At 34.0% G+C, this 72,089-nt stretch overlaps 6 protein-coding genes, 1 long non-coding RNA gene and 1 other non-coding gene across 8 annotated transcripts in view; 1 reads left to right on the top strand and 7 right to left on the bottom strand.

Moving 5' to 3' along the window:
- Positions 1 to 11,494: 11,494 nt before the first annotated feature.
- Positions 11,495 to 12,748, bottom strand: LOC132915809 (uncharacterized). The gene is made up of 2 exons (XR_009659972.1): positions 11,808 to 12,748; positions 11,495 to 11,732 (listed from the first exon to the last, which is right to left on the bottom strand). It is a non-coding gene; the product is annotated as an uncharacterized LOC132915809 (long non-coding RNA).
- A 3,145-nt stretch (positions 12,749 to 15,893) lies between these two features.
- LOC132915801 (sterol regulatory element-binding protein 1-like) lies at positions 15,894 to 18,933 on the bottom strand. Its single transcript, XM_060975590.1, has 4 exons — positions 18,746 to 18,933; positions 18,320 to 18,627; positions 16,495 to 16,650; positions 15,894 to 16,417 (listed from the first exon to the last, which is right to left on the bottom strand). The coding sequence occupies exons 1-4, from the start codon at positions 18,801 to 18,803 to the stop codon at positions 16,340 to 16,342; spliced, it is 600 nt and encodes a 199-aa protein (XP_060831573.1). The 5' UTR covers positions 18,804 to 18,933; the 3' UTR covers positions 15,894 to 16,339.
- A 711-nt stretch (positions 18,934 to 19,644) lies between these two features.
- Positions 19,645 to 20,447, bottom strand: LOC132915813 (uncharacterized). The gene is made up of 2 exons (XM_060975598.1): positions 20,260 to 20,447; positions 19,645 to 20,141 (listed from the first exon to the last, which is right to left on the bottom strand). Exons 1-2 carry the CDS (start codon positions 20,315 to 20,317, stop codon positions 19,798 to 19,800), a joined length of 402 nt encoding a protein of 133 aa, XP_060831581.1. The 5' UTR covers positions 20,318 to 20,447; the 3' UTR covers positions 19,645 to 19,797.
- Positions 20,448 to 21,311: 864 nt separating this feature from the next.
- On the bottom strand, positions 21,312 to 21,990 carry LOC132915826 (uncharacterized). Its single transcript, XM_060975608.1, has 2 exons — positions 21,774 to 21,990; positions 21,312 to 21,655 (listed from the first exon to the last, which is right to left on the bottom strand). Exons 1-2 carry the CDS (start codon positions 21,988 to 21,990, stop codon positions 21,312 to 21,314), a joined length of 561 nt encoding a protein of 186 aa, XP_060831591.1.
- Positions 21,991 to 22,823: 833 nt separating this feature from the next.
- Positions 22,824 to 23,475, bottom strand: LOC132915818 (uncharacterized). Its single transcript, XM_060975604.1, has 2 exons — positions 23,288 to 23,475; positions 22,824 to 23,169 (listed from the first exon to the last, which is right to left on the bottom strand). Exons 1-2 carry the CDS (start codon positions 23,343 to 23,345, stop codon positions 22,826 to 22,828), a joined length of 402 nt encoding a protein of 133 aa, XP_060831587.1. The 5' UTR covers positions 23,346 to 23,475; the 3' UTR covers positions 22,824 to 22,825.
- Positions 23,476 to 24,337: 862 nt separating this feature from the next.
- LOC132915812 (uncharacterized) lies at positions 24,338 to 24,989 on the bottom strand. The gene is made up of 2 exons (XM_060975597.1): positions 24,802 to 24,989; positions 24,338 to 24,683 (listed from the first exon to the last, which is right to left on the bottom strand). Exons 1-2 carry the CDS (start codon positions 24,857 to 24,859, stop codon positions 24,340 to 24,342), a joined length of 402 nt encoding a protein of 133 aa, XP_060831580.1. The 5' UTR covers positions 24,860 to 24,989; the 3' UTR covers positions 24,338 to 24,339.
- Positions 24,990 to 50,874: 25,885 nt separating this feature from the next.
- Trnaf-gaa (transfer RNA phenylalanine (anticodon GAA)) lies at positions 50,875 to 50,947 on the bottom strand. The gene has a single exon. It is a non-coding gene; the product is annotated as a tRNA-Phe (tRNA).
- Positions 50,948 to 53,818: 2,871 nt separating this feature from the next.
- The window catches only part of LOC132915810 (uncharacterized), a gene marked incomplete at its 5' end in the record, with an annotated part of 29,044 nt that continues 10,773 nt past the window's right edge, over positions 53,819 to 72,089 (top strand). Inside the window, 7 exon segments of the mRNA XM_060975595.1 lie at positions 53,819 to 53,970; positions 54,034 to 54,198; positions 54,200 to 54,478; positions 54,931 to 55,032; positions 55,300 to 55,668; positions 55,759 to 55,941; positions 58,065 to 58,177. Of these exon segments, the coding sequence (XP_060831578.1) occupies positions 53,819 to 53,970; positions 54,034 to 54,198; positions 54,200 to 54,478; positions 54,931 to 55,032; positions 55,300 to 55,668; positions 55,759 to 55,941; positions 58,065 to 58,177 (1,363 nt within the window).

Genomic DNA, 72,089 nt, shown 5'->3' on the forward strand with positions numbered 1-72,089 from the left:
ACCTCAATGCATGCGGTGCCAACAATATGGGCACACAAAAAATTACTGCAACAGAAACCCGGTGTGCGTCAAATACGCAGAAAAGCACCTGACAACTTACTGCCCATATACGGGAAAAATAAACGAGGTAAAGTGCTACAACTGCAACGGAAACCACCCAGCCAGCTACAAAGGCTGCCCAGCCAGAAAAATACTCCAACGTAAATTGTTTCCGCCGCTTAGAAGCAGGACATATAACTACCACCACACACAACAAGACAGGGCAGAAGCTGAGACACCAATAAAAGTGCAGTACGTAATGAACAACAACCACAACAATATCAACACCACTGGCAGTCGAAGCTACGCGCAAGCAACCAAGGAAGTAACACCCGTAGCCAACCAAAACCACAAAAATAACACCAACGACGCTACAGAAATAAAAGAACTATTAAAACAATCCATCAAAAGCACCGACATGTTAACAAGAACGATAAGCGAACTAAACGAAGCATTCAAACAGCAATCATTACAAATCACAGCTATGATACAACTGATAACAACCATGCTAAGCAAAAAGTAAAAACGGACATACTGAAAATAGCTGCCTGGAACTCTAACGGCCTACAACAAAGGTCCATTGAAACCAAAGCATTCCTATACCACAACAACATAGACATACTACTCGTATCAGAGACGCATTTCACAACAAAAAGCTACACAAAAATACCGCACTATACCATATACGATACCAAGCACCCCTCAGGAAAAGCACACGGAGGAACCGCAGTGATAATAAGAAACGACATTAAACACCACCTACACAGCCAAGTTAGTAAAGAACACATACAAGCAACTACCGTTACCGTACAAACTAGCAGCAACCGTCTACAGCTGTCAGCAGTATATGCACCACCGCGACACAAAATTACAGCACAAATGTGGGAAGAATACTTCCAACAACTAGGCGACAAGTTTATCGCAGCAGGAGACTACAACTCAAAGCACACAACATGGGGATCAAGAATCACTACACCTCGAGGCAGAACCCTGGAAAAACACATCAGGAAAAACAATCTCAATATATTATCCACAGGAAGACCGACATACTGGCCGACAGACCTGAGCAAAATCCCTGACCTACTCGACTTTGCAGTCACAAAGGGATTAAACGGAAATAAAATAAATATAGCATCCAGCCTCGAGCTTAGCTCCGACCATACACCCATAATAATAACATACAGAAACAAGCCAATACTCTACAACAACTCAGAGACGCTATGCAACAAATCCACTAATTGGCAAACCTTCAAAGAAATAATCGAGAGCAAAATCAACTGCAATATCCCACTGAAAACGCCCCAACACATCGAACAAGCTGTAACAACACTTACAGAAACTATACAAGAGGCAGCACGGGCAACCACAAAACCAGAAACTACCACTAGACAAACAAAACAAATCCCATCTGACATCCTCGAAAAAATTAGAGATAAAAGAAAAGCGAAAGCAAAATGGCAAAAACATAGAACAAAAGAAAACAAAAAACACCTAAACAAACTTGCAAAGGAAATAAAAAACAAAATAAAAGAGCACAACAACAACGAATTCACAAAGTTCATAGAGTCACTATCTGCACACGAGAACTACAACTACTCACTATGGAAAGCCACAAAAAAAATAAAGAAGGCGATAAAACCAGCCCCAGCAATCAGAAAAGCAGACAACACATGGGCAAGAAGCAACGAAGAGCAAGCCGAAGAATTTTCCATCCACCTATGCAACACATTTACACCACACAACATCAATAACAGCAACCACAATAGCCATACGGACGACGACGCGATAGCCACTAGCACTGCAATCGACAAGCAATACACCATACCCAAAACAACAACACAAGAAATAAGAAACATAATAGAAAAAACAAAAAACAACAAAGCACCAGGAATCGATCTAATCAATGGCAAAATATTGAAAAACCTCCCTCCAAAAGCGATACGGTTAATTACAATAATATTCAATGCAATACTAAGAATACAATATTATCCTGCATTATGGAAACAGGCACAAATCATAATGTTACCCAAACCAGGCAAAGACCCACATGAAGCAACATCCTACAGACCAATATCACTACTCCCCGTGCTCTCCAAAATACTAGAAAAAGTAATATACGCCCGACTAAAACCAATAATAGAGAAGGAAAAACTAATACCAGACCATCAATTTGGATTCAGAAATAAACACTCCACCATAGAACAAATGCACAGGCTTGTCAACGAAATAATACACACAATAGAAAACAAACAATATTGTACAGCCCTATTCATGGACATAGAGAAAGCTTTCGACAAAATAAACCACGAAAGCCTAATACAAACAATCAAGAAACAATTCCCGGAAAAAATATACCAAATAATAAAATCATACATAAGCAACAGAACCTTCACAGTAAAAATCAAGGACGCACACTCCGAAGCAAAAGACATCAAAGCAGGTGTTCCACAAGGAAGCGTCCTAGGACCCATACTATACACATTATACACGGCCAACATTCCAACAACTACCAATAGCAAAATACTGACATTCGCGGACGACACAGCCGTGCTAGTCAGGCACACTAACCCTGTAACAGCAGCCACAATACTACAAGAGCACATCACAAAAATAGAAAAGTGGCTACAGGACAAACAAATCAAAGCTAACCCTGATAAATGCAACCACATTACATTCACATTGAGAAAACAGATAACACCAAACATCTTCCTGAACGGCACGCAAATAACACAAACAAGGCAAGTCAAATACCTTGGATTTCACATAGATACACACTTCACATGGAAACAGCACATCAAATCAATAATAGACAAGATACAGATAGCAAGGATACAAATGTACTGGCTAACAAGCCGAAAATCCAAACTAAGCACAGAAAACAAACTGAAAATATACAAAATAATCATAAAGCCAATCTGGACATACGGAATTCCACTATGGGGAACAGCAGCAATGAGCCATATAAACAAAATAGAAACAATCCAAGCCAAAATCCTTAGAACAATGGTAAACGCCCCGTGGTACGTTAGAAACGAGGACATAAGGAAAGACCTCGGAATACCAACGGTCAAGGAGGAGATTACCAGATTCGCAACAAGATACAGAACAAGAATAGAAACACACCCGAACCATCTGGCAGCTGAAACGTGCAACACAACAAACATCGTAAGAAGACTAAAAAGGAAACACCCAATAGACCTCATAAAAGATATAACTTAGAAAAAAAAAAAAAAACGAAGCTGGCACCCCGCTGGGGGTAGCCGCCCACATGCTATATTATTTTTTATTTATATTTTTTTTCTTCACCAACAAGATATAACACTTTACCAAATGTCCGCAAGGACAAATTGTAAAATAACCAAAATAAAATAAAAAAAAAAAAAAAAAAAAAAAAACTCGGCAAGTGTGAGTTAGAGTATAAGCAGACGATAATACACACATCGCGGTGACGATTTAGTTTCATTTTATACAAATTATAAACGAAAAATGACGAGGTGGGTGGAGATGGAACTCATTTCAAGTATGAAAATGAAGCTAAGAGAGCAATGAAGTTGTTTATCAAAAGTTTACCAGAAGTATCCAGCAGAATTCTTTGCTGATGGAATAAAGAAACTTATCACGCGTTGCCAAATATAAATTGATGCAAATGGCAATTATGTCGAAAAATAATTAAGATATTTTATAAGTAATGAATTGAATTTTCATTTCTTTTCTGTTTCATTTCAGTTCACGTTAAAAACGAAACTGCGCCTTCGTATCTCGCAAAACAAAATGAAAATGAATAGTTCGTGTTGTTCGATGATTCCGTTAAACGAAATAATGTTAACATCCATATATCTTTCGTGCGTTCATGTCTACAAAAAGCTAACTACATACATTAAAGGAAGGGGATTACAACAGGCGGATTGTTTGGCTACATTCTTATACTATGATATAAATATACATAACAATAAGATAGTTAATAACTATATTAAAACAATATATATGAACAATATATACATACGTTCACCGCGGAAAGTATGCTGACATCCTACAATACGACCTGTTTAAATCGGTTCTTAGTTGTTATTATTATTCTTTTTTATCTACAAAATCTACCAATCGGTCAAAACTCGTGCTTTGTAAACAACAGTGGTGTAACCGATATCGTAACGTTTCATATCATATAAAAAAGTATTATCCTATTTATTATCTCTATTATCATATATAAAGTTCAATTTCTTCACCTTATTCGTGTAACGTTCGAACTGCAACGCGAGATCACCGGCGATCTATCGGTTTCGTGATTTATTGTGTCTCTCTTTTCTAAGTAATTAACTGCTGTACAACACTCTACTGTAATTCATTGCTGTGGTATGATTGACTCTTCGGATGACTTTTCTTTTAATTGGAAATTTTTGCAGTGTTTTCTTTCTGCTGGGCCGATTTCGCTGGTTTTGGGTTTGAACAGTATGCTTTCGCATTTGTTTGCGTTGATTCTTAGTTTCCATGTGTGGTAGTAATCGTTGATTTTGTCGAATAGTTCTTGGAGGTCTGTGTTTATTGTTTTAGTTTTGCGGCCTGTTACGTAGATGATTAGGTCGTCTGCGAAGGCTATGGAGCGTTTGTGGGTAGATTTGTTCATGTCGAACAGGTTTAATATGTCACTGTTGTATATGTTGAAGAGTAGCGGGGAGTTTACAGTTCCTTGTTGGAGTCCGTTTTTTATGGTGACTTCTTTGTTCGATGTATGGGAACCCTCGGTCATTAGGAATGTTCTGTTTGTAATCATGTCCCATATTATTTTGATTAAGTATCTCGGGAAGTTTTTTTTTATTAATTTATAAATGAGGCCTGTGATCCAGACTGTGTCGAAGGCTTTTTCGAGATCTATTAAGCAGGCGGCTACTCGTTGTTTTGCGTTTAGTGCCCAGCAGATGTCTGACGTGAGTTTGTTTGTCGCGTGTAGTGTGGAGTGTTTGTGTCGGAAGCCAAATTGGTTTTCTGGTATAATGTTTTTTTTTTTGCAGAATGTAGTTAGGGGGTTATTGATGACTACTTCAAATACTTTGCTTATGTTGGGGAGGAGACTTATTGGTCGTAGGTTTGTGAGTGATGAGCCGTCTTTATTTTTTTTTGTGATTGCTATTATTTTGGCTTTTTTCCACTTTTTCGGGAAGTATGCGTTGTTTAGCGCATTGTTGAATATTACTGTGTAGTACCATTTTATTTTGTTTGGTAGGTGCTTAAGTGAGATGTTCGGGATGCCGTCGAAGCCGGAGGATTTTTTATTATTTAGCTTGGCGAAGATTTTGTTTAGTTGGTTATAATTTGTAAAGTAATTTATTTCTGTTTCTGGTTGTTTGGGATTGTCTGAGGTGTTTTCGTTTGAGAACGTGCAGACTGTTTTGTTTAACGTTATGTCTTGTTCTATTTCGTTTTTGAGTTTGTTCGTTTCTGCGATGATGATTCTGTTTAATTCTTCTCGGCCCATGTGTTCGTTTTGGGTGTGTGTTTTGGAGAAGTGGGTGCCTATGATGTCTAGTTTTTCTGTTGTTTTAGTTATTATGAAGTTATTCTCGGTGTCTTTGCTGGTGTTGTGTATCTCTATACCTGCTTCTTGGATGAGGGGAGCTTTCTCTGGAGGCAATTTGAGCGGGGTGCTGGGGTTTTGTTCTTTCGGTCTGAAGATTTGATTTATTTGTGGGAACATGTTGGCTGAGTCGTTTTTGGAGATATTTTTTATTTTGTTTGTCCAGTAGAGGTTTATAGAGTTTGCGAATTCTTGTTTCTGTTGTAATTTTATTTTGTGTAGTAGGTATTTTAGGTATTCTAATTCCTCTCTTTTGTCGTAAGAGTAGTTGTGTTTTATATTGTTTATTTTGGAGAGTATGTAGCTTTTGTCTCGTTGTAGTTCTTTTATTTTGTTGTTGATATATGGTTCGCAAGAGTTTTTTTGTTTGAAGGTTGGGACGGATTTTTGGAGTGCGCTTTGTATGTGTTTTTCGATTTCGTCTATGTATGTGTCGATTTGTCTGTTTGTTAGGTTGACGTTGTTGTAGATATTTAGGTCGCATTTCTGTTCGAGTAGTTTTTGGAATTTTTTCCAGTTTGTCTTTTTGTAGTTGTACTTGGGGGTTTCGGTTTGTGTTTCAAGTGTTAGGTAGTCGGATGTGTTTTTGTTTATCTGTAAGAGTATGGCTTTATGGTCGCTGTCGTAGTTTAGGGTTTTGAGCGTGTTATTTGGTCGTAAGTTTTGGATTTTTAGTCGTGCATCTGTTAGGCATATGTCGAGGTATGAGCCTCCTTTTGGGTAGGAGGGTAGCTCGGAGCTGTAAAGGTTTGTTTTGTAGTGTATGCTTTTATTGTCTAGCCAGTTTCTGATGAAGTTTCCTCTCGTATTGTTTAGTAGGTTTTTCCAGCTTGTGTGTTTTGCGTTAAGGTCGCCGGCTATTATGTGGAAGTTTTCTTGTTTGTCGAGCTGTAAAAGTTCGAAGAGGTTATTGAATTCGTCGTTAAATTCTTTTTCGTTTCCGTAGGTTGCGTAGGCTGCGGTGATGAGTAAGTTTTCCTTTTTGTTTATTTTTATTTTTATGGTTGTCGTCTCCAGGGTTTTAAAACTTGTTATTTTGTCGTTTTGGATTTCTTTGAATTTCAGGGGGTTTTTTATGAGGATTGCCGTTCCTCCTCCTTAGATAGCGTTTGGTATATCGTGTCTTATTATGGAGTAGTTTTTGAAGGATACTTTGTGTCTTTTGTTCAGTTTTGTTTCTGAGATGAGTACGATGTCGGGGGTTTCTTTGTTTATTAGGGTTAGCATACTGTATCTTTTTTGGTTTGAGATTAGAGAGTTTGCATTTATTGCAATTATTTTCAGGTGTTTTAAATCTAATTTGGATGTTTTATGCTGTGTTTGTTGGTTTGGTGTGTTTTGGCTAATTGTCGACTGCGATATCTAAGGAGTTGAAGATGGTGTTGAACCTGTCTTCGTGCGATGATATTGCATTTTTTAATTCGTTAAGTTGTATTTGTTGTTGATTTAGTGCTTGGATGATACTTTTTTTAAAATCTTCGAAAGCGTTTAATATTATTTGTTGAGGGATGAACTCGGTTGTAATTGGGATTTGGTTTGCCCGCGAATCTAGTTTTGGGTTTATTGTGTGTGGGGGGTTTTCGATTTCCTGCTTTGGTCTTGCTTGTTGTTTCACTGCGTCCGAGAACTTTAGTTCTGGGGTGTATTTTCGGCTTATCTGGTCTAGTCGTTTGATTTTTGTTTCTTTGTCTTTTTTAATTTTTTCTGAAAGTTTTTGGCGCAGCTCTATGATTTTGGGGCACCCTTTGTATGACGCGGGGTGTCCGTAGCTTTTGCAGTTGACGCAGAATATTTTATCCTTTGTGATTGAATCGTCTTTTTTTATTTTGCACTCGCCTGGGCCATGGGGCTCGGTGCATTTTACACAGCGGTAGATTAGGTTGCAGTTTTGTGCTGTGTGGCCTAATCGTTGGCATTTGTGGCATTGGGTAATGTCATTTTTTCTTATTTTTTCCCACGTTATTTTGTACTAGCTTAGTCTATTTATTTTTTGTAATTTCACGACGTTGCTATTGGGGGATACCTGTACTATGTATATTGGGAGCAGTCTGTTACTTTCCCTTGACTTTCTTGTCGAGAAGCGCGATACTTTCGTAAACTGTATGTCGTCTATTTTTAATGCTTGTAAGTCTTCTAGTATTTCTGTCTCTGTGAGGTTAATGTCTAGTCCTTTTAATAGGTACGTGTGTTGTTTTTGTGCTTTTGGTGTGTATGTGTAGAATGTTGTGTTGGTTGTTATCAGTAATGCTTTTGCTTTAATGTAGTCGTTTAGATTATGTAGGTATAGAGCGTGTTTGCTCGCGTGTATTCTGTTGATGTGAAAGTTTCTGATTTTGAGAGCGTCTTGTAAGAGAGCAATGGTGTCTTTTGGATCTTGATGCGTTATGTTGATTGGCGGGGGCCTGTTACCTTTTGTGGGTGAGGGGGCGTCCTGTTGTTCCTCTGTAGGGTGGTTGGTGGGCTGTTCCTGTTGTGCTTGTTCCCTCGGTGCCTTTGTCGGTGGGGGTTGCTCTTTTGGTTTGATCAGATGAGTATGTTGATTTTGTGGTGTCGGCGGCCTCCTAGGTGGGGCGAGGGGGCTGTTTGTTCGTGTGTCGTTTGATTTTTCTTGGGTGTGTGGTGTTCCCACTGTGGACGTAGTCCTCCTGTTTGCTTTGATTCGCATTTCATTGTTCTTCCTTCTTATGGCTTCCACGATCGCATTTTGTATTGTTGATTCTTTTGTTGACGTTGCTTGAGTGTGATTCTGTTGTTGTGGTATGGTGGTTTCCTGTGTTTGTAACACTTCAAATCTGTTTTTTGTTGGTATCACTGGTGAGGGAGGGCTTCTTGTAGTTTTCATGTTTTTGCTTTCTTTGACGGTGGTATCTTGTGTATTGTTTTCTTCTTGGATTAGAACGAGATCTTCTTCTGTGTTTTCCGGGTTGTCTGGTAGTCTTTTGGACCTTCCCACTAGCTTTGGTTGTGGGTTGAGTTTCCGCGTTTTTTGCGCGGAAAGTCTTATGCTAATGTTGTTTTCTTTGTCCGTTTTTGGCGAGATTGCTTTTCTTTTACCGGTTTTTTTTGTTGGGCTTACGGAGGGTTCCGTTTTTTTGCTTTCTGCTTCATTATCGATGTCGTCTATTTTTTTATTTATTTTGTTTTAATTTTGTTGTTATTTTTTTTTCCTATTTATAGCGATGGTGTCACTAATCAATTTTCCACTTTCTGTCACTTTTTTCTTTTTTTTCACTTAGACTTTCTCTACGCGAAAGATTGTCTAGTTGGCGCGCGCACTGTTCGGGTCTGGGCCAGCTGTCCCTTTTTTTTTTTTTTTTTTAGGGCTGAGAGGTCCGTTTGGCTCGGAGGTTCGCAGTCGACTGAGAGTTTCTTATGTAAATCCAACCGAGTGACTATTCAAAGTGTTACAGAATGATTCAAAGTATTACAAGTAACTGAGTTAAAATATTTTAACATGCTGATCAGAGCGTTTATTTTGGAGGATTTTTGTACTGTGGTGTTAGTTCCTACGGAGAAATTATCGTCTGGTGTATCTCAGAGATGCCTATTCCGTTACTATTTGGTTATTGTTTCGATGGCTATAGTATGCAGGATATCTAGCCTATCCTATTACTGTTTCTGAAACGGATGATTTTCCTGAGCGTGTGATCGAAGCGAAACAGAAAAAGGTGTGAGAGTCGGCTTGATAAAGATACATATCGATCAGACAATGTTAACGCAACAACGAAACTTTCTCATTTTCGATTTTTTTGAATAAAATCTTTGTAAGCATAATTCGAAGCTTTTTCTGATTAAAACAAGACCAAACACGATATAATTTGGGGCGTGTTTTCTTATTGCGTGACATTAAACTTATTTTCTCCCGTCTATTATATATGTCGGAGATGAAAGGACACCGGGCCTTCCCTTTGGAATTCTTTGGAAAATCCCCGATACTTTAATCTTTATAAGTTAACCCGATTATAATTGTCCGAGATTTGCGATAATGAGCTTCGGTTCGAGGTGACAACTAGTCGCCGAACGTAGCCGTGGTCACGGGATGAACGTTTTACCTAAGAGAGGTCTAGAATCGCATAACTCTCCTTAAAAAGAAATAGTTGTACCGACATCTAACGGTAGACATTCCAACGGTCTCTACCCCGTGGCTCGCCACACACAAACCCTATTCTTCGGGCAAGATGATTGCCAGATGTCGATGTATCATTCACAGTATATGTTCAGCTAGCCTGAGGTCCCGCTATAAATCTTAGGATTTAGTTAACTAAGGTCCTTCAAATTGACGATCAGTCTTTATCCTAAAAGTCCGTAAATCTGTAACCTACTACGGAAAGATACGGGAAATCTGCTTTTCTCAAGAACGACGCTCCCCGCTAGCAACTTTCTCTCAAGGGTGGCTAGCATCTTTCTCTAATCACATAGAAACTAATAGAATCATAGAAACTAACCAATTAACAGCGACGTCCATTTCCCTCACTTTTCCGAAAGAGGGTTGTCCTCCACGAATCCGATGATCTCGTGCCCTGAGACACACCCCATCATAGTTTTCCTCTGCAGCATCGGCGTAACGGAGAGGAACATTCTCGTGCGATCTCATCAGCGAGTAAAACAACGTCTTTACGATCAGTGGGTACTTCACGTTTTTAACTACGAGTTCGACTTAGACTTTGGAAGAGAGTATATTTGTTATCCCGTTGACCGCGAATTCGTTATCGAATCTAAGACTATTGTCATTAGTGTCTAAACTCCGTGGTTACTTGTCGATTCTGCAATACTCACACTTGTGCTAATCAACATTACCTCGATTGCATAATAACGATAGCTAATTCCAGAGAATATTCATTACACTCCCCTAACTCTAATCATAATGTGAACCCGACATATATAAATTTTATTTAAATTATATTTAAATTATTTTATTAAAAATATTATATATATAATATTTTTTGTTTTCCTCGTTTTCCTGATGTGATGGTGTTAAAAATTTCGTCGATGTTAATATGAAACTCCGATATGGTAGATTCAGTCTGGATTAGTAAAGAGATTAATATTTCGTTTTTTTCGTTATGTTTTTCAATCTTGCGTATGACGTTGGTAAAGTTTTCGAGTTGATTCGTCTTAGTATCTTCTAATACATCTTTGATAAATGCTGTTTGGTTACTAAGGGTCGGTTTTATTTTATTGTTGGAGTCATATAATGTACCAATATTTTCATTCATGAGTTCTAGATCGTTTTCGAGGAGAGTTCCGAGTAGAGTTTTAGATACTGAGCCTATGACGTTGAGCAATCCGCGTTTGCTTCTACTATACTGTAATAAAAATTTGAGTTCATGCTAGGTTTTGGAGATTTCTATATTATAACAGTATTATACATTGCTATAATATAACAGTATTTGAATTTATATTTATTTTTTTAAACTCTTTTTAAACAGTTTCTAGGGGTTCAATTTCGAAAAACGCCCAAACACGTGTTCGTTTATTTCTAGTGGAAAGTTTGTACGTCGAATTTTAGGTTTCTAAACTTAGTGGACATAGAGATACGGCTACCCTGTAAAAAATTAGACCTCTTTTTGCCCCTTTGGGATCTGTAGTTTCCATAAATTATTCTTTATTTCATGTCTACATCATAAAAGAAGTATACTGTGCAAATTTTAGGCACACTGGTTTCTAGGCACACTGGTTTGGACTGTGCGATTGACGAGTAGGTCAATCATGTCTGTAGTATCGAAAAAGGCATAGAATTTATTATTCTTTATCTTTATATTAAAATAGAATTATACTATTAAGCTTTATGGAATCTATATTCGACACAATAGATCTTTATATTAAAATAGAATTATACTATTAAGCTTCATGGAATCTATATTCAACACATCAATAAATTAATACAGTAGAGTTGTCATATTTAATCACAAAATAAACCACCTTATAACCCTTATATACACAAGGCACTTATTGCAATTATTCATCACAAGAATCTCGTAGGCATTCAGACCGCAACCACGAATTATGCCTGGAGCATCTTCGACAATTGAAAGGGGAAGCGGAAAAGCGAGATGGGAGAGAATCCGACTTGCTTTATTTTGCTGACACAGAAACACCTGCACCTCGAGCTCGTGCATCTCTGAAATGTAGACACGGAGATCGCAGTTTCTCTCGACGCTTGCTGTCTGAACTTTCTAGCTCGCATGTCACTCACCTATTCCTAGGGGATCTACTGTTCGCCGGAGGTCGAGCCGTAAGTAGCCGAGAAGGGTCGTGGGAGAGGATTCGGCCTCACCTGCATAAGCGGCTGCACCAAGCAAGGCGGTTGAATACCCGGCATCTCGCTGTGTCGGGCGACTCATTGCTGGACCATGTCACACATCTCGATTTTATCGTTGTTTCCTACGTCGTCGATTGTGTCTATTTGGAAACAATTGTGCACCCTCGGATACAAAGTTGAATATAAGTGGCAGTTAAGCAGTACCAGGATGAAGTCTGCCAATACCTCACTGATGTTAAGGAGTAACACGATCCAGTTATAGCTTACAGAGTCTGTATTTTGTAAAAAGACAATAGTTCGTAGTCATTTATCAATTTGTCATTTATCAATTTTGATGTAGCTTGCTCTATCGGAGCCTCTTCCATTTCAATGTCTCCTTCTTCCTCCTCACCAGTCGTGATAACATGAATGGGGGCCTGGTGGTCCACCCCCATCCGGCCACGGTCACAAGCTAACGACACAGCGGGGCCCGCTTGTCCACCCACGTCTGCGCCGGTACTGGGGTATCCCGCCCCTGCACCGTAAACTTCATTATTTATATTTTCCGACATATCATCATTATCTTCATCATCATCTTCATCATCTATTTGTTTTATGGCGTATGGTTAACGAGCCATACTCTCGTCTTGGTGCCACTCACTCTTTCGCACCCTACCCCGGTCGGGACCGATGCAGGGTGACGGGGAGCCCCACGTGAAGGTGAGGTGAGTGGTCTTGACAGATATGGGCCCACCAACTTCTCCGAAGTTCTCCGCACCGGATCAGCGATCTGACGGGCGCCACAGCGCCGACCAGCCGCCACCCGACTATAGGTGAACATCAGATACATCGGGGTTTCTCAGGGCATGATGCTACGCACTGAGAACCCATACCCGCCTCGTGCTCCCCATGTGAAGTGTGTATCTATGTGAAGTCCAAGGTATTTGACTTGCCTTGTTTGTGTTATTTGCGTGCCGTTCAGGAAGATGTTTGGTGTTATCTGTTTTCTCAATGTGAATGTGATGTGGTTGCATTTGTTAGGGTTAGCTTTGGTTTGTTTGTCTTGTAGCCACTTTTCTATTTTTGTGATGTGCTCTTGTAGTATTGTGGCTGCTGTTACAGGGTTAGTGTGCCTGACTAGCACGGCTGTGTCGTCCGCGAATGTCAGTATTTTGCTATTGGTAGTTGTTGGAATGTTGGCCGTGTATAGTGTGTATAGTATGGGTCCTAGGACGCTTCCTTGTGGAACACCTGCTTTGATGTCTTTGGCTACGGAGTGTGCGTCCTTGATTTTTACTGTGAAGGTTCTGTTGCTTTAGAACCATGACGTATATTATACATATATAATATAGATAATATAAGGATAAAGGGAAAATCGAAAGAAAATCGACATACCGTAGGAGTTTCTTTTATTTTGCATAACTATACAGTAATTTACAGTAATAAACATCAAATCCTACGGTTACAACACTTACACGACATTTTATTATATTTTATTTTAACACGCAAAACATGTATGTATAACATCTACATCTAAAGCATTTAGTACTAATACGGCGAACTTCTTCACCTTCGTCATATGAGCCTTTCCGGTCCGTGGTATTACACACCTGTAATCAGAAAATCGTGTCCGTCCGGACACAGTATTTTATATTTGGCCTACCTATAAGTTGTTTGAAAATAAGATAAGAGAAAAATGTAAAGCCGAAGGACCTTACCCCTTCTGTTATGATTCCTAATTGTGACCGGAGCGGCCACTACTCTAGCGAAGTATGCCATTTGTTCGAAACCCAATAGAATCTCGCTTCCTTCGGGCAGCGGAGAATATAAGATTTTGAGGACCGGAGGTCGGTGGACCTCGTTGTTGTTCCGCCGCCGATATTTAGATCCGCTTACACGGATCATGCATTGATCGGGATAATGGTCCACGATCTGGAACGGAAAGAGAAAATTCATACGTTTAGTCTCGTATGATTGCATGCCATGTTATATTCTTGTGCGAAACGATGCCACGACAGTTGGATAAGGTAGTTAATACGAATATACGTTGTTACAGGCAGATATATCTTTTTCATTTTCAGCTATTTTACGGGGATGTTGAAGAAGTTACAGTAACGAGATATCTTAGTAGGACTATAGTAATTTAAACTTTGATATTGCTACGTCCTTCTATATGAAATAATTGATTTCAGAAATGTGTAATATTGTTCAAAATATAGTGAGAAAAAATTCTGTTAAATATTTATTAGATTTCGATTTAAAATTTGAAGTTAAGCGAACGCAACGTCCTTAACCTTAAACCTTATTATTGACCTTATATTATATTATAAAACCTTATTTGAAGATAGAGATATAAAGGTTTGAAGATATCACCAACTTTTCTCATTAAGAAAGAAAAACGCATAAATTAAATGAGAAAATCAATATTTCCAAATAGCATTGGAGGATTTCCCTTAATTTCCACGACACTTTTGAATTTGAAAAAGCATAAAACATTTGAAAATCTATGGAAACGAATGCACATACAGAGCTTAACGAAACGGCTCATACCTTCTATGTACACTCGACGGTAGAAAAAGATCGCAGAAAGAACGAATAAAAAGAACGCGATGAGTCGGCGGAACATGTCATTAATTACTATACACGGTTCGTACCTAACGAAGAAACGTGAATCCGTCGCGACGGCGGCATTGCCACTCGAAGTTCATTGGAAGTCGTCCCCTAGGTCTTACATTAATTAACAATGTCAAGGCTTGATATGACATCGACGAGTAAAAGAACGCTTCTAAAAAAGATAGAAAGAGAAAGAGGAGAGAGAAAATTCGAGTAAACATCAAAGAAAACCATATAGAAAAAAAACGGAAATGATCATGTACAGGCTGTTGATATTTATACAAATTCATATTATTATGAATATAATTAAGAAAACGAAACGTAGGCAGAGAACTGTTTCACGTATTAAATATCATAAGAAGTATTTTATTAGGCAGTTTTGAAAGTTTATAACGAAATTTAAGAAAATTTTAAAGGTATTGTGCTTTCATTATAGAATTAGCGTATCATTAAGCGGCACATTCGATAATATTTTGTTATTTTTCTGGGTAGCTTTACGATTTTTTTCTTCTTCTTTTTTTTTTTTTTTTTTTTTTTTTTTTGTGATGTAAAAACTATTTTAGAAATGTCAAATGTCATATGAATAAAATGGGGTAAATTCTCAATGAATACCTTCGTCTACTTTTCATGGAAATAATATCTTTTTTCCTTGCTGGAAATCACACTGTTTCTATTACCCAGAAATATTGCTACAGAAAGATATCTGTAATTGACACATTTTTGACGTCTAATTAAAAAAACTGTTTGTCAAACAGTATTTTGCAAAATTACGTAATTTTTTTATTAGATAATTTTCTTTAGATCTGATAAATATATGTAATATATAGAATATAATAAATATCAGGTGTGTAAGTATAAAACCGGAATTGCGACTGGCGATGAAAAGTGGATATATTTTGAGAATTCTGAGCGTAAAAGATCATGGGTAGCTCCAGGCGAACCACCGACATCGGCTACAAGAACAAATCGCTATGGACGGAAAACGATGCTCTGTGTTTGGTGGGATCAGAAGGATGTGATCTATTATGAGCTGTTAAAACCTGGCGAAACCGTTAATACTGAGCGCTACCGACAACAAACGATCGATTTGAATCAAGCTTTGCGTGAAAAACGACCAGAATATGAAAAAAGGCAACACAAAGTAATTTTGCTCCATGATAATGCACCATCGCATACAGCAAAACCGGTCAAGGAAACGATCGAAGCGTTCAGTTGGGAAATACTTTCGCACGCGGCTTACTCACCAGACTTGGCTCCGTTCGATTACTATTTATTTGTATCGATGGGACACGCACTTTCTGACCAGCACTTCGCTTCTTACGAAAATGTACGAAAATGGCTCGATGACTGGTTTGCCTCAAAAGAGAGACAGTTTTTTTGGCGTGGCATCCAGCAATAGCCAGACAGGTGGGAAAAATGTATAGCTAGCGATGGGCAATACTTCGAATAAAATATTTTTAATCATTTTCATACAATAAACGTGTATTTTTTATATAAAAATTCCGGTTTCATATTTACATACCTGGTACAATAATGAGTCATGAAAAAGATAAACCCATGTAAAAGACAAGATTGAATGAGGTATATTCTTATACCAGTAATATATCAGTTAGCAGAGATAGCTGGTCCTAATTGCCTCGTTAATTTGTAACATTCTTGAAGTCTCTTTCTATCACCTACCCTCTCAAGAGTTTTAGCAGCTTCTGCAAGCATGCCTGCACGTTCTCCAGGATAGGCTAATAATAGTGGAGGTAAATGTCGGCAAGCTAAACATAAAGCTACCGCGTGTTCTCTTTCTCCAGTATATTGATCTTGTGAACGATCTTTTCCACAGATAATTGAAGAACGTGAATTTCTGTGATGTAAGCTACGGTCTAACAATATTTGACTGGTGTTGCTCCCGCCATTATACGTGTTGTGGCTTCATAAACAAATACTCTTGCTAAAGTAGACTAAAAAGTACGTGACAATTGTTAAAAATAATAATTAACTTATAAATTATAATATTAGAAAATATATATAAACTTACTGGAATATGTTGACATAATTGTCTCAAACAAGCTAAATCACGTTGAAAACCTCCAAGAGATATATTTGTAGTTAATTTTTCTAAATCGTTATCTAATTCCTGCCAAAGTGTAGTTCGCATTTCAAGTAACCAATCACAAATCCACAATTGAGTAAGCTAAAAAAATAATCAAAGCTAATAAGAAAATTATTATTAATTTTGTAGATTTGATTGATTTGTTGGATTCAGGAGTTGTTAAATGCTATCTATCCCTAAGAAAAAGTTTTGATTCCATTTTCTACCATCCTGTAAAATATTATAAGCCAAATTCTTAGAAATCATTTCATTTCTTTTTAAATTAAGGACAAAGGAGTTGATAAATCATCTGGTATGTAAAAAATTTTTTAGGAAGACTATTATACATAGGTAAAGAGAATCCCTTTTATTTCAAATGGAGTGAGATATTAACATTTCTTTATTCAAATAGCTCTTATTAAATATTTATAATATTTAATATTTATCTTATTAAATATATACAAGAATAATATTTAACTTGAATATTTTTTGACTTTGCACAGTTAAAGAGTTATGGTAAAAAATACGTGTTTCTCTCAAGAGAAACTCCAGAAGGTAAACAGAGAAGAAAGGAGGGGAAAAATATATGTATAAATGTATTCCAAAGTGAAAATTATTTTAATAAATGTTTAAACTGATGTCTTTAGATTTCTAAACACCTATTGTGTCTTTCATAAATACTGTTTTAAGCATTTCATAGCGTTAATGAAATAACCAATGTGTATGCGCAGTAAATACTTTTAAGTTTATATTTTCCTTTATTGTAGGATATATTAAATATTTAATCATCATATGAGAAGATGATTAAATAGTACGGTTCATCTCTCTAAAGAATTTAAAATTTACATTGTTCATAAAATATTTCAAGAAATTACCTTTCTATTATCAAACAAATAGGTAAAAAAATATGTTTATAAAAAGAGTTAAAATATATTCTTGTCTCTAAATGTATCTAGAACTGCATTGAATTATTTATTAAATCTCTTTAATTGTGCAGAATAAAAAGAAATGTTTTAAGTAAATATTACTCTGTTTGATATGAGTTACCTAAACGAAGAAAATGAATACCTCGCTGCATTTAAGATAAATGAAGGAGGCTGCCTTTAAACTTTTCTTAGTAGTCTTAAAAAAATTGATTGCACTCCAAATGATTACCCCGCTATCAAGTTTAATTTAGGAAAGAAAGAAAATATCTACAATAGTATCTAAGAAAACAGTCTATAACATTTTATTTCGTCTACCCTGTATATATATATATATATATTTATCTACCACATATGACGCTGAGACCTGCCACAGGATTTGCGTTCTAGGTGTACTACATAGTTATATTTCATGCAATACATCTAGAACAGCAAACTTGTAACAAGTAAACAGTTGCATAAATATATGTATAGAAACTATTGTTACCAGACACTTTTAATTTTGTGAGAATTAAACAATATACTTAAAGTTACTACATATATAATTCATTATTTGATCATTTTCTTTTGTTTTATGAAAAAAAGTGTAATGATATTCATTTTGAGAAGATAAATAACATAAAAACAGATTTTTCAAAAATCATAAATTTCAAAAGATATAAAAAAAATTAAATATTTTATTTCCGTATTCGAATCATATGTTATATAATTTATTACTTCATAATTTCTAATTTTATTATCTGTGTAAAATAAAAGCATTGCAAAAAGATATAAGTATTTATAATAATTTTTGTATAAAAGAATTGAATATATTAATATATTATAAACATAATATTTAAATATCTTACCAAAACGTTTTGGGATGACTGTTGCTTGCAATTATAATAAACCAAACATTGTTCAAGCAATATTCCTGCCTGATCAATAAAACGCATAGAGACTGATTTAGTAGTCGCTTTTGCTGCTTGCAAAGCATTTAAAACAATATATGGTAGTGGACTAATACTATTATTATTATTGCAAAGTTGATAACATTTTTCATAAGGAAATTTGCTTTCAACAATGCTCCATGCTTGTGAATCGTCTTCTTTCAATCTCCAACATGCTGCTACATATATAACTGCTCCCCACCATAATCCAATTTCATCTTCGCAATCTAAAACATTAATTCACCAAATTCTATTTATTAGTTAAAGAAAAAAAAGGAAGAAAGAAATTTAATGCCATCCAATACCACCAATGAACTCATTAAACAAGAGTTTATTTAAACTTACGTGTAACTGTAACTTTGTCAGTACATAAAAATCCAGCATCTATTCCAGCAGAAGCCATAATAGTTTGTCCATATTCTAATATTGAAGATAAATGAGCATCTCCAACAGTACCGGTTAAAATACGTAAACAATGTCCGATTAAATAATCTCTATATGCACGTGAAGCATACGATAAAGGATCAGCTTTACTAGTTGGTATCAGCTTTACCACCGACATCGGCTACAAGAACAAATCGCTATGGACGGAAAACGATGCTCTGTGTTTGGTGGGATCAGAAGGATGTGATCTATCATGAGCTGTTAAAACCTGGCGAAACCGTTAATACTGAGCGCTACCGACAACAAACGATCGATTTGAATCGAGCTTTGCGTGAAAAACGACCAGAATATGAAAAAAGGCAACACAAAGTAATTTTGCTCCATGATAATGCACCATCGCATACAGCAAAACCGGTCAAGGAAACGATCGAAGCGTTCAGTTGGGAAATACTTTCGCACGCGGCTTACTCACCAGACTTGGCTCCGTTCGATTACTATTTATTTGTATCGATGGGACAAGCACTGTATATATATATAAATATTTATCTACCACATATGACGCTGAGACCTGCCACAGGATTTGCGTTCTAGGTGTACTACATAGTTATATTTCATGCAATACATCTAGAACAGCAAACTTGTAACAAGTAAACAATTGCATAAATATATGTATAAAAACTATTGTTACCAGACACTTTTAATTTTGTGAGAATTAAACAATATACTTAAAGTTACTACATATATAATTCATTATTTGATCATTTTCTTTTGTTTTATGAAAAAAAGTGTAATGATATTCATTTTGAGAAGATAAATAACATAAAAACAGATTTTTCAAAAATCATAAATTTCAAAAGATATAAAAAAAATTAAATATTTTATTTCCGTATTCGAATCATATGTTATATAATTTATTACTTCATAATTTCTAATTTTATTATCTGTGTAAAATAAAAGCATTGCAAAAAGATATAAGTAATTATAATAATTTTTGTATAAAAGAATTGAATATATTAATATATTATAAACATAATATTTAAATATCTTACCAAAACGTTTTGGGATGACTGTTGCTTGCAATTATAATAAACCAAACATTGTTCAAGCAATATTCCTGCCTGATCAATAAAACGCATAGAGACTGATTTAGTAGTCGCTTTTGCTGCTTGCAAAGCATTTAAAACAATATATGGTAGTGGACTAATACTATTATTATTATTGCAAAGTTGATAACATTTTTCATAAGGAAATTTGCTTTCAACAATGCTCCATGCTTGTGAATCGTCTTCTTTCAATCTCCAACATGCTGCTACATATATAACTGCTCCCCACCATAATCCAATTTCATCTTCGCAATCTAAAACATTAATTCACCAAATTCTATTTATTAGTTAAAGAAAAAAAAGGAAGAAAGAAATTTAATGCCATCCAATACCACCAATGAACTCATTAAACAAGAGTTTATTTAAACTTACGTGTAACTGTAACTTTGTCAGTACATAAAAGTCCAGCATCTATTCCAGCAGAAGCCATAATAGTTTGTCCATATTCTAATATTGAAGATAAATGAGCATCTCCAACAGTACCGGTTAAAATACGTAAACAATGTCCGATTAAATAATCTCTATATGCACGTGAAGCATACGATAAAGGATCAGCTTTACTAGTTGGTATCAGCTTTACCACCGACATCGGCTACAAGAACAAATCGCTATGGACGGAAAACGATGCTCTGTGTTTGGTGGGATCAGAAGGATGTGATCTATCATGAGCTGTTAAAACCTGGCGAAACCGTTAATACTGAGCGCTACCGACAACAAACGATCGATTTGAATCGAGCTTTGCGTGAAAAACGACCAGAATATGAAAAAAGGCAACACAAAGTAATTTTGCTCCATGATAATGCACCATCGCATACAGCAAAACCGGTCAAGGAAACGATCGAAGCGTTCAGTTGGGAAATACTTTCGCACGCGGCTTACTCACCAGACTTGGCTCCGTTCGATTACTATTTATTTGTATCGATGGGACAAGCACTGTATATATATATAAATATTTATCTACCACATATGACGCTGAGACCTGCCACAGGATTTGCGTTCTAGGTGTACTACATAGTTATATTTCATGCAATACATCTAGAACAGCAAACTTGTAACAAGTAAACAGTTGCATAAATATATGTATAAAAACTATTGTTACCAGACACTTTTAATTTTGTGAGAATTAAACAATATACTTAAAGTTACTACATATATAATTCATTATTTGATCATTTTCTTTTGTTTTATGAAAAAAAGTGTAATGATATTCATTTTGAGAAGATAAATAACATAAAAACAGATTTTTCAAAAATCATAAATTTCAAAAGATATAAAAAAAATTAAATATTTTATTTCCGTATTCGAATCATATGTTATATAATTTATTACTTCATAATTTCTAATTTTATTATCTGTGTAAAATAAAAGCATTGCAAAAAGATATAAGTATTTATAATAATTTTTGTATAAAAGAATTTAATATATTAATATATTATAAACATAATATTTAAATATCTTACCAAAACGTTTTGGGATGACTGTTGCTTGCAATTATAATAAACCAAACATTGTTCAAGCAATATTCCTGCCTGATCAATAAAACGCATAGAGACTGATTTAGTAGTCGCTTTTGCTGCTTGCAAAGCATTTAAAACAATATATGGTAGTGGACTAATACTATTATTATTATTGCAAAGTTGATAACATTTTTCATAAGGAAATTTGCTTTCAACAATGCTCCATGCTTGTGAATCGTCTTCTTTCAATCTCCAACATGCTGCTACATATATAACTGCTCCCCACCATAATCCAATTTCATCTTCGCAATCTAAAACATTAATTCACCAAATTCTATTTATTAGTTAAAGAAAAAAAAGGAAGAAAGAAATTTAATGCCATCCAATACCACCAATGAACTCATTAAACAAGAGTTTATTTAAACTTACGTGTAACTGTAACTTTGTCAGTACATAAAAGTCCAGCATCTATTCCAGCAGAAGCCATAATAGTTTGTCCATATTCTAATATTGAAGATAAATGAGCATCTCCAACAGTACCGGTTAAAATACGTAAACAATGTCCGATTAAATAATCTCTATATGCACGTGAAGCATACGATAAAGGATCAGCTTTACTAGTTGGTATCAGCTTTACCACCGACATCGGCTACAAGAACAAATCGCTATGGACGGAAAACGATGCTCTGTGTTTGGTGGGATCAGAAGGATGTGATCTATCATGAGCTGTTAAAACCTGGCGAAACCGTTAATACTGAGCGCTACCGACAACAAACGATCGATTTGAATCGAGCTTTGCGTGAAAAACGACCAGAATATGAAAAAAGGCAACACAAAGTAATTTTGCTCCATGATAATGCACCATCGCATACAGCAAAACCGGTCAAGGAAACGATCGAAGCGTTCAGTTGGGAAATACTTTCGCACGCGGCTTACTCACCAGACTTGGCTCCGTTCGATTACTATTTATTTGTATCGATGGGACAAGCACTGTATATATATATAAATATTTATCTACCACATATGACGCTGAGACCTGCCACAGGATTTGCGTTCTAGGTGTACTACATAGTTATAATTCATGCAATACATCTAGAACAGCAAACTTGTAACAAGTAAACAGTTGCATAAATATATGTATAAAAACTATTGTTACCAGACACTTTTAATTTTGTGAGAATTAAACAATATACTTAAAGTTACTACATATATAATTCATTATTTGATCATTTTCTTTTGTTTTATGAAAAAAAGTGTAATGATATTCATTTTGAGAAGATAAATAACATAAAAACAGATTTTTCAAAAATCATAAATTTCAAAAGATATAAAAAAAATTAAATATTTTATTTCCGTATTCGAATCATATGTTATATAATTTATTACTTCATAATTTCTAATTTTATTATCTGTGTAAAATAAAAGCATTGCAAAAGGATATAAGTAATTATAATAATTTTTGTATAAAAGAATTGAATATATTAATATATTATAAACATAATATTTAAATATCTTACCAAAACGTTTTGGGATGACTGTTGCTTGCAATTATAATAAACCAAACATTGTTCAAGCAATATTCCTGCCTGATCAATAAAACGCATAGAGACTGATTTAGTAGTCGCTTTTGCTGCTTGCAAAGCATTTAAAACAATATATGGTAGTGGACTAATACTATTATTATTATTGCAAAGTTGATAACATTTTTCATAAGGAAATTTGCTTTCAACAATGCTCCATGCTTGTGAATCGTCTTCTTTTAATCTCCAACATGCTGCTACATATATAACTGCTCCCCACCATAATCCAATTTCATCTTCGCAATCTAAAACATTAATTCACCAAATTCTATTTATTAGTTAAAGAAAAAAAAGGAAGAAAGAAATTTAATGCCATCCAATACCACCAATGAACTCATTAAACAAGAGTTTATTTAAACTTACGTGTAACTGTAACTTTGTCAGTACATAAAAATCCAGCATCTATTCCAGCAGAAGCCATAATAGTTTGTCCATATTCTAATATTGAAGATAAATGAGCATCTCCAACAGTACCGGTTAAAATACGTAAACAATGTCCGATTAAATAATCTCTATATGCACGTGAAGCATACGATAAAGGATCAGCTTTACTAGTTGGTATCAGCTTTACCACCGACATCGGCTACAAGAACAAATCGCTATGGACGGAAAACGATGCTCTGTGTTTGGTGGGATCAGAAGGATGTGATCTATCATGAGCTGTTAAAACCTGGCGAAACCGTTAATACTGAGCGCTACCGACAACAAACGATCGATTTGAATCGAGCTTTGCGTGAAAAACGACCAGAATATGAAAAAAGGCAACACAAAGTAATTTTGCTCCATGATAATGCACCATCGCATACAGCAAAACCGGTCAAGGAAACGATCGAAGCGTTCAGTTGGGAAATACTTTCGCACGCGGCTTACTCACCAGACTTGGCTCCGTTCGATTACTATTTATTTGTATCGATGGGACAAGCACTGTATATATATATAAATATTTATCTACCACATATGACGCTGAGACCTGCCACAGGATTTGCGTTCTAGGTGTACTACATAGTTATAATTCATGCAATACATCTAGAACAGCAAACTTGTAACAAGTAAACAGTTGCATAAATATATGTATAAAAACTATTGTTACCAGACACTTTTAATTTTGTGAGAATTAAACAATATACTTAAAGTTACTACATATATAATTCATTATTTGATCATTTTCTTTTGTTTTATGAAAAAAAGTGTAATGATATTCATTTTGAGAAGATAAATAACATAAAAACAGATTTTTCAAAAATCATAAATTTCAAAAGATATAAAAAAAATTAAATATTTTATTTCCGTATTCGAATCATATGTTATATAATTTATTACTTCATAATTTCTAATTTTATTATCTGTGTAAAATAAAAGCATTGCAAAAGGATATAAGTAATTATAATAATTTTTGTATAAAAGAATTGAATATATTAATATATTATAAACATAATATTTAAATATCTTACCAAAACGTTTTGGGATGACTGTTGCTTGCAATTATAATAAACCAAACATTGTTCAAGCAATATTCCTGCCTGATCAATAAAACGCATAGAGACTGATTTAGTAGTCGCTTTTGCTGCTTGCAAAGCATTTAAAACAATATATGGTAGTGGACTAATACTATTATTATTATTGCAAAGTTGATAACATTTTTCATAAGGAAATTTGCTTTCAACAATGCTCCATGCTTGTGAATCGTCTTCTTTCAATCTCCAACATGCTGCTACATATATAACTGCTCCCCACCATAATCCAATTTCATCTTCGCAATCTAAAACATTAATTCACCAAATTCTATTTATTAGTTAAAGAAAAAAAAGGAAGAAAGAAATTTAATGCCATCCAATACCACCAATGAACTCATTAAACAAGAGTTTATTTAAACTTACGTGTAACTGTAACTTTGTCAGTACATAAAAATCCAGCATCTATTCCAGCAGAAGCCATAATAGTTTGTCCATATTCTAATATTGAAGATAAATGAGCATCTCCAACAGTACCGGTTAAAATACGTAAACAATGTCCGATTAAATAATCTCTATATGCACGTGAAGCATACGATAAAGGATCAGCTTTACTAGTTGGTATCAGCTTTACCACCGACATCGGCTACAAGAACAAATCGCTATGGACGGAAAACGATGCTCTGTGTTTGGTGGGATCAGAAGGATGTGATCTATCATGAGCTGTTAAAACCTGGCGAAACCGTTAATACTGAGCGCTACCGACAACAAACGATCGATTTGAATCGAGCTTTGCGTGAAAAACGACCAGAATATGAAAAAAGGCAACACAAAGTAATTTTGCTCCATGATAATGCACCATCGCATACAGCAAAACCGGTCAAGGAAACGATCGAAGCGTTCAGTTGGGAAATACTTTCGCACGCGGCTTACTCACCAGACTTGGCTCCGTTCGATTACTATTTATTTGTATCGATGGGACAAGCACTGTATATATATATAAATATTTATCTACCACATATGACGCTGAGACCTGCCACAGGATTTGCGTTCTAGGTGTACTACATAGTTATATTTCATGCAATACATCTAGAACAGCAAACTTGTAACAAGTAAACAGTTGCATAAATATATGTATAAAAACTATTGTTACCAGACACTTTTAATTTTGTGAGAATTAAACAATATACTTAAAGTTACTACATATATAATTCATTATTTGATCATTTTCTTTTGTTTTATGAAAAAAAGTGTAATGATATTCATTTTGAGAAGATAAATAACATAAAAACAGATTTTTCAAAAATCATAAATTTCAAAAGATATAAAAAAAATTAAATATTTTATTTCCGTATTCGAATCATATGTTATATAATTTATTACTTCATAATTTCTAATTTTATTATCTGTGTAAAATAAAAGCATTGCAAAAAGATATAAGTAATTATAATAATTTTTGTATAAAAGAATTGAATATATTAATATATTATAAACATAATATTTAAATATCTTACCAAAACGTTTTGGGATGACTGTTGCTTGCAATTATAATAAACCAAACATTGTTCAAGCAATATTCCTGCCTGATCAATAAAACGCATAGAGACTGATTTAGTAGTCGCTTTTGCTGCTTGCAAAGCATTTAAAACAATATATGGTAGTGGACTAATACTATTATTATTATTGCAAAGTTGATAACATTTTTCATAAGGAAATTTGCTTTCAACAATGCTCCATGCTTGTGAATCGTCTTCTTTTAATCTCCAACATGCTGCTACATATATAACTGCTCCCCACCATAATCCAATTTCATCTTCGCAATCTAAAACATTAATTCACCAAATTCTATTTATTAGTTAAAGAAAAAAAAGGAAGAAAGAAATTTAATGCCATCCAATACCACCAATGAACTCATTAAACAAGAGTTTATTTAAACTTACGTGTAACTGTAACTTTGTCAGTACATAAAAGTCCAGCATCTATCCCAGCAGAAGCCATAATAGTTTGTCCATATTCTAATATTGAAGATAAATGAGCATCTCCAACAGTACCGGTTAAAATACGTAAACAATGTCCGATTAAATAATCTCTATATGCACGTGAAGCATACGATAAAGGATCAGCTTTACTAGTTGGTATCAGCTTTACCACCGACATCGGCTACAAGAACAAATCGCTATGGACGGAAAACGATGCTCTGTGTTTGGTGGGATCAGAAGGATGTGATCTATCATGAGCTGTTAAAACCTGGCGAAACCGTTAATACTGAGCGCTACCGACAACAAACGATCGATTTGAATCGAGCTTTGCGTGAAAAACGACCAGAATATGAAAAAAGGCAACACAAAGTAATTTTGCTCCATGATAATGCACCATCGCATACAGCAAAACCGGTCAAGGAAACGATCGAAGCGTTCAGTTGGGAAATACTTTCGCACGCGGCTTACTCACCAGACTTGGCTCCGTTCGATTACTATTTATTTGTATCGATGGGACAAGCACTGTATATATATATATAAATATTTATCTACCACATATGACGCTGAGACCTGCCACAGGATTTGCGTTCTAGGTGTACTACATAGTTATATTTCATGCAATACATCTAGAACCGCAAACTTGTAACAAGTAAACAATTGCATAAATATATGTATAAAAACTATTGTTACCAGACACTTTTAATTTTGTGAGAATTAAACAATATACTTAAAGTTACTACATATATAATTCATTATTTGATCATTTTCTTTTGTTTTATGAAAAAAAGTGTAATGATATTCATTTTGAGAAGATAAATAACATAAAAACAGATTTTTCAAAAATCATAAATTTCAAAAGATATAAAAAAAATTAAATATTTTATTTCCGTATTCGAATCATATGTTATATAATTTATTACTTCATAATTTCTAATTTTATTATCTGTGTAAAATAAAAGCATTGCAAAAAGATATAAGTAATTATAATAATTTTTGTATAAAAGAATTGAATATATTAATATATTATAAACATAATATTTAAATATCTTACCAAAACGTTTTGGGATGACTGTTGCTTGCAATTATAATAAACCAAACATTGTTCAAGCAATATTCCTGCCTGATCAATAAAACGCATAGAGACTGATTTAGTAGTCGCTTTTGCTGCTTGCAAAGCATTTAAAACAATATATGGTAGTGGACTAATACTATTATTATTATTGCAAAGTTGATAACATTTTTCATAAGGAAATTTGCTTTCAACAATGCTCCATGCTTGTGAATCGTCTTCTTTTAATCTCCAACATGCTGCTACATATATAACTGCTCCCCACCATAATCCAATTTCATCTTCGCAATCTAAAACATTAATTCACCAAATTCTATTTATTAGTTAAAGAAAAAAAAGGAAGAAAGAAATTTAATGCCATCCAATACCACCAATGAACTCATTAAACAAGAGTTTATTTAAACTTACGTGTAACTGTAACTTTGTCAGTACATAAAAGTCCAGCATCTATCCCAGCAGAAGCCATAATAGTTTGTCCATATTCTAATATTGAAGATAAATGAGCATCTCCAACAGTACCGGTTAAAATACGTAAACAATGTCCGATTAAATAATCTCTATATGCACGTGAAGCATACGATAAAGGATCAGCTTTACTCAGAAATACTTTCGCACGCGGCTTACTCACCAGACTTGGCTCCGTTCGATTACTATTTATTTGTATCGATGGGACAAGCACTGTATATATATATATAAATATTTATCTACCACATATGACGCTGAGACCTGCCACAGGATTTGCGTTCTAGGTGTACTACATAGTTATATTTCATGCAATACATCTAGAACCGCAAACTTGTAACAAGTAAACAATTGCATAAATATATGTATAAAAACTATTGTTACCAGACACTTTTAATTTTGTGAGAATTAAACAATATACTTAAAGTTACTACATATATAATTCATTATTTGATCATTTTCTTTTGTTTTATGAAAAAAAGTGTAATGATATTCATTTTGAGAAGATAAATAACATAAAAACAGATTTTTCAAAAATCATAAATTTCAAAAGATATAAAAAAAATTGAACTTATACAGGGTGTCTCACAAATGAGATCACCTAAATATCTGCCTTATTTACGATTGTGCGAAAAAACACTTCTGAAGGCAACTATTGTATTTCAAGGGTAGCTCGCAACGATGATTTTTCACGAGATTTTAAGGGGTGATCGATACACTCTTCATTCTTTATATAAAAGTATTAAGGTATTAAGGTATCTGAAAATGCTTAGTTTAAAAGACCTTAATTTTGACCTTAATTTTGTAAAACTCGTAAAACGGCGCGAAGTGATACACGGTTTATGTTTCCCTGTCTTTCCTACGCTACATTCGATGAAATTAAATAAAATCGGAATATCTTTTAAACAAGCATTTCTTACGCAATTACCTTGATACTTTCGCGCAAAGAACAATCCATTGGTATAAACAAATATATGGAGCTCTATTTAACAAAAATACCGATAACTTGAAACGACTAGAAATCTCCTAAAAAAAAAAAAAAAAAAAAAAAAAAAGAAAAGAAAAGAAAACGAAAAATTTCTTTCTAGCATTACACACATGCCCATTGAAATGGTTCAACTTTGTCCTGAGAAGTATTTGCATACAATCGTAAATAAGGTAGATACTACGTTTAATTGGGACACCCAGTATAGATCCAAAACTTGCTATCTAATCCCTTCAACGTGTAACCACCAAGACGTTGGCAATGAACTTTATAATCGTTTCGTTGCACGTATTTCATTTCAACGGTGGAATTGTCGTCAGAACCTCGTTCAGATCGTCTTTCGTTGGTTTATTCGTTCGTTATTGACCTTCTATCTCATCCGTGTGTTCGCTCGCTCAGCGTTACGCCGATATCATTATTGGAACGTGACACGCCTGTTGCTCTCGACACGGTGACGCACAGTTTACGGAAACTTTTGTAAGGTAGCAAGATCGTAACGCAATAATCCAGTCGATAAAATGACGGAACTTGTTTCGAATCTGTGATACTATGCGACACTGGATCGAACCAACGAGATTATTGAGTTTTTACACGGTGAAGCTTGTTTTAATGTGATTTGCTTTAGCTACTAGCGTGATTAAAATTATCAACCAGCAATTTTTCTTACCATTGCGTTTTATGACCATATAATAAATGATATAGTTCATACAAATGCACAAATTATTAATAAAGATATATCCTCGAAGCGACGCGTGCGATCCAGTTTACATAAAAATGAAATATATGTTAAGAAACTTTTGATGCTAGAATTACTTGAATGATTAAAATTACCAATTTATAATTCCTTTCTAAAAGTTTAAGAAATGTACAATAAGTTGCAGCAAGTTATATAGTTTATATAAATATAGAAAACCAATTTAGTAAATTACATTCTACTGCTATCGATTATTATATCTACTACCATCAATAATTAATGAAATGATCATTTTTGTTATAGATTAAAAACATATTAGTTCTGAGATTATTAACTCTTTTTCGTACTTCTATTCAACGTTATCAACATTTTTTCTTGCTCCAACTGTGCAATTTCCAATTTCTGCAGAATATTTATGTCGCTTTTTCTAAAATTTGATTCGATATAGAATGCCGATAGAATGAACATAAATATATGAAATGATAAGAGAAAGTAAAGAAATATTGAAAAAATACGTTGAATTAACGAATTTTTCGTAAACTTCCATGTCTGTAAAATATCATTATTTCAATATTATTTGACAATATTTAATCATGTCATCGGTAACTAAAAATTGCTGTTTCAAGAAAAATTTCCCCCAACTGCTTAACTTAAGTGATATACTACTTTCAGTATCCCTGAATACATAATATTTGATAAAATTAGTCAAGATTCCAGTTTCTATATTAAAATCAAAAATATTAGAAGATAGAAATAGCTATGTTAAAGTAAAAAATATTAAATTATTAAAGCTTGTATATAAAAATAACCTAATGATATTAGAATAATACCTAAATTATCACGCACATAGCTTACATTCGTAAATAAAAGTTTCACGTCGTGCAATTGTAATTGGCTTAAACATGGCTAGACGATATTGCGACAGATCCAACGAATATCCTATATCCGGTGCATTTTTCAAAGCCCTTTATCCAACGATATGTGTAAACATTTCATTTGACAGCAGGAGCAAACCTCTGTTGGATTTCATATGTATAAATCCTGGTGGACGCAAACATTATCAAAGTATTTTATTCTTTTTTACTTTTTTTTTATCTTTTATTCTTCAAAGTATCAAGATATTTTATTTTACACAGAATATGAAAATAAGAACCGTTTGGCATCGTTTCATGGACAGTGATCATCTCGTTTTCTGATCATTTCGTGATCAGAAAAGTCAATTTGCTGAAGTACAAAAAGCGAAAAAAAGGATGAGAAATTGATCGTAAATAGATTTGTGTACGTACCACTTCGTTACGAGGTTGCATACTGTTATCGTTGTTGGACCTTCTCGAGCCACTCGGGCCAGCCAAGCCCCTCGGGCCAGCCAAGCCACTCGGGCCAGCCAAGCCACTCGGGCCAGCCAAGCCACTCGGGCCAGCCGAGCTACTCGAGTCATTCGAGCTACTGGAGGCCTCGTACGTCGGCGATAATGCAATTCCTTCATCCATACTGTCCTCAGGTTCATCAGGTTCATCTAAACAGTTGGAACCAATGTTAGAGAACGAAGTCGGTAGACAAAGTGGCAACTGAAATTGACTGAAACCAATCTTTTGATCAGCTTTCTGACCAATCAAAATCAACGGATAAAGGCAAACTTTTTATCCTTTGATCATATCGTAGAAATAATTTTAGAAGAACGAATGTCGAGGACTATTTTACTTTTATGGAATGATGAATGATGGATTATCTAGAATTTTCAGAAGTAGAAGAATTTCGTCAAGTGGGAATTCTCTGAACGGAGAAATGGCAGGATATCGTTAATTCAAATATTCGTTGGAGAAATAAAATTATTGGAAAACGTATACGACAGGAAAGATTTAAATCTATTGCCGTCTTTCGGTCATTTTTTACCCAATTGTACCTTTTTAGCGGTAAAAATATCTCGAGTTTGAGCTAAATATAAAATAAAAATTTGTTATTGAGATGCGTGATATGTTTTGTAAATTTTATGTTGAACATTTCCTTAAAGGATTGCGAATCATTTTTATCTGTCAAGGTGAGAATGAGATTGAGGTACAAAAATCCGAGGTTAGCAACATAGGAGTTAGCAATACATTCGTATAAGTTATGTACAATATGTCCGTTTTAAATGTGTACACACGATTATTTCTGTAAGTAACAGAAATGCTAAAAAATGTTTCAAATGAAAGCCGTTTGACTTCATGGCAGAAACTTAATAAGATATTTCGATTTTTTTTTACACTCTTGTTTGAAAAAATTTCAACGCTAACGTATCTTTTCTAAATTATTACTGTTATTATTAAAGAACAAAATTATTGTATAAATGTGCTACACATAAATATAATTTAATCATATAATTATAATTATAATGATTACAATAAAGAGAATAATCATTAACTAATAACTCTTTTAGCAATTAGTACATATATAGTTGATCGATCGACCGTTTGGGAAGAGAACGCGGTCGCGGTAGAGCGTGCCAACGAGAGTCGTAAATTCTCGTTACGATATGTTTATTTATTCAGAAATATTAGAAATTTCGGATTTCCAATAATTTCTATCCTTTTTGTTGTTTTCTTTTTTCGCGGAGGAAACCTTCATAGGCGTCCCGCGCCTTCCGTGGAGAGGGCACCGGGTAGTGCCGGATTCGTACAGGCTAAAACCTCCACCACGATATGATCATCCCGACGTTTGGACGTTTGTAATATACTACAGTACTTGTATATAGTTTTAAGTATGTATAATGACTCTTTTTTATTCATTTTCTAGCTATCTTTTGATACATATTTATTTATAATTAAGAAAAATTATTCGTGTACTCTTCATGTTTAATAATATTCATGAAGAATACCATTAATATAATTGCACGCTTCATTAATATTTCATATTTGAGCAACCTTCTTACACACATGCCTGCCTATTTTCTTATAGGCGTATGTGTCTGATTATAAAGCTGTCTCTTCTACTTGATCTTATGCTTAACCGAAACCTGTTCTTCGTTATTTCAATTTAATTTCTCATCTAGTCTCGCTTGTACAGTTGAAGAGAAAAATATTACTTAACAAAGTTAGAACAATTGACCAAATGTCCAGTTGGCCAAATTGTAGAGTACAAATTAGATTAAAAAAAGGTATATAAATCTAATTAGTTATTACAAATATAGCAATAATATATTTGAATATTTACTATATATACTACTACATACATTAGATATTTAAATATCTGACTGTATTAACATTTGAAGCTTTTTTGTCAGTTAAAAAGACCTGCCTTAATCTACCTTATAATGTTTTTTTTATTTGGAAGTGGTTTAAAATCAATTCTCATTGAGAATTATAAGTAAATTATTCTGGCGTGGTACTATAACGCGTATAATAAATGATTATCGTATGTTTGATTCTAGTTGAATCGAATGTTTAAATCTAGAGGGTAATGTCTTTTTAGCCTGCGGATCCGATCCGTCGTGTCAAGTAATTGAGTAACTAGTGGATTTTGGTGGTTGTTAATTTTTGTGTTATATCTATTACTGAATTTGGATATTTCTTCTTTAACTGTAGGTATCTTAAGGTCGCGATGTATCGTTTCGTTGGTAACATACCAAGATGCATCTATTAAGGATCTTAGAGTTTTTGATTGGAATCGTTGGAGAATTTCTATGTTGGAATTACTCGCTATTCCCCATAATTGGATCCCATAGGTCCAAACAGCCTTATATGGCTTTATATACCTTAATACGGCTTTATATACCTTATAATTCAGAAATGAAAGGATCTGCAAATATACAGTGTGCAAAATGATTGAATAGGGTTATAATATACTATTATAGGTAGCTATGTTGATTATGCAGCACAAAATTATTGCAGTTTGACTTCATTGCAATTTTGTAATTAAAGTACATTTTGTCAAAAATAAGCAAATGTTTGTTGTAGGTATCAATGTGTAGGTATCAATGAGTTATTCTGAGTTATTTCAATTGAAAGTTTACGCTATGAAATATCGAATAGCGTAATAAGTATATAATATCTCCAATTATAAATTTTTGTACCAGGAAATTCTATTAAAGCTATTAAGTGATAGTAGAGGCGAACCTCTTCTTTCATTTTCTTCGTTCGCCTGTCACTTACGCGAAAAACGGTCGCTGGTAATAAGATGAACACTCTACATTTTAATGAAGAAAGCAGTCTCTTCGCACTAACTTGAGTTACTTGCACTGACAAAGCACTCCGAGTTAACGAATGGAAGTGGGACACACTATTTCTGGTTTTATTCCAAGAATATAAACCGTCTCCCTTTTGAATTTAAATGGGCGAAATGGTTCGAACTCCGACTGCCAATGAATATTGGTCTTTATCACAGTATTGATTTAATATGATAACTTCCATATTCATCGCTTATTTGCAATTATTCTTCCTCTATATCATCTTTTATTGTTTTCGATTTTCAAGTCTTTATATCTAACTTCTGATTATTTGCATATTAAATTTAATATTCAGCTAGTGTATATGCGATGTTCTTTGATTTAGTAGTGCATATTATTAGACTAGTGCAAAGTGTATTTGTGGAATAATGTATGACTTGCTACAAGTAATCGGGTTCGATTGTGATAGTTGTATATGAACGAGTAGATTTCTAAATCTTCGAAGCTTAACAGCTATTTATAGAACAGTCTACAAAAGGAACTGCGAGTATTGAATTTGACTTAGATTTATAAGTAGGTACTAGGTACGTATTGAACTTTATCCCATCGCTAGATATCAGGATAATTCAGCATCGATGTTTATCATATATCGATTTTTCATCGATGTCGATGAAACGAAATTGTCGCGGCACGAAATTATCGCGCTCTGTTGATTCGCTGATTGGATTCATTGGTGTGAGTGCAACGATTCCGATTTACGGCGGCGCATGGTGTTGTATCGTTTTCTTGTATTTTAAAAAGCGCGCAACACCGCACGGCTGAAATTATCGGTGAATCGCGTATTGTTTTATTATTCCTTGCGAGTGTGTTAAGTGATCAAGTACTTGCTGTGTCAGTGCAAAGCTTTTTCTTCTTTTATTAACAAATTTCTATATGTGCTGAGACAATTTTGTAAATATTGAAACAATTAATACTCCAAAATTAATAATACAATAAATCTTCTGAAATCTGTACGAATGAAAGTAATCTGTAATCTAATGTGTATAATATTCCTTTTCTTTCCTATTGCTGTCATTGAACGATGCAATAATATTTAATCGTGTTACCTATATTTACCCATTGAAACTAATGAAAGTAAAGAATTTTAAAATATAATATGAAGAGAAAAAAAATGCAACCTATCGTTTTTCCCTTGTGGTCTTGAATTTGAATATTTACAAGAAGAAAAGAGAATGTATTATTTAAATTAAATTAAAGTATTACGTGTTACTTTCTCAAACTCTACGTGTAACACAGGTTTCAGCAGATATTATCCTTGCGCAGCGTCACACGTTTTTAATCGTTAATTTATATTGATTTAATCATCATATTCATATAATTCTAATTACTTTTTACGAATAATTTATAATCAAATATACAAATAAGTTAGCAATTTAACTAAAAGCATTATATAAATCGTTAACAAAATATGTCTATTCTTATAATATACATATTTCTAGAAGAATTTTGTTCTTCTTACTGTCACTGGATGTAGCATCGATTTCGATTTTAATATATCGTTTATGACCTAAAATGTTGTTTCCCTTATTAAATGTTAGTATTATGTATAAATATTTTATCTTACACACTTATTTGGTCTATTAAATGATTGTTATATATCACTGCAATACTTGTAACAATAGTTTTAATAAAATTTCATTTAATAAGCTCCGAGAAATATTTCTTTGCATTTTTGTGAAATTCTTATTCGATCGTTATATGTGAAACATTGATATACATACATACTTCTTTCCGTCATCTAATTAGAATATAAAATTAGAATTTAATAGCTCAAAGTCTTATAACACAGATTCAGGGGTACAAGAAACTTAATCGATATTTACTGATTATTATATATTACGTAATAAAATAATTCCCTTGCATATCGATATCGATGCATTAAAAGTAAATACAAGAACTGGAAATAATTTGGAAATAAATTTATAGAAACTAAGCACGAAATACATAGCCAACTAATTCACTGTTTCTTACCATAACCACAAAATATTTATTCAAGATTTCCATAGAGAGTTAAACATTTACATTAAAAAGTTTCGAAGAAAGACAAGCAAATCGTACATTTAACGATTCCACATATTATCCACAAACATAAAAGCTTTGTCTATTTTATACTGCAGCCAGTGTCGTGCATTTTCTAATATTTTTCATCGAACCGATATAATGTAATCGAGCGTTCGTATTTAGGTATAGACTGTAGAGGATAAAGCACGTAGACTGTCTCCATTACGCATATCGTAGATTCGTCAGGCAACCGATTAATCACTGTCTAGTCGCGTCAAAGTCACGTTTAATCACTTGGTGGTGCGTTCGTTGCACCGTCACTCGGCGAGACGAGCATCAGACACTGATTCGATATCGATCATCGGGCCTAGCGCGCCCACCCGGTGGATTTACCTACTAACCTAAATATTTCAAATGTGCCTAAAGCCGATGGATTTGTTTACCCCGAGTTCACAGAGGAATGAAGCTTCTCTGCTCATTCTGTTCTTTTCGAAGGTATTCCAAACGTCCGACCGCTTTCCGCTGTTCCAGTTTAATTGTTATTTTAATATCATTCACAGAAACCAGTGTTTTTAGCTTATTAAATATTAACAATACCGTTTCGTCAGGCTTTTTAACGCTAGAACTAACCATCTTTAATATGCACACTGGCTAACAGAAGCGTTTCAACACTTACTCATGTTATATGAGACATTCTTACATTTTAGCATTGTAAGACACGATTGTCATGATTGTCATGAGGAATATGTGTATAAAATATAACAAACTTATATAAATACAAAAATATATTAAATACTTGCTGTAATATTTAATGAATGAAAAAAAAAAATTTGTTTACATTCTATTTTTTTCGTTGCGTATAGTCATATAGAAATATTAAATGGTAACACCTGTTGAATGAACAGGTGACACCTGTTGAATCACAAACTAGTTACTACGTTTAATTGAAGTTTGCACTGAATTTACATACTTGTATAAATAATTTACTATCTTAACAATTTCATATTTACTGTTCGATTGAAACTGTATTCTTTTTACCATAGTTACTTTAATATTTTAATGTAAAATTTCATTCTTTTAACGATTTTCACAATTTACACGGAAGATCACTTGCATTATCAGTTAAAAATGTTCGAATTGAAATATGGAAAGAATACGATGAAGTTTCGTTATGTAACGATGAATCTATTGAGATATATGTAATTTTGTGTGTTACTCTGGATTAGCTGCGAAGCAGCGACACGCATATAAGTATGAGTGTGTGTGGGGGGGAATACGTGCATGCGCAGTGTCCCGCAGAACAGAGGAATGCAACTGTTGCATACGCATGGCGGGAAAAAGATAGTGAGACGTGCTGAGACACGTGCAATGGGTATCTACGAATATTTTGTAAATCACATATTAAATAAATATGAAACTATTTTAATATCATTTCTACGTGTAATGTAAATGGTTCTATACATTTATTTCGGCGACTAAGATCCACAATTCTCAACAGAATCATTACTATCATATTTTGAAAGAAACTGTTTTCTGCGCAGCAGCAAAAAGTGTATATCGTTTTTATCCTAAGTATTCAATTGAAGCGTGGTTTAAGCTTGAGTATATGTAGTATATGTATATTTATGTATACCTATATAACTACGTAAATCTAAAATCCTAATGGGATAAAGCAATTACAGTCTTTAATGACTAAATAACTTGTGACAATGGTGCGCGTTTAGCTACTAACATTTTACTAAAATTTATTATCTACCCATTAATATTACCATCATTATCTGTCACGAATAAAAGAAATGATAAAAACTGTTCGGCTTTTTTCATAATAGCTACAATGGTAAAGCTATAATAATACTATAACTAAAATCGACGAACTGTTATGAAGCAGATATTGAAGAAAACCTAGTCACCCAAATAAATAACCTTAGGAATAAATAAACTACGATGGGGTGGTCGATTATGGACCAGCCAATCTTGAAATAGGGCTGCGTTCAGGAGGAAGGACAGCTAACAAACGGGAGAACATCGGAAGACATGCATCCTTGTTGGCCGGAGAAATCGATCGTACGCGAAGAAAATTGGATGGCACATTGTCCCGCAAAACAAATGAACATCATCGTGGCCATGCCACGTGATTGGCTATTAAGCTGTGGACGATACGGGGATATTAACCAATCGAGATCGGTTTCCATTAAGAGTAGACTAGAACTACATGTAGATGACAAAAGTGAGGAACAAGAGCAAAATTATATGAGCCACTCGGAAGCACAATTGATCAACTTCAGAATTGAAAAGTTAGAAAAGTTATTTTTGAGAATTTGTGTTATTACTTACGCTACCCCCTTGCGGTAGACGAACTTACGAAAGTAAGTTCAACCATGCTCACGTAGACTATAAAAGGACAAACCCGCGGTAGTAATTAAAGGCAGTTGTTGTAATAACAAAGACTAATTTTTATATTATATCTCTTTCCAAACATACAAAAATTATATCATCAAATATTCAATCAGTTCCCTTTCGACTGCCGAAGAGTGCAGACGTGCCTGGTGCCCGGAGAGGTCTCTCAGTCGAAATCGGACGTAGAAAAAAGTGCCCCCGAAAGTGCGAAAAGCGGGGAAAACAAAGCAATGCAACGAGTGCCACCGCTCAGGATATCAAACAACGGTGAAACATACGCCATATACAAAACCATGGAAATCCATGAATGCACAGAAACCGAAATGGATACGACTCAGATGAGTGACGAGAGAAACACCACCAACAACGATCTAACACAACAAGACGAAAGCTGGAAGCTCGTAACTCCCAGCAAAAGAAGAAAAATTACAACAAACGCAAATACTAGGAGGGCTGCAGAAACAGTAAGTAAGCAGTGGCTCCAAGAAATCCCACTACAAAACCCCTTCAGCATACTACCACAAGAGAAGGAACCAGAAACAACTGAAACAACTGAAAAACCAATAACACACAACCCCAAACCACCGCCAATATACATCGATGCGCAAATAATAGACCCCCTCCTCGAACTGCTAAACAATACGGCAGGCAAAGAAAACTACTCAATAAAACAATTAAAACTGGACCAGGTAAAAGTGCAAACCAACGCCCCAGAAACCTACAGAAAAGTGGTAAAAGTGCTAAAAGAAAAAAACGCCGGGTACCACACCTACCAGCTCAAAACTGACAAAAGCTATAAAGCAGTTATCAGAGGGCTACACCCAAGAACAAACACAAGCAACATATGCGACGAACTAGCCAAAATCGGACACCAGGTAAGAGCAATAAACAACATAACGAGATTTGACACCAAACAACCACTACCGCTGTTCCTAATAGAACTAGAACCGAACAAAAACAACAAGGAAATCTATGACATTAAACAAATCTTAAACACAATAATCACAGTCGAACCACCCAGACAAAAAAAAGACATACCTCAGTGCATGCGGTGCCAACAATATGGGCACACAAAAAATTACTGCAACAGAAACCCGGTGTGCGTCAAATGCGCAGGAAAGCACCTGACAACTTACTGCCCATATACGGGAAAAATAAAAGAGGTAAAGTGCTACAACTGCAACGGAAACCACCCAGCCAGCTACAAAGGCTGCCCAGCCAGAAAAATACTCCAACGTAAATTGTTTCCGCCGCTTAGAAGCAGGACATATAACTACCACCACACACAACAAGACAGGGCAGAAGCTGAGACACCAATTAAAGTACAGTACGTAATGAACAACAACCACAACAATATCAACACCACTGGCAGTCGAAGCTACGCGCAAGCAACCAAGGAAGTAACACCCGTAGCCAATTAAAACCACAACAACAACACCAACGACGCTACAGAAATAAAAGAACTATTAAAACAATCCATCAAAAGCACCGACATGTTAACAAGAACGATAAGCGAACTAAACGAAGCATTCAAGCAGCAATCATTACAAATCACAGCTATGATACAACTGATAACAACCATGCTAAGCAAAAAGTAAAAACGGACATACTAAAAATAGCTGCCTGGAACTCTAACGGTCTACAACAAAGGGCCATTGAAACCAAAGCATTCCTATACCACAACAACATAGACATACTACTTGTATCGGAGACGCATTTCACAACAAAAAGCTACACAAAAATACCGCACTATACCATATACGATACCAAGCACCCCTCAGGAAAAGCACACGGAGGAACCGCAGTGATAATAAGAAACGACATTAAACACCACCTACACAGCCAAGTTAGTAAAGAACACATACAAGCAACTACCGTTACCGTACAAACTAGCAGCAACCGTCTACAGCTGTCAGCAGTATATGCACCACCGCGACACAAAATTACAGCACAAATGTGGGAAGAATACTTCCAACAACTAGGCGACAAGTTTATCGCAGCAGGAGACTACAACTCAAAGCACACAACATGGGGATCAAGAATCACTACACCTCGAGGCAGAACCCTAGAAAAACACATCAGGAAAAACAACCTCAATATATTATCCACAGGAAGACCGACATACTGGCCGACAGACCTGAGCAAAATCCCTGACCTACTCGACTTTGCAGTCACAAAGGGATTAAACGGAAATAAAATAAATATAGCATCCAGCCTCGAGCTTAGCTCCGACCATACACCCATAATAATAACATACAGAAACAAGCCAATACTCTACAACAACTCAGAGACGCTATGCAACAAATCCACTAATTGGCAAACCTTCAAAGAAATAATTGAAAGCAAAATCAACTGCAACATCCCACTGAAAACGCCCCAACACATCGAACAAGCTGTAACAACACTTACAAAAACTATACAAGAGGCAGCACGGGCAACCACAAAACCAGCAACTACCACTAGACCAACAAAACAAATCCCATCAGACATCCTCGAAAAAATTAGAGATAAAAGAAAAGCGAAAGCAAAATGGCAAAAACATAGAACAAAAGAAAACAAAAAACACCTAAACAAACTTGCAAAGGAAATAAAAAACAAAATAAAAGAGCACAACAACAACGAATTCACAAAGTTCATAGAGTCACTATCTGCACACGAGAACTACAACTACTCACTATGGAAAGCCACAAAAAAAATAAAGAAGGCGATAAAACCAGCCCCTGCAATCAGAAAAGCAGACAACACATGGGCAAGAAGCAACGAAGAGCAAGCCGAAGAATTTTCCATCCACCTATGCAACACATTTACACCACACAACATCAATAACAGCAACCACAATAGCCATACGGACGACGACGCGATAGCCACTAGCACTGCAATCGACAAGCAATACACCATACCCAAAACAACAGCACAAGAAATAAGAAACATAATAGAAAAAACAAAAAACAACAAAGCACCAGGAATCGATCTAATCAATGGCAAAATATTGAAAAACCTCCCTCCAAAAGCGATACGGTTAATTACAATAATATTCAATGCAATACTAAGAATACAATATTATCCTGCTTTATGGAAACAGGCACAAATCATAATGTTACCCAAACCAGGCAAAGACCCACATGAAGCAACATCCTACAGACCAATATCACTACTCCCCGTGCTCTCCAAAATACTAGAAAAAGTAATATACGCCCGACTAAAACCAATAATAGAGAAGGAAAAACTAATACCAGACCATCAATTTGGATTCAGAAATAAACACTCCACCATAGAACAAATGCACAGGCTTGTCAACGAAATAATACACACAATAGAAAACAAACAATATTGTACAGCCCTATTCATGGACATAGAGAAAGCTTTCGACAAAATAAACCACGAAAGCCTAATACAAACAATCAAGAAACAATTCCCGGAAAAAATATACCAAATAATAAAATCATACATAAGCAACAGAACCTTCACAGTAAAAATCAAGGACGCACACTCCGAAGCAAAAGACATCAAAGCAGGTGTTCCACAAGGAAGCGTCCTAGGACCCATACTATACACATTATACACGGCCAACATTCCAACAACTACCAATAGCAAAATACTGACATTCGCGGACGACACAGCCGTGCTAGTCAGGCACACTAACCCTGTAACAGCAGCCACAATACTACAAGAGCACATCACAAAAATAGAAAAGTGGCTACAGGACAAACAAATCAAAGCTAACCCTGACAAATGCAACCACATTACATTCACATTGAGAAAACAGATAACACCAAACATCTTCCTGAACGGCACGCAAATAACACAAACAAGGCAAGTCAAATACCTTGGACTTCACATAGATACACACTTCACATGGAAACAGCACATCAAATCAATAATAGACAAGATACAGATAGCAAGGAGACAAATGTACTGGCTAACAAGCCGAAAATCCAAACTAAGCACAGAAAACAAACTGAAAATATATAAAATAATCATAAAGCCAATCTGGACATACGGAATTCCACTATGGGGAACAGCAGCAATGAGCCATATAAACAAAATAGAAACAATCCAAGCCAAAATCCTTAGAACAATGGTAAACGCCCCGTGGTACGTTAGAAACGAGGACATAAGGAAAGACCTCGGAATATCAACGGTCAAGGAGGAGATTACCAGATTCGCAACAAGATACAGAACAAGAATAGAAACACACCCGAACCAGCTGGCAGTTGAAACGTGCAACACAACAAACATCGCAAGAAGACTAAAAAGGAAACACCCAATAGACCTCATAAAAGATATAACTTAGAAAAAACGAAGCTGGCACCCCGCTGGGGGTAGCCGCCCACATGCTATATTATTTTTTTTTTTTTTTTTTGTTTATATTTTTTTTTCTTCACCAACAAGATATAACACTTTACCAAATGTCCGCAAGGACAAATTGTAAAATAACCAAAATAAAATAAAATAAAAAAAAAAAAAAAAAAAAAAAAATATTCAATGAAAGTGCAAATTTTGTATAGAAGAGAATGTTCTTCACAAACCTTCTTTAATAAAGTAATTTTAGTGTTGACGTAAATAGTATGCGCTATAAATACGGGTAGTAATTGTTTCGAAATGTTTATGAGCCAGATATTGAAATATATTGAATATTTTAAAAATTATAATATTGTATGTTACTGTCATGTAACAGTCGTCTAAATTACGTTTGAAGAATGTGTGTTTCTAATTATTTTATATGGAAAATTTGTATTGCACGCGGATACTACAAACCGTAGGAATTACAGCAAGAGAAGTTACTTTATTTGTTAACACTATCTAGGTATGTAAAACCTAGAATCTGTTTTTGTAATAATAATAAATTATAAGTAGCTAAACAGGATGCCCTCAAAATGTTTGCTAATTAAATACCTAACATTTTGTACGTGTATCAATTAGCATGCATTTGGTTAATTAACAATGATAAAAACCTATCGATAATTTAATTTGGCAAACTCGTGAATTACATACAAACTCCAAGTGAAAAGATTGGATTGAATTACCGAAAAATCATAGTACTTACAATTAACTTAATTTACGATACAAAGAACGCTATATTACAAGCCTCCTACGCTATGCTGTACGAACAATGTAAAAGAGAATAGTATTCAGCGGAATATATCGAATTTTTTCTATTTCCCAGCAGTACCATTGAGATTCTATTCCACGAAAAAAGAGTACAGTCTGCACTTTGAAGCGACGGACACGCGTGTCAACTCTAACAAAACACATAAGTACTATCGAATATAACGTAAGTACGAGATAAGCAGGAGGAGGTAAATAGAACAGAGCAGAACAGATGGAAGGTGTAGACAAAGGTTGAAGGAAGCTCGATGAAGACATCTGGGACATATGTTATTCCCATGAATACATAAACATAAACCACATACATAAACCACAATTTTCAATTTATTAACACGTTCAATAATATATCTCGCTGTAATCACACCGCATTACCGTCATCGTCATACGAATCTGAGTAACCGATAAATTAATACGTCTCCTATTATCGAATCGTACACGCGAATTAAAATGAAGAGACGAGAGGCGAAAAAAAATCAAAACAATACGATAAAAACGATAGAAGGACGTTTCAATTTTCTACAGAACTTGATAGGATGCCAGAAAAATCCTGCTAGAGATATCGAAAGTTAGGAGATTCCGCGGTTAGTCGTGTGGGGCACTCGATGCACGGACGAACGTGCAAACAACGAGGAACGGATAAACGGAGAGAAAAAGGGAATGAGACGGAAAATAGCATGTTGCTCTCGTATGAGAGCGGAAAATGAGACCCGTTAGCGATTGTGCTTCTCCCAGCGGGATTTCGAACCGGAGAATACAAGAAAAAAGGCGGGAGAAAAGCAGGGAAAAAGAAGGAGAAACGCGGGAAAAGCGGGAAAAAGCGTGAAAAAAGAACGGGCAAGTAGATGCTTAAGAGTCCGAACGTACGCGAACTACTTCTTCCCCAGCGTGTGCATGAAATGAGCACTTTTCTATTGTCTCGCGAAAATGCTGATTTATCGAAAACAATATTCGTCCTTGCGGCTGGTTTTCCTTTGAATCGCGAGAAAATTGATTTGGAAGGACTATGCGTTAATCCGCGCACCCGTTGAAAAGGTATTGCAGAATGGGATTTGTGCGTCATCTATATATATATATATTATACGTGTAAAATGTGTTAGATGCTAAAAAATTATTTGCACTATTTTTATATTTATTTCCAGAATCGAATAACATTGAATTCATGTATTATAAATTATCCCCGATATTCTGCAACTCGCTGAAATTTATATACATTTTTATTCTTGTTTGAAATTTCTCACATGAAATATGTATTTCATAATTGTTCAATTAAAAACATTTTATATCAACCTATGAAATTCTACAATATTAAATGAAAACAACAACATTCAGTTACCAACTATCAATCACGTCTTTACATTTCCTAGATCAACAATTATTAGCCGGCGGCGATTTTCGTATCTCCCTATAGAAAGTCGCGGATGAAATTTACATGTTATATAGGATTATCATAAAGAGACTTTTAAGGGATTTGTAGCGGGACGATATTTCCCGAAAGTAAAACACACCGAGACTCAAAAGTCGTATTTTCCGTAATACGATAAAAAGAGCGCGGCCACAAAAATTAACAGAATAAGTAGAACGCGATTTCAGCATCGAAAATTAACCAATTACGAAAGAAATCAAAGAACGATTGATCAACCAAGGAACAGTGCATTTGAAGCATCGATAACACGCGACGCGAAGAATCACGACTAATGAAATAAATAGTTATAAATTCGTGAATCTGTTAAATCGAGGGTTAAATCGAAAAAACATTACTTACAATGGTATCGACTGCCGATGTGTCGTTCGAACCAGTAAACAAGGATGATTGTGAATGTACCCATAATGACGATTTAATGAAGCTGGCTACTTTCTTCGCCAGACGATGGAACTCGACTGAACACAGAGCACAGCGCACGGAGCCTGCTTGCACCGTTTGCGAAAAAGCAGCAACGCGCACGAGCGAGTATTGACCAATCAGGATCGCGCGAATGGCCATTATTAACCCCACGCAACCCTCGCCTAATTTTTTCTCAGATTTAAAAAGTGCCTTTGCCTGTGTGCGTATATGAGATCCATGGATACCGTGGATACCATGGAAACATACTTTGCAAGCTCCTGTTGTCAGGCAAATCTGACATTCGACGTGGTTTTCCTTTTTTAGTTTATCCCCGTGTAATACGCGATTTCCATTTCGAACGTGGGAGTATGTGCGTGCATATGGGTGTGCTTGTGTGCGTATATATGCTTTAACGAGTGAGCACATACATATGCGCTGCAGAGCAACAGGCACGCGAGAACATCAAATCTGAGTTTATAGATTGAAAAACACATTTATAGAAAAACGTAATTTTCTCATTTATGATGATTATAGACATTATGCATTTACATATTTATGAGCTGCGACGTGTTTCGAAAGACGATTGCTCGTTAATAGAGTAAAGGTTAAGGTAGGAATGCGACAATCATTGTAACTTCTAGAAACAAAAAATGTTTATTGTTTTTATTATACGAAACTCTCAAAACACAGGTATATAATAAGTTGTGTAAGTAACTTACGAGAATAATATGATAATATGTGTTACGACCATTCGCGGAGAGACGCCGTCGCGAGGAAAACGCGTCCGACGGGAGGCGTAAATTCTCGCTACGATTCGGTTAATCGATGCCGCGAAATAGTCGTTCCCCTTGTTTCGGTTAACGTAACAGGGGTGGTTTAATGAATGAAACCTGTTAACACTGTGTTAACAGGTTGATATATGTATCGTCTATATTCAACACTCACTTATACAATAATATAAGCGTCACAAAGTATTTGGCGATACGTACAATTAATGTGTTACAGAGAAATTCTACCCGACTTTACGATGTCTCTCGATGAATTCGTTGGATTAAGCGACTTTATTCGTCAGTATGCAGCTCTCGATGTATGCGGTTATACCTTAGAAACTGTTTGGTTTACGGGTAGAGTGGTTGTTTCACTTATTGATTGCTTGGACGATCAGAACGAACTAATAATAATATTGTGGCATTTTTTAAAGATATGTTTATGATTTTTAAAGCTACTTTCCATTAAATTCTAACGTAATGATAGAATAATGAAGTTAATATTGGTAATTGTTTTCATTCCTTTTTTCCTTTATTATTTTGATACCCTTTCTTGTATAGAATTTTGATATTAAATAACTTCTCATATCTTTGTTGAAATATCGTACATATAACATTTTGTATTAATATCTGTATTTTGTATTATAATTGTTTCAATATTGGCTATATTAAAGATTGATATGACAATTACAATGTTTTGAAATAAATTGGTATATGTATCATCCTTTTTTAACAAAACAAGGATAACGATATCGACATGTGCTGAAACAACATGTCAAAAGTTACCAGTGTCCATATAAAAGATCTAATTTTCCAACGTTAAATAGTTGTAGCGCATAGATCATGGTTTCAGTGTTAGGAACCCTTAATTAAATCCATTACGGAATACAGTTTCTGAAAAATAAATGAAATTTATGTTGCAATGTATATAACGAGGAGAGATTGGAAACCTAATCGCATTAAGCGTATACTTTGTTTAAGTATAATGAATGAAGATTGAACAATTAAACTTTATATTTAAATTTTATTTTTGATATACATATTTTTTATGAAATAAAATAAACACAAGAAAAAATAATGAAATTATGAATAATTCCATCAAGAATAATATTAATATTATTATTAAATTTTATTATTGTTAATATAATGTATAATATATATAATATAAATATTATTATTAAAATTGATATTATTTTAATTTTATTTAATTAGGTAGCAATTGAATTTATTTTATAATTTTCGAAGAAAAAAGCTACATTGTTACATGTTTTTAAATTTAAAAAATTTTTGTTATGTACATTTCATAGTTACATTATTTAATATAGTTTTTCATATTACAAACCTTTTAATTTTTACTCAGTTTTTTTTTTTTTTTTTTATTAAATGTAAGTTTAGTCATTTACGAGTTTTTAACTTCTTCTTTAAATTAAATAATTATGGAATTAATTATTAAGTTACAATCCACTTTTATAAGAACATATTTTACCTGAAAGAAGGATCGCAATTTCAATTCATAAACTGAAAGACTGAAAAATTTCCCAAACAATTTCTCATATTCTTTCATTAGAACTTTTAATACAAAAATTCTCCAAATAATTTTAAAGCATTTAGTTGTTACTTGAATTTGATCAAAAGAGAATGTTTCATTTCAGTCCTTTAAATTTCTTTTTTTTCAATGTTCATCTTTTCAGAAAAATATTCGTAGATGACTTCTTCCATTTCGAATTTGGGACAGATTTTGCATGCGCATTAAATGATTATAAAACCAACGATTTTTGTACACTCTATATCAATACAATCTTAATTTTGGGTCAGCTTATCAAATTATGTAAAGCATATAAAAGCCTATGGTTCATACCACTTTGTTTTTAATATACATATGTATGATTAATGCATGGAAATATGTCTTCCATTAAGTGAATTACCTTCTTGAACTGAAAAACTAAAATTTTGTATTGAAATTAAAACAAAGTTCGCTGTTATAAAAATTTATTTCCATTTTTAGTAATGTAGAGATTTAATGTTATTATCTATTGTTAACAAACTTTACATTCGAACAGAATGATCTTATGTATTTATTTCGAATAGCAATGAATTGTTATTTATCTGATCTTTAATATATTGGCAAAGCATATTTACCTATATCTGTAGATTTCAATCTATCGTGAACAATTCGAAAATTTAATTAACAATTAATTTTTTTAAAGAAAGGTCAAATTACAGTTATTCAGATTCTTCTCGCCTCTACTTTTTATTCGTGTTTAAAAAATTTCGCTTAAAGTTAATTTTGCACACGGGCAATGCCACCTACTGTCAGCTTCCCTTCAAGGGGTAGTTAAGACCCTTCTTAGTCCATCGACGATTTTAGTAGCCAATGGAAATAACATCTATTACCCTCACTTTTCCGGCAAAAACATGTCATTAACAAATCCGCATCATCACTTTCAAGTCAGTTCGTTCTGATCGTCCAAGCAATCAACAAGTAGAACAACCACTCTACCCGTAAATCAATCAGTTTCTAAGGTATAACCGCATACATCGAGAGCTGCATACTGACGAATAAAGTCGCTTAATCCAACGAATTCATCGAGAGACATCGTAAAGTCGGGTAGAATTTCTCTGTAACACATTAATTGTACGTATCGCCAAATACTTTGTGACGTTTATATTATTGTATAAGTGATTGTTGAATATAGACGATATATCAACCTGTTAACACAGTGTTAACAGGTTTCATTCATTAAACCACCCCTGTTACGTTAACCGAAACAAGGGGAACGACTATTTCGCGGCATCGATTAACCGAATCGTAGCGAGAATTTACGCCTCCCGTCGGACGCGTTTTCCTCGCGACGGCGTCTCTCCACGAACGGTTGTAACATTTGGTCCTTCGAGCCGGATTCAGTGGTGAGTGAAAAGTGCACACCAGTAACACTCACTAAAAAATATTATTATTATGCGTTCCACATATGTAAGTGTATATACCGATATAAGTTTAAAAGACAATTTGGCTTTCCATCAATTTTTTTACCGATTCGAAAACGATAATATATTATCTGAAAATTCTCGTTCAACCATGATTCAGTTTTTTCGTGTATTATGTACGCAAAGTAATTCCAATCTGTATTGTTTTTCGTCCGAAAACCGGGTCGTTTAGTGTTTACTCGCATGAGAGTATTCGTCGCTGTCAGACGCATTAGCCAGATATGTAGCCCATCGGTTTCAAAGAACGTTATTATTTCAACCATAAACATGATCACGTATTAACGCAAATACTATCATAGAAAAATCTTTTCACTGTCATAAATACTTAAAAAAGAACATTATACGAAATAACGACATGGAAAATGGATATTACTCACTAACAACTGGAATAAAATCCAATTCTAAATATTCCAAAAGTTATATTATAATAAATTATTATAGTTATATTATATAAAAGTTATATTGTTAGTATATTGGCTAGAAACAATAAATGTAAATATAATAGATTTTTGTTGATACCAATTTCTACCAATGATTAATTTAATTATATTAATTAATATATATTAATTAATATTATTATAGATACGATGTTTTTACGATACTAAGTTTATAGTTTCATTTTTTTCCTGTTACCGTTACTATTGAAAAATTGTTGCTTATATTTTTATCTACATATGTAATCAAAACATAAAAGATATAACTTAGAAAAAACGAAGCTGGCACCCCGCTGGGGGTAGCCACCCACATGCTATATTTATTTTTTATTTTATTTTATTTTTTTTTCTTCACCAACGAGATATAACACTTTACCAAATGTCCACAAGGACAAATTGTAAAATAACCAAAATAAAATAAAAAACTAATCACATAAAAACAAAAAAAAACAAAAAAAATATGTAATCAAACATTAAATATTTTGCAAAAAGCTATAAGTTTTCATGTTCATGTTAGCATAGATAATCTGTAATAGATGAATGCATATAATCTTCTGAAAAATTGTTATACTACCTAAAATAGCTAGAAAGTTATTGAAATCTTATTTATTAAATGGTAAACAGGATCTCTAATGTAATTATTACTATACATACTTATTTCATTCAAAAATACATAGATCTTAATATATATGTAAATACATAATAAAATATATACAATAAATGTTTTTAGTTCTTTCAATAATTTTATTATTATTTATATATGTATATTCATTTAGTATTACTTACTGCAGTATTATTTCAATCTCAAACGTATGTTTCAAATAATATATACAGGGTATATCCTGTAAGTTTAACCGCCAATTTTCAAATATTTCTGATACTCAAGTATTTCTGAGCGGCATTTCCTACAATTTCTGGAAGGAATGTTTTGCACAAAAGTTAGATAATTTTCGATCAACTACATGTTTGTAAATTACAAATTTTTTTCCGATAAAAAGTTGAGATCGTCATGATTGATTATGATTCTGAGATCATTTTGAGATGATCTTGAACTCAGAAATTTAAGTTTAACAAGTTTAAGTTAACAGTATTAGTTCATTCTAACGTGTAATGATGTAGTACAAGACAATATTATTATAATCGTTGGATAAATTTAAAAACTTATTCATTTGGCAGTATTAGTCTTATATCTAATATATGTTTTAATAGAAATGGGATAATTTTCCATATCATATTTGTAAATCGGATTTGTAAATCTGAAGGTCATCTAAAAGTCATAGTATTGTAGGACGTTGAATTCGTCTTGACGTTAGCTGCTACTCTGTGGAGTCCAAAATGCCATTTAAAAACTTAAGGTCGCCTTGACTTTTTATTTAAAAAATAATTTTTTGGATATTTTTAATGCTCAAACGTGTATCAGACCGAAAATTAAATAATTTTTATCAATAATATTAGCAATTTTTGTTAATCGTCGGAAATATGTGAAAATGATTCGTCCAAAGACATACAAAATATATCTCTTAGTTGAATAGCATGTACTTGAACATAAGACGTAAATATTTACAAAAAAAAATAGATGAAAGAAAAGGAAAACTGCCGAAACCCGGGGTCGAACCGGGGACATCTAGATCTTCAGTCTAACGCTCTCCCAACTGAGCTATTTCGGTTTGTAATAAAGGCGGTTCCATTTAATTTCAAAATTATATATATTCAAATTAATCAACTTTTTAACATTTATAAAATATAAATAATATATTTTTTATGTGACAAATGTAACATCAGCATATCGTTAATACAAATGTGTCTTATTTCAGTATAAAGTACATTTTAACTATTGTTTTGAAGTTGATTCACTTTTTGTTGCACGTTTGAAAACAACATAACCTATATAAATAAATTAATTATTTGTAAAAATATATTAAATTAATTGTTTGTCGTATAAATTCCTCTTAGTATCTTATAACACATTCGACGTTAATACTAATTTTATTCCGTTTCCAGAAAAATTTGTACGCAATGTTATGATTACATTCATTATAGTTACATTCATTAATAGACTGAAAGAATCACTGAACTATACTTATATCTGTTGAATGTTAGTAATAGAAGAGTAAGTCTTCTACATAGCGTAGAAGATCGGAGCATAAACTAAGGTAAACTCACATAATTTTCTTACAAATTAAAAATTTCCCGTTTCGTAAATTGATTAATTAATTTTACAAAAACTAACAAACGAATCGATTTGAAATTTCGTATCCTATTTTGATATGACTGATACCATAAAACCTCAATATTGTATGACAATTTTAACTAACGTTATAAACGACTTAAGAAAAAAATCTTTGCACTATCTACTAATGTATAGCATAAAAATTGTAAACTTATCGTTACGTAACGAGTCTCATTTTATAGATAATTTTATTATCTACAATCTTCTACTGACACTTTTTCACGTATGATAAATAATTTTTAAGATACAGAGGAAATGTAAGAAAAACTCCCGTTTTTTTTTATTTAATCGATATGACGTTTATAAAGGAGTGCCGACACTTCTAGCAGCAAAATGACGTTCGGTCCCGCGCGATTCTTCTGACGATGGATATAATAGCACGTACATGTTCCGTATACTTTGTAGTTGCAGGCGACTGACTTGTCGAGGTGAGTCGCAATTTTAGAGTCGCGCGCGATCCTTAATCGCGGTAGTACGAATAAAAATTGTGCAATATTCGGCAATGGATTTTATAATCGCGTGGCTAGTCGCAAATGGAAAGCACGCTTCAGACGGCAACGTTGGAAGACCCGAAAAATAAAGCTCTTCTGTCTCACAAAAGAAAGATACGTACATATGTGTTTCCTTATTCTTTCAAATTTTGGCGCTGCTGCGCCAATTTACGGCTATTAAAATATGGAGAGGACTTGGAGAGGTATTATAAGGAACTTCACTTTTCTAATATTCACGTAATTGCTCTACACGTGTGATACTCGCCAGAGATCTAGGGCATAAGATTTTCACACTGCGCTTCTCTCTTTTCTCTCAACGGAGTCCTAGGCCATCGTACAACGCTCGCATACATACTATGAAGGGGATACATACTTGTGTGTGGTTGTGCTATACGTTACCTCCCTCTCGCACGTACAATACAAATGTACCATATGCCGCTCTTAGTTTGAAAAACCTGACTATGAAGTGGGAAAGGTGACAAATGATGAAATGTTGTCAACACTGGTAACGAGTCAACAGTTCAGTACTTTCCTCGGAATCTTGAGGGAGAAAAATTACCTAGAGAAAATAATAACAAATTTGTTAAGTTTATTAATATATTCACATAGTAGACCGTAGACGATACATTTTATGTCTCATGAGACATGCGACATGCCGCGAGACCAAGCACCGAATTTCATATTTTATAGTTGGACATAGATACACAACTGTCTTGTAACTATACTATTATTATCAGTACCAGAAATGCGCTCGGTTGCCGTCGATCGTTTGGTAGCCGACATATTATCTTTGAAGAGAAAGCTTTGCATATAGTAAGTATCTATACTAATAAATTACATGTATGTCTTTAACATTATTATTTTGTATAGTGCTTCTCCCTATAATATATATTAATATATAATATAAAATTTAAAATTTATTTCTGGTGACTTAAAGGACATAAGTATAACTTGTATGGCTTGTGTATGGCTGTGCATTACGTTATTTGCAAATTAATTTAAGTTTTTGGAATTATCGTAATATCGAATGATTATTCTTAGGAAGAAAATTACTCTGTACATGCACATATCTTAAGTTGCTAAAAGTTAAATTACAAAGTTAAATTACATGTAATGGATTAATAGTGTACGATAATTAAAAAGAGTGTCATTTTTTATAAATTACGAAAAAGTTACTTATACCTGAACTAAGAAATGTCATAAATATCATAAAACGGAAGCAGAAGAAATAACATTGAAAGAGAAAATGAGAAAGAGTAATATTTTAAACGTAAAGGTTAGATGTTAAATTCTACTCAAATCAAATAAAATATTTAATTAAATATAAAAAAAAGTTAAAGTATTTACTTAGTTATGTTTATTCCAAATTGTTTGTTTCGATATAATTTTTGCAAAATATTAAAGAATATATACTTGCGTAAATAAGAATATTACTTTCAAAGTCGAAACAATCATATAAACATTGATGTAGGAGCATTATAAATTCATAATTTTATTTTGTATACTTTGTTTCAGATAGAGAAATGAACATCTTTTTGCCCATTAGCAGTTGGTAGATAATGGTATTATATCATGAGACGTAATTTGATATGCCAGTTCCGTTAGATGGGAACACTATCTGCTTCGCATGTATATACAAGTTTCCGGTGAACCAAAATAAGAAGAGAAACCTTTGTTTGAGTTAATGAATTAAAAACTATTTGAAAGTGATCTGTGGAACAGTATAATTCAGAGAGATGAGGACCGAAGTTACAGAGTCACAACCTTTCAAAAACTTAAAAGAATTATTCGATAACGTGGGTAATTTGAAACCATGACCGGAAATTGGAGAACTACGAGATTCAACTGATTATGTGTACAGTGGTTTAGAAATAAGCGCAGGAAGAACGCGGTTAGAAAAATTGGATAGAGAAGTACATCCGAAAACGTTGCTCTGTCATGATATGAAAGGTGGCTACCTAGAAGACAGGTAATAGAAATCACTATATTTATTAATTCATATATTATACATAATATACCCGTGATTTTTCAGATTTATATATGGATCAGAATCTTATGATTCTTACCTATTTTATCACTGGAGTGTTATTGACACTTTTGTGTATTTTAGTCATCATTTCATAACTGTGCCCCCTTTTGGATGGATTAATGCAGCACATAATCATGGTGTAAAAGTTCTTGGTACTGTAATTACGGAAAGAGAAAGGTATCTGGGATGTTATACTTGAATCTCAGGAAGAAGTAAGAAGATTTGCAGATGCACTAATACTTGTTGCAAAATTTTATAAGTTTGATGGCTGGTTATTAAATATTGAAAATACCATTAAAAGTGAGCAAGTTAATAATTTAATTTATTTTGTAAAATATCTAACAGAAAATATTCATGAAGCAATTAGAAATTCTGAAATTATATGGTACGATGGCGTAACCAATGAAGGAAAATTAAATTGGCAAAATAAGCTTAACAGTAAAAACATGTAAGCTTATTACACTCTTATACTTTTACAATTGTTTCTGTTTGTAAATTTTATTTAATGTTCTGAATACAATGTTTCAGAGATTTCTTTTTAAACTGCGATGCCATTTACTTGAATTATAACTGGATGAAATCAAAATTGAAAAACAGTTTGGCACTTGCAAAAAATCACAGCAGAGATATTTATGATATTTATGTAGGACTTGATATTTGGGGAAGAGGTTGTCCTGGCGGTGGTGGATTTAATTCATCATATGTAATTACAATATTACTTATTTTATTGTAGCATATAATATAATATCGTTTAATATTTCATTAAACCATTATAATCTACAGGCTTTACAAAAAATACGACACGAAGGACTTTCTGTTGCACTTTTTGGTCCAGGTTGGACTCACGAATTTTTCGGATCTAAGACATTCCAAGAAGTAGAAGATCTATTTTGGGCACAGTTGTTTCCTTATTTATATGTTCATGTATCTATCTACGAAGAAGAGGTATTCAAAACATCATTTTGCCGTGGCAGTGGTAGCATGTATTATCGCTGTGGTCAGGTATGTCAAATTTTGACAAACACATTATTTTTAACAAACTGAATTTATCATAAAAGATATAACTTAGAAAACACGAAGTTGGCACCCTGCTGAGGGTAGCCACCCACATGCTATATTTATTTTTATTTTATTTTTTTTATTACCAATGAGATATAACACTTTACCAAATGTCCTTCATGACAAATTGTAAAAACCAAAATAAACCATAAAAAAAAAAAAAAAAAAAAAAAAAAACTGAATTTATTACATGAATATATTATAACTGAGATGCACATATTTTATGCAGGCACTATATGAAAGGGATGGAAACAGATTTAAACACAAACCATTTTACAATTTATCCCTGCAAAATCCACAAATTTCAGTACCTATACCGCACATGAAATTTACATCATCGCCTCAACTTCCAGAACCGAAAAGTGAAAACGATCGAAATGAGTGTTCAGAAGAACCGATACATTATGTTTATGAAACGAGGAAGAATGTTGTTCGAGTATTAAAAAATGTTGTAAATATTGAAAATAAAATGCCAATGCTATATGTAAATAGCTTCGAATTTTGCAGCGAGTTCTCTTTCAGAGGTGGTGGTTGCATAGAATTAACTACAAATGATCTTACAACTAGGTCATATCACAGGTGAAGGAGTTATATATTTTGTAATTAAATTTATGATACCTCGCACAATTGTATTTTATATATTAATTATGTGTTTAAATTCATTTACAGACTATTTCTCGTTCACATCGAATTTCAACAAGACATTGTAGCAATCATTGCTTATAAAAAAATGGAGTCGTCCATAGCAAATGGAAGTCAACCCGAACCAATACTAGTTCTCGGCAATAATACAGGCTTAAAATCCATCGTTCATTATAAATCAAGGAATTTGGTTGTCAACTGGAAAAGATGGTAAGTCTACAAAATATAAATTGAAATATTTGTAACATAAAAAACAAGATCACAGAATTTAACAAGTAACCGTGATAGTTAGATATTCGAGATACTATCAACAATGTTTTTAGGTTCAATAACGAATCCGCGGTTAACGGGATAACGAATATACTTTCTTCCAAAGTCTAAGTCGGACTGTTTGCTAAAAACGTGAAATATCCACTGATCGTAAGGACGTTGTTTTACTCGCTGATGAGATCGCACGAGAATGTTCCTCTCCATCACAGTGATGCTACAGAGAAAAACTATGATGGGGTGTGTCTCAGGTCACGAGATGATCGGATTCGTCGAGGACAACCCTCGTTCAGAAAGTGAGGGAAATGAACGTTGCCGTTAATTGGTTAATTTCTATGTATTTACTTAAAATTCTATATAAGAGTTGGTCGCAAATAATCTGTTAATTAAAACAGAAATTTCTATGTTGGTGGTTAGAGAAAGATGCTAGCCGCCATTGAAAGAAAGTTGCTAGCGGGAAACGTCGTTCGTGAGGAAAGCAGATCTGCCGTATCTTCCGGACTGTTAGGATAAAGACTGTTTGTCAATTTGAAGGACCTTAGTCAATTAAATCCTAAAATTTATAGCGGGTCCTCAGGCTAGCTGAACATATACTGTGAATGATGCATCGACATCTGGCAATCATGTTGCGGGAATAATTGGGTCTGTGTGTGGCGAGCCACGGGGCAAAGACGGTTGGAATGTTTACTGCTGGATGTCGGTACAACTGTTTCTTTTTAAGGAGATCTATGCAATTCTATACCTCTGTTAGGTAAAACGTTCATCCCGTGACCGCGGCTACGTTCGGCGACTAGTGGTCGCCTCGAGCCCAAGCTCATTATCGCAAATCTCGGACGATTATAATCGGTTTAATTCACAAAGATTTATAAGGACTAAAGATTTATAAAGATCAGTTTAATTTATAAAGATTTCTGATGACTACAGATTTATGATGATCGGTTTAATTTATAAAGATAGTGTTGGGAAATTTTCCAAAGAATTCCAAGGGGAAGGCCCGGTGTCCTTTCATCTTCTACATATATATGCAATTGGTTACATGCTACAAACGGACTAATTACAATTAGCAATAGTTATTACCATTAATAGCTATTATTCAATATAAGGAACGTGTTGAAATTACATGATTCTCAGGAGCATATAATTTTAAGACTATTTTTCATTGTGCTATGCTCTTGGGATCTGCCATTTTAAAGTACGATAAACTAGGGCTCGAGCTTAAATACTTAGAACTACGACATAAGACAAAAAATACAGTTTTTAACTTCTAAGTTAAGAAAACGAAATTTTCGAATGAAAGTATATTGCATTACGTGAAATTTTGAAATATTTACAAGACTTTTCGTTTGCATATTTTAAGAACTTATATAACAGTAAAAGAAAAGCATCTATTTCAATGTCGAAAATTAAGCAAATTAAATGAGAGGAAATAGTTGATAAATTATGATCTTATGTTGAACTGTTAGTTTCAGTTTCTTTCTATAAAAGGCTTCATGTGGTGCTTTTAACAAAGATAGTTGTGGTATTATCTTAAATTTCAAATCGTAAATGGAGATATATTAAACCTTTAGTTTGAAAATTAATTTGAAGTTTTTACAAGGTGTCTTTAAGTTCATAATCTTTTTTAACTGTTGCATAAATGCAAAAAAATATTCTATTTAAAGGACAATTTAAATTGAAAAAAATTCACACAGGAGAATATTAACAATAGTTTTACTATTAATTCTATGTAAAAAGAGGAAGTAAACAATATTCAAATTATTGATTTATGTAAACTTATTTTTATTCGTTTTCTGAAATTACATAAACTTTTCTAAATTCTATAAAATAAAAATCTTTTTCAATGGAAGAACATTTTAACAAAAAGAGTCTCTTAGATTTACAGAATATACAGAAAAATGTTGTATGTTGCTGATTTTCCCAACAAAATCATACAATGCATAGAAATGCCAATATAGTCTGATGTGTGATCTCGAAATTCTAAAAGCGTCGAAAAAGTCACGTTCGTATTAATGTTCGTAATACTATATTCTTTCTATTTAACATGAAATTTTCCTTTTTGTTGTCAGTGTTTACCGAACGAACATGAGGACTGTGAACGAAATTGGTATATCTTTTGCGAGGAGTAACGTCTGCTATCTGGGAAAGATCGTCCTCAAACAAAAGCATCGACACCTGGACGGTAAGTCTGCTTCTCGTACTTTATACTGTCGCTCGCATTTCGCGTTCCCTCGATAAATGTACGTAGCAGGTGGATTGCGTCACAGTAAAAGTGTATTACCAGAGGACGAGGGTTTCGACCGTGTAAAAACCGTTCTCCGACTATCAGACCTGGCTACAATCATCTTTTAATCTTTGAGAACCACTCTAGTGAAAGGAATACTAACGTTTCACCATAGGATGTCTATCCAACATATCTTATCGCTCAATATTTCATGGGTCGGCTTCGTGATTATAGGATAAGCCCATTTCTCATTGGTCGACCCTACATTATTATGGGATTAGATCGAGATGGCGAAGTTAATCCTCGTTAGTTTTCCTTCTCTCGCTTTTTCTTTTTTTGCTTATTTATGCACAGACGCACGAAAACATTTGAACAGTCATGCACATATTTTTTGATATTACATATTATGCGTGTTGTACGAAACATTTTGAAATTCCGTTAAAACTGTTATGAGATTCGACTATTATTTTTATATTGGTGAAGTTTGAAGCGAATCTGAAAAAATATATAAAAATTACAAGATACCTAGTACAAGTATACATATATTTTGTACAGATCACAAGAATACTTAAGCAAGAAATTATTTATTACTAGATTCTGGATTTTTATGCAAATTGATATTTTTGGGAATGTAATTAAGAAAAGTAGAATTTATATAGAAAATTGTGTAATTATTTAGAACGCTGCTGTTTTGGATTTCCATAATTTTTTCATATGTTGTAGAAATCAACATTTTTAACAACTTTTTACTGCCGGACTCTTGTAGTTTTCAAGATATTTTCCTTTTTTTTTTTCTTTTTTTTTTATTTTATTTTATTTTATTTTGGTTTTTACAATTTGCCCTGAAGGACATTTGGTAAAGTCTTATATCTCATTGGTGATAAAATGGCCTGATAAAATGATACCTAATTCTAACCTATACATATAAACTATAAACAAAAGATGAGAATTAGGTTTGGGTTAGCTGTTATTTTATTGGATTAGACTTCACAGCGGTCGACAATCAGCATACGTTGTCTCGGGCGCATAATCGTGCAATAGGTACAATTCACTGTAATATCGACAGATTTTTGCAAATGTCTCGGATATTAAGACCGAGCAGCGGTTATACGTGCAGGAAAAAGTTGTTTAGAATCATGAGCCCGACAATATATTAAAAAAGCATAAAAATTCAAGACGGCGGCAGCTTTCTAAATAATTACCATGAATTGTTTTAAGTATCAAGTATCATGTATATGCCAATAATAGGTAACTTGTTTAATTTTTCTTACGACTTTGTTTTATTAAATTCCTTTAAGGTTTCCTTATGGTTGATTATATCATTTAGGTCAGGAAGCAAAACTTCGATAAAGCTCTGTATTCGTAATAAATTAAATTCGGGATCTGCTGAAATGGAGGAAGAATTTAAAGCGTGCGCTACTTGAAATATCAGCGAACAAACAATTTTAGAACCGGATAATTCTTGCAATATTTGTTGTAGATATTTACTTTAGAAAATGTTATTTGGATAATATTTTTGATTCAAATTTTATTTCTGGCGGTTATGAGCCTTATCTTTATAAAAAACAGAAATATTTACGTATATGTGTATACTTGTTTATGTATATATTGATAATATCTGTAGAATTTTGAACAGTCGTAATGTCGTGACAAAAGTGTCATCAACTAATCTGTGCGCTGTGTTTCACTTTTTTATTCCTGTTAAATTAAATTACATCTTCGAGTAAATTTTAGCAATAAGCAATAAGCTTTTCCTTTAAGATATAGTACCTATGAGATAGGGAGGGGTTAGGTTACACAGATTGTACGATTTTCTTTTTCAGTTACAGTTTTTAATTACAGCAGCTCAGGTATTTACTTAACTCTTTCGTTTCTATGGCTGAAATATTTAATAAATGGTCGAGATAATATTCCTCGGGTGACACTGTGGAGGAGATATCTCGTGTAACTATTTATCAAAACGATGCAAAACGTGTAAATTGGATTGCCGTATCTGTCTCCGATTGTTCATCTAGTTCCAACTTGAAAAACTTAGATATTCTTTATTTCCCCGAGAACTGTTGGATTAAGGAAATTGATTGGAGATGATCGTTTGTTTGATTTTAAAATATAACAATTTTAACACTAGGTTTACGCACATTTCGAATGCGTCAAATAGACGCGTATAGATATAGGTATACTACACAGAAAGCTTGGAAACTGGAAAGCTTTGCAAAAAATGAATTTCGATATACATTTATATTGCTAAATGGATGAAAGTTAATGGGAGAGAAATGTAAATGGCTCGTGTAATTTTCCGCATGAAATTCGAAATACGTCGAAATGACGTCTCCCGTAAATTATATCACTTCGATGAGCTACTAAAATTACAAGCGTTTATGCGTTTTGATTGCACCGAACCGTTTCAGTATAGGTTTAACTCTGATTTCGTTTGCATCCGTCTGAAAGTGGTTTGTACAGGACGCATATTGATCGGTTGCCGTGTACACCGTTAATTTTCCAATCAGCGGCATTTTGAATATAGCGACGACATTTGCGCTTTAGTCGCGTAAATGAACTATGGACGACTTGGTTACGATGGATTAATATCCGAATATTAATATTAGGTGAAAATATTATCATAAAATCGGACAGTGTATATTTAAAATTACGAAAGTAAACTATTTCGTTTAAAACAATATTTTAGTGCATTAAATATAAATTTTATTCAAAGTTATAGAATAATTTTTATTTCTTCCAAAAATGAAATTTAGTATATTCTACATTGTGTACTGCCGTATACACCGGTTAATAGCTAAATATTGTATCAATATCGTTTTCAATTTGGGATTTAATATACGTATCAATGTTTTCAATATAGAAATTCAATATAAAAATGAAATGGTAACTGCAGAAACCGAGAATTGGTAATTAAAAGAATAAATGCTATTATTTTCAAGCGCTACGTTAACAGGTTTCATTTACGGAAAAATTTCCAGTTAAGAGGAATATTTTCCATTATTTATATTTATAAAAGAGGGATTTAAAAATTACCTCAGTGGTAGAACATGTTCCAGGAACGAAACAAATGGTATATACTCGTCAATGAATGTAACTAAATTTTTACATTTTAAAAATTCGACGTTACTTGTCGAATGATGTACATACGTACATACATATGTACATACGTATACAATACTTATATACGTATATTTGCAAATACTATAATTAATTTAACCGAGGTTGATTCTTTTTGTAAATTTTTAATTCATTAATTGTAGACGTTTCTGGTTCAGAAATGACCTAGTTATCAACAGGTTAACAATTTTCTATCTGCCTTGGCCAGTATGAAATTATTCGAAATTTGATTTTTAATCATATCCATCGGCACACTCGGTGCGTGAAAAAAGCAATCGCGTGAAGCTTAGCCGGGCAATCGATGCGTTCCAATGATTTGTTGCAGCATGGTCCAATACCGTTTAAACCGTAACCGACAATAATCAACAGTTTCACTGACCACGATGATAAAGTTAACGCCAGCAATTTTCGGGCGTGCACCAGACACTAATAGCTGTCATCCATTACGAGCTCTGATGTTCTCGAAGTGAACAGCCACGGGCCGGTTACTCGTTTGTTTTAACAGTCACATCGCGAACGAGCAACGCAAATTACGTTCTGCTTGCCGTGTGTCACAATAACAACTATTTGTAATCGAAGAATGCGACCGGCTCATTGATATTCCTGCGGTTATCGAGTCGAATTTTTCTGCGGTTCTACCTGCTGTTACAGTTTGCATTATAATATTTCTTTCTTTCTTTCTTTCTTTTTCTTTCTTTTTCTTTCTTTTTCTTTCTTTCTTTCTTTCCTTTTCTTTCTTTCTTTCTTTCCTTTTCTTTTCCTTTTTCTCTCTTTCCTTTGTTCACCATGTATGTTTTGCTTGTCAGTTACGTCAAGTACTACTTACACACAGTGGCTCATGAAAGTTTTCCGACATTTACCATAGAACATTTTTATAGATATGTACGTTGTACATGTTATGACACTGCTGACGTTTATGCAAATGTGCTTTTTTATAGAATGCAAATAGGAGAACGAAATTAATAAATAAATAATAAATAAAATGAAATATATAAAGATAGAAGTTTGTTAGAATGATTAGCAGACTATAAAAATGTATTGTTTTATTTCACGTTCTTTGTATGATGCATGTTTTGCATATTTATGTATAAGGCCATATGCAAACGTATCTATCACGTATTTATGTGACGTATTTATCTCGTCGAACGTTGTTACGACCGTTTGCGGAGAGACGCGGCCGCGGAGAGACGCGGTCGCGGGGAAAACGCGTCAGCGAGAGGGGTAAATTCTCGCTACGATTCGTGTAATCGACACCGCGAAGTAGTGGTTCCTCGTGTTTCGATTAGGATAACCGGAGCGGTTTAATGAATTTATCACTGTGTTAATAGGTTAAAATATCGTCTATATTCAACGATTAGTCATACACTAATATGAGCGTCACAAGAGATAAAAGTCTCTGGAACTCGCGGCCAGGTGGCAACCATACACTCGTCGATACATTGTATTGATATACGACGCCGGCGGACCGCTAGCGACGGTTAGAAACACGACATTGAAGGGGCGCCGTGACAATGTGCGAACATCTGGTTGCCAGTCTGCCCGCGGTAGATGATCCGGTCGATGAGGGTGTCATTCGACGTAACAACCGTTATGCGTAATTTAAAAAATCTAATGATTCCACAAGAAGATAATAAATATGGCTTTGATTATTAATTTGTCATTTATCTATATATTTTAGTAACATTCGTGAATTGTTGATGTAAATCGACAAAATCGTCCACATGTTGCGACTTACATATATTCTATTTGCTATACGTAACATTTTGAAGTTTCGCCAATATTGTAATAAAACACAAATATATCGTGACTACGCTGCTCAAATTTGTAACGAGTCTGAAAATCTATATAGAGGTTACAAAAATTATTATATTATTATAATATAATAATATAATATAAGTTATTGCGTCTATGCTGTGCTGGTTTTGTCGTTGACTTTGATCGGTTATAGAAGTTTTTGATCAAAGGATGACCCTAGTTAATAGGTTAAAATTCATCAGAGTCTTGATACAGAAAGTCATGCATAGTAAAAGTAAAATTCATTTCGCATGTGAGACGATAAACGGTACCAAAATCGTGTTACATCGCGCGATCGAACCTATTATAAAACGGCGTATGATGACGTACTATAGGAAAATAATGGTTCGTTATCTCGATACTAGATGCTCGTTTGACAGGAACTATAATACTTTTAAAGTCTTTGATACGGTGTTAAATTACGTCAACGATGGCCAGCTCGTCGATTCACGGAATGTATAATCTTCGACAGCGAGGATCGGCTCTGTTATGGTCGGTAAAGCGAAAGAATATCGTCTCTAGTCCTTAAGGTATTGCATAAACGTTCTTTCGCAACTATTCTAAACATCAGTAGCTTGGACGTTTCTTTTGAAGCGTGCCTCCTCGACCGTGTTTGCGGCGGACGATCGATAACTTCCCCCTTCCGTCATCCATACCGCGTTGGCGCATCCTCCAGCTTCTATTCGCGCGTAGGAAGCAACACAGTGAGGGTTGAATTACGGTAGAATTTTACAAGTGAGTGTTGAATTACGGTAGAATTTTACAGGAATTATCAGAGGGTTCGGTACTTCCTGAAAAAATTTCTTTTTTTCTTTTTTTCTTCTTTTTTCTTTTTTTCTTTTTTTTTTTTTTTTGCGTTCACTTATTCGCGTGGTTCGCAATTTCTGTAGTACATTTATCGATAATTATAAAAATATAAGTAAATATTACTAGCATTGATATCGCGAAGTCTTTGTAACAGTTGAGAGCAACATATATATAGTGTATATATTATCTACATATCTATATATAACTTGTTCCTATTTATTATACTATTTTCGTCTTTTTTTCTACACATCTACTTACGCATCTGGTCGTCATATTGTAAGAATCATATGACATTGCTGAAAAACTGCAACAGTCAGTTTTTATATACTACTTTCAAATCCGGTCAATCATTGACTACAGATACGAAAAATCTGCAATTTGTGCACTAAGATTTGAAATTGGAAAGAATAAACAGGCAAAATGTACGTATATGTCTAACTTATAACCAATGGATCTGTCTATTATAATACGATAATAGGGAGACTATAACGAAAATAATGTACGCATAGAAATGTATTCAGATCCATAAGAATGATGACTCTAAAATTAACAATTTCCATAATAGGATATAATAGGAAATAATGTCATAATCAATAATGTTCAATTTTAAAGACGTAAAAATTGAAGAGACGATATACAAATATTTGAAACATTCAAAGTGTAGTATTTTTTATAGTATTTAGCAGGTGTATACGTATAAAAGGGATAACGTAAAAATATTTATTAATATAATATAATATAATATAATATAATATAATATAGAAAAATAATACGCAAATATTAGATACGTATAAATATTATAATACTATGCACATATGGAAATTAGACTTGTGAAAATTTATGAAAATTTATGAAAAATCTTATGAAATTTAGCGGAAAGATAAAAACTAAATTAAAAGTAGCGAGGAGCAAAAATAAATTACATTGGCGGTTTAATATCTGAGAGGATTACGTGTATTGGTTTTGCAGCGGTATTAATTTTCTCTGGTTTTACGTTGGACTAAATTTTCTGATGTGTATGCTCCCATATTTGATCGAAAAACACATTCCTCTCTTTCTGCAAATAATTATTCTGATTTTAAATTTGTTTATCTGTTTACTCTTCTCGTCGGAAGATTTATTGAAATGTCCTTAGCGGTAACTAATGAAATTTTAAAACGGGAATATCCGTTAGAAACGTATAAATTTCTCACAACAGCATGGCGTACATTTTGGCCAATTTTATTATACATTTTTCAACAAGGATAAAGGGTTATTTCTCGATAATAAGACACGACATAATTATTTCTATTTCACTTCTATTGGGTCAACGATCAAATAATTTCCTTTGTGCAGCATTTCAATTGCTACGTACTATTTTACACAGTCCTATAATGCGTACTTTATCTTCTAGCTATGAATTCTTTAAACACTGTCGCAAAATATTAAACGACAACAGTTTGTGTGGCACGTTATTTGATGATTGTCAAATAAATAGAAATTGTAAATGTCTAAAAATAAATCAATTTATGTCGAAACAAAAAATTAAATATTTCGTTCCAAAGCTTCAATGAAATTTCAGTGAAAAGTAATTTGAATTTCCCTGGAAATATCGACAATTCTTACACTTTGTATTTAAAAATGTTTGACAGAATTTGCGCGTAATACGTACGTCATTGATGGAAAGAGAACAAAAATTGGTTACTTTTTATAAGGATGAACAACATTCTAAACGGCTAGGTTAAATCCTAGTTTGTTAAAAGTCTTTCTGAAAGTTAAATTTCAGTTTGTTGTAGAAATAGGCTGATTTGTTTCATTGCACTTACATCCGTCACATTTATTTATCTATATTCTACGTTTTATCCGTTTTTAATTTGTTAAAAATTCACATATATATGATAAACGATCGTGACATTAAAGTATACTATATAACAAAATCTGTGCATGTTATTATTAATAACATACGTCGTATAAAGTGTAGAACATCAATTAAAATTATAATATTCTGAAATTAAACATGTGTCTAAACCAAATTGTAATGTTTACGTAGGATTTCGCTCCTATGTATTTGGATATGTTAATTGATTTGTCTTGACAATGCACGAATGTTACTAAAACGTATGAATTAATCATCTTTCATAATCCTGTTGTGGAATAATTATTCATTTAAAACTATATCAGTGTCGTACTGATTGAATTGAATACGTGATTGATCTAGGTGTTAAATAACATTAAATATTATTGCCTCGGTTAATCGCAATATTCTATCTATCAATTTATTCAATCCGTTTCCATCATATCTACTGTATATATAGCTTTATCACCGAGTGAGCTAAAAACAATGGATTCTTTCGGTAACATAACTCTTCCATAATATTTGATAGCTCCGGGCATAACAGGCTGTTATGATATTCAGGGATGACTGTAACAGAGAATAAAGTGGTCCTGGATGTTTATTTGTTCTACCATGTGTTTTAGTAGCATTTGTGTCTTGTTCATACAAATCGACCAAAGTGTGCATTACTCTTAAAAAGTATTAAGACACTTGTTTATTTTTGATGTATATTTTACAAAATTAAGAATAAATTATTATAACTACATTCGTAATTACTTTAGTTTCATATAATAATATATTATGGTCGGATTGAATTAATTTTTCGAAGCTAATACGCAACAATAAAACTGGTGTTTGTAATCGTAAAATATTACAAAACTATTGACGAAGTCTTCAGCTACAAATTTTTTAACTTTTTAATCTTTTGATTATAAATTAGATAAAGAGAAATCTTCCAGATCTCTTTGTAAGTTGTAATTTGACTTCCGATATTAAAATCAGCGATATTTAAATAGCAAATTGTACACGCTAGATGGGAAAATATAATGTTGCTGTTTTTTAATAGATAATTTATTATTATAGTTTGGTGATTGCATAAAAAGGCACACGTGGCTACAGAAACTATCGGCATACCATTCTATTTATTACAGCATTTACATGCTAATTAATTAGGTCAAAATATACTACATTTCATTATCAATATCATTTTCATATCAGTAGTACTTTAATATGGTTACAAAAGTTTGACGAACAAAATCTGAGGGAAGACTGCTTCATTGGAGAATAACAGTATGTGCCAATAGTTTTTTTAATTACTATACTAGACTTCTAATTATAATCATATTTACCATTAATTTCTACACTTCAAACAAATCTAAATAATGTTGTCGCAAATCGTTTCAATTGCCTAGATACATTATCAGCTATCAATGATATCGTCACAGATTACCAACGTTTATGAACTATACTTACGAGCAACGGTACACTGCAACGGAACATTACGATGCAATACCTCTAACCGACCTGTAGTTACAATCTCCGTTTCCCTAAGCTTCAACCCTCGACCTCTGATACTTCCGCCTATCGTTCAACCCCCTCAAATAGGCGATCGACAATATGGAATCGAGACGTATAATGGAAACCGATAGTGCCTATGCGATCATTGCTCCCCCTCGAAAGAATATAACAGCCGTGCCATTTCCATAAAATCTTCGGCATTTGGTGCTTAAGGAGGAGGAACGTTCATATTAACAAGATGAGATCAAATTTTTTCCTGTTCGACCAAGGCGATCTATTGGTTTTATCATGGACGAGGCAGGGAAAAAGCGAGTGAGGTGGAGAGTCGGCTCGTATGCCTCGACCGCGGAAACATTTTCAACGGGACTAGAGCCCCTCTTTGTTCTCGTATCGTGTTGGAGCTTTTACATTCCATGTAACGTAATACGTTTGCTGCGAATAAACGCAGTCGTCGTGTCGCGAAAGTGAAACGTGCCTGGTCAACAAATCGATCGGTAGATACAATTTGAAATCCGCTCGGCAAGCGAATCAAATCAGCGCAGAAAAATTAGATTGGGGAGTTAACCAGGAGTTGTAGCATGAGAGACAGAACGTTGAAGCTTGTAAACTGTTTTTCGTGGGATCACGAGAACGTAGAAACGTAACGAATTGAAAGATCTTCAATCTAGTTTACCAAGTTTCAAATTATTTGTCAAAGCTTGACGTTTACGGATTTTGACGTCTTTACGAAGCCAATATTTGGACAAAAATGTTACCCTCTCGAATTATAGATATTAAATTGAAATCTACTGTAAGAATAAAAGTTGATATAAATGCTATTTCATATCGAAAAATTTTATTACACGAGATGGAGCGGTAGTCGCAGTACGACCGGGCAGGGGTGATTCCACGTGGAAAATATGAAAGCAATTTCGTATGGTATTCGTTCGTCTGCGGCTTCGCTTTCAAGAAAATCGACTTTGAAGATTTGACAAATATACCTAAATTTGCTTAATTCCGGATAAGGGTAAATAATCGACAGGGATTTAAATTTCATTTGAAAATAAGTAAAAAAATATAGGAAAAACATAGGAAAATTAAAGTATGCTTGACAAATTTTCAAATTTGATTTTCTCAGAAACGAAGCGTCATATGAACAAATTTTATTGTACAGTTTCGACTTATTTTTTCATGTAGAATCAGCCTGTTTCCGATTGTACTACGACTATCCTCTCCATTTTGCATATATATAACAAATAAATTGTTCTTAGATGTATATCAGCTTTGCCAACCATTTGGTCAGAAATAATCCAAAAATGTTTTTTATCGCCGATAACGCTAGTGATTATTCTTAGTCAAAAAGAATTTCCATCGTCGATGATAGTTATTGAAAATGAAAAAAACTAAGCAAAGTACATCTGTTATCCCGTTGACCGCGGATTCGTTATCGAACATCCATACTTATTATATAGTTATTGTCACATCCATACTTGTGTTAATAAACGTTACCTCGATTGTGTGACAACGATGAATAATTCCTCTGAAGATTCATTATATGCCCCTAACTTTAATCTTGATGATAACCCGACATCACAGAAGTGGGATCAGTGCCGATTGTAACGATGCAACAGCTCGTGACCTATTGTGCGCGAGTTGACCCAGCCGCGAGAACAAAGATCGAGCGGCGGACTTGGAAATTTAACGCTACCACGTTTTAACCCCGGTATCGTGAGCGCCGACCCGGCTGCATGGTGCATAATCGTTAACCTAATGATGAAAGAAAATCCTTTACGAGGCAGCGAGTTATTTTCTGCCTTGAATCGTGCTTTAGAGGGTTCTGCAGCGCATTGGATTACGCAAGTACTGAACGATGAAGAAATTACCTAGCCGGTAATTAATGAACTTTTCATCACGCGTTTTGGTGGCCAAGAGACGGCGACCTCGGCGCTAATGGAGATATACAAGGAAGGACTGTCGAAGAGCGAATCCTCAGGAGCTTACGGTAATCGTCTCCGTTCCCTTCTGAAGACAAGATGGCAAAATTTATTGACGGCCGAAATAATTAATGCCGCCGCTCTTTGCCTCGGCCTACAAGATCGACTCTCCTAACGACTAGCACTCACGAATGACATAGAGACGGAAGATCAATTTCAGAGTGAAATGTGATTTCTCTGCGACGAGGAGAAGCCGACGGCTTCGTCAGAAAGCCCCGGATAAAGTGCCATCACTGTGGCCACTACGGACATCGAATGTCGGGTTGTCGCAAGAGGATAAAATTAGAGCAGGTGAAGAATATACGAAACTCTGATGAAAATCGATCAGCCACATCGTCGACGGTATCTTGCTTCAAGTGCCGCTAGAAGGGATATGTCGCGCCTAATTGTCCGTTATTGTGGAGAAAAAACTACGATTGTAATAACGAACGTCGAGTAGACTCCCGCGTAGAGGAAGATCCAATTGGTAGATTAAATCATCTGGGTGAATCGTTCGAATTTAACATCGTTTCGGGAGCTGAATGCTCACTAATTGAAGAATCCGCAGCCCCAAAATTTTCCGGCAAAAGAATGAGTGATTTAGTAATACTGCGAGGGATAGATAGAAAACACTTGTATTAAATGTACATCACAAATTTTGTTCACAGTATGTATTAATGGTTTTACATGGGAAATCATTTTTCATGTCCTTGCTGATAGTTACTTACTTGGAATATGATATCATGATTGATCGTGAAATTTTAAGACAAGCTTTTAACGTGAATATTACAGAAAATGTCTTGCTCTTTGTAAAACAAAAGTTGTTAATGTCTGTGACAAAACCGCTGAGAAGAAGATCGATGTTTATGAAGTTGATACCGAGGTACTTGATCATGGTTAAAGTCGTTTGATCTTTGTTCTCGAAAAGTTCAAAAGTTCATTCGTTACGGGCTTCCCACGCTCTCGTGTAGATACGAGCCAGCTAGAAATACGGTTTATTGATCCAAACGTTGCCGCGCAAGGAAGAAGCCCTTATAGATTGAGCGAGAAAGAGCGAAGAATAATGCGTGATAGAATAAGCGAATTAATTAGAGTAAAAATTATAAGGCCTAGTAATTCACGGTTATGTAAAGAAAACTCGTAAAGAAAAAGGACGGCTCGGGCAGATTGTGCGTAGATTTTCGGAAACTAAATAAAAATAATGTCGCGGATCGATATCTTCTACTTCTTATTAGCCCGAACATGGCCAGCGGGTTCCATGAAATTCCCATTCATCCTAATTCTACAGAATGTACAGCAGTTTTCACCCCCAACGGGCAATACGAGTACGTAACGACGTCGTTTGGCTGTTCCCAAGGTCTTGGGCGACCTCGCCTACTCGTATCTTGTTGCTTACCTTAAATTGGACAGATAAACATGAAAATATAAGCCAAAAGGTAATTTCCGTCCTGACTGATGAACTGGCGTAAATGATGTTCGACCCTAATTAATTATCCGATAGAATTACATCCTAACGTTAGATCGCGTGGATACGGGGCTATTTTGACCAATAAGGTCGACGGTAAAAACCGGCTAATAGAATAGTATAGTATAGTAAGAAAACTAGTCCCGTGGATTCTACGTATCATTCGTATGAACTAGAGACGTTGGCAGTTGTAAACGCCGTTAAACATTTTCGCCACTATCTACATGGACGGGAATTTCTTGTTGTTATTGATTGTAATTCGTTGAAGGGAACCAGTAATAAAGTGAATGACGGGGTTTACAGGTGGTGGGCTTATTTACAAAATTTTACTTTTGACATAATGTACCGAGAAGGTAAACGAATGGCCCACGTAGATTTCCTTTCGCGGAACCTCGTAGATAGCGACCGTGTACCATAACTAACAAAATCAAAGGAACAAGGAAATATGTACCGAGCAACAGAGAATCCTTGTGGGCTTCGTAAAATCGACCACGAACACCACCAAATTTTCTGTGACTTAGATTGATTTTGAATGACCTTGAATGAGTATAGTCGTTGAATTCATCATTATGTTTAGCGAACTTGAAATGCCCTCGTACAAAAAATTCAATTACACTAAATTTTCTTCCTCGTGCAATATTTTCGATTTTCTTAACATTTTTTTCTATCATCAATATTTTCAACAGTATCCAACTGTCATCTTATACGTGTATAATAGTGAATATCCAACTTTACGTCCTTGTTCTGCATAAACTTCATCAGTTGACATTTACAAATTTGGGCAAAAACCTGATAATTTATCGCGCAAACTGCGCATATCAGAATAATTATAGAAGTGCTGTTAAATATTGATCGTTAAATATTATATGTATAATAATGTTCGACATATTAGCTTGTATGATGTACTGACGTACTGCTGACGCACTGCGCATATTTTATATGCGTATATATATATATATATCATACGTTTTCTGTAAATTTAATATGCACAAACGTCCAGAATTTAATTATTGGCAATAGCAAATGACACGGTTCCAGCGACTAAATTATAATACATAATCATATCATACTGCAAGTTAATAAGCAGAATACATTATTTAACATAAAGATACAATAACATTATCGTAAATTACATCCAACATATTACGAAATAATGATACAAAGATAAAACTACAAGATATGTATACAGCGGTTATTGATTGATTAATAAGTGATTCTATATTATAAGATTATTATAATAATTAACGAATTATACATGGAAGTATAAAAATAAAATTACGATTTTGAAGTTACCTCTAGTTACAGATCACGTGAGAAAATATAAGTGGATTTCTGTTGATACTCTGACTTTTATATTTTGCATGTTAATCGTCAAATTTCACACCAATGTCCTAATACTTCTAA

The sequence above is a fragment of the Bombus pascuorum genome, unplaced genomic scaffold, assembly GCF_905332965.1.
Source record: "Bombus pascuorum unplaced genomic scaffold, iyBomPasc1.1, whole genome shotgun sequence".
NCBI classification, from domain to species: domain Eukaryota; kingdom Metazoa; phylum Arthropoda; class Insecta; order Hymenoptera; family Apidae; genus Bombus; species Bombus pascuorum.

Excerpts from the sequence above, each read along its gene's own strand:
- LOC132915801 (XM_060975590.1), bottom strand. The coding sequence starts at position 18,803 with ATGGCTTCTGCTGGAATAGATGCTGGATTTTTATGTACTGACAAAGTT. Across the intron at positions 18,628-18,745 it reads TGACAAAGTTACAGTTACAC|ATTGCGAAGATGAAATTGGA; the intron begins GTAAGTTTAAAT and ends TTAATGTTTTAG. Across the intron at positions 16,651-18,319 it reads AGTCATCCCAAAACGTTTTG|CTTACTCAATTGTGGATTTG; the intron begins GTAAGATATTTA and ends TTATTTTTTTAG.
- LOC132915813 (XM_060975598.1), bottom strand. The coding sequence starts at position 20,317 with ATGGCTTCTGCTGGAATAGATGCTGGACTTTTATGTACTGACAAAGTT. Across the intron at positions 20,142-20,259 it reads TGACAAAGTTACAGTTACAC|ATTGCGAAGATGAAATTGGA; the intron begins GTAAGTTTAAAT and ends TTAATGTTTTAG.
- LOC132915826 (XM_060975608.1), bottom strand. The coding sequence starts at position 21,990 with ATGTCGGTGGTAAAGCTGATACCAACTAGTAAAGCTGATCCTTTATCG. Across the intron at positions 21,656-21,773 it reads TGACAAAGTTACAGTTACAC|ATTGCGAAGATGAAATTGGA; the intron begins GTAAGTTTAAAT and ends TTAATGTTTTAG.
- LOC132915818 (XM_060975604.1), bottom strand. The coding sequence starts at position 23,345 with ATGGCTTCTGCTGGAATAGATGCTGGATTTTTATGTACTGACAAAGTT. Across the intron at positions 23,170-23,287 it reads TGACAAAGTTACAGTTACAC|ATTGCGAAGATGAAATTGGA; the intron begins GTAAGTTTAAAT and ends TTAATGTTTTAG.
- LOC132915812 (XM_060975597.1), bottom strand. The coding sequence starts at position 24,859 with ATGGCTTCTGCTGGAATAGATGCTGGATTTTTATGTACTGACAAAGTT. Across the intron at positions 24,684-24,801 it reads TGACAAAGTTACAGTTACAC|ATTGCGAAGATGAAATTGGA; the intron begins GTAAGTTTAAAT and ends TTAATGTTTTAG.